The following is a 72,089-nucleotide window of genomic DNA, read 5'->3' on the forward strand; positions in this document are numbered from 1 at the left end:
ACGTGGTTCACCCAATGTGGGCTACGTCCACGGGAAAGCAGCCACTCAATGGCTTTAGCACTTCAAAAGAAGAAGTAGTTTACAAAGGGATTAAACCCTTAATAGAGCTCCCGCCTTGCTTCACTCTCACCACCTCACACTCACCTTGTTGCATCAACTTCACACTATGAATGTGTGTAGAAATGGCCTCCTTTTATAGGCCAAAAGGGTTGTCCTCTCTTATGAGAGGCAGCCATGTGTAGCCACCCTTGTGTGAATAAGTCCAAATCGGACCCTCCAATCCGCCCATGTGTGGCCGCCCTTGTGGAGACAAATCCGCTTTTGAAATCGGCCACCGGCCACCGGCCATTGACTTCCGACCACCGGCCAACCGACGGTTGTTTTCCGACCACTTTTCGGCCGCCGTCCGGCCATAATATTCCGGCGAGGAAAAAAAAGTCTCGGGGGCTTCTGCCCCCGAGGCCCCTAAAGTTGCCCCTGATTTTTGGCCGTGAAAATTTTGGTATCCGACGAGTGATTTTCCTTTACCCATGATGTCTTTTCCTCATAATGGGGGCCTTACAAATGTGCGCTTTTACCACAGAAAATTACAAGGGTAAATCAGGCTCCATACTTAACAATGTCATGGAGGGTTACTCAATGCTCAATCCCGATAATTCAAGCCAAGACATGCATGCCATGGGTCCGTGGTCTAGGCCAAGCGTGCTTAGCCGCTTGAAAGAGAATTTTAGTAGAGCCACTTGCTCCGAACATGGAGTTAGTGATATAAATGAAGGGGGTGGGGAAGTAAATTCACCGTTCATGACCAATGTAGGCCATGTGCTTCTGGAGAGTGTGCATATAAATACACCATTCACTGCACCTCCCGACTCTTTAGAGCTATTTCCCTCCGAGGTAATATTACCTGATGATATAAGCCTTGCCAAAGAGCAAGAGGTTGAGCGATATATCCTTGTAGCTAGGGAAAAGGAAATTGAGAGCTTACGCAAGGCAAAGTGAAGGCCCCTATGTCAACATCCATGCTAGGTGAGCAATCAAGTGCTCTTGAATTAGCAACCAATAAGGGTCAACCCATAGACAACCACATTGCATCTAGTTCAAAGGACACCCCTAACACCTCAATCCTAGATGGAGTGTTTCTAAATGAAAACTGGGAGTATGAACTATAAACGGAGACTTTAACTGACTTATACACAGGTCACACCTATCACATGGGTTGATTAGATGTCCTACAATCCACATTGGGTGCTACTAGCGTAGAGGAGCAACAACAAAGAGTTTGTGATATCATCCATAGGGTTATTGAGCTGGAGAGGCAGAACAAAGGGATCCACATGCCTTCAACGGGTCCCATGAAATTCTTGGATACAGGGAAGGCTAAGCAACCAACTTTATCACAAATGGAGACTCCCTTGGTAAGCCTGATGGATCATCCATATTTTGTTTCGCCAAGGGTCTCAGTACAATCTGAGCCCACAAGTGATAGCTTTACCTTTCCAAGTTTAGCTCATCTTTCTCTTGATGACACCATGGCTACCGTGCCTACCCCATTGATAGGCATGACGAAAAACATGCCATGGATCTCATTTATTAGCTCATCTTTATCTTGATGACACCATGGCTACCGTGCCTACCCCATTGATAGGCATGACGAAAAACATGCCATGGACCTCATTTATTAGAAGCACCACTACATGGTAACCCAATGTCTACAACAGTACCTACAAGTGTGTATCAATCATATGCCCTATGGGTCCTCATGCTCATGTAGCTCCTACCCCTCCCATTGTTTTGACAACTTATGCTCCACGATCACAACATCCAAGCCCTTATTTCAATGGGACCATACCAGCTAGCATTATCTTGTCACATCCCACATCTACTATGCCCAGTGCCATACAAGGAACCCAAGGATTGCCTATACGCAAAGCCCAATGCCAACCCCCATTCCACATGCAGTTTTTAGAGCGCCTATCCCCACTATACATGCTCACTTGGGTGACTTGGCAATGTTTGCTTAAGCTATTGGTCAGTCCATTGCTGAAAATATGCGTAGCACGCCTGATAGAGAGCCTAGCAGTAAGGCAGTACAAATAGCCAAGCTCACACAAAAATTTAGTGGAGACGGGGATGTCAGAAAGCATATCAATGTATTTGAACAAATATGTGATTCCCTAGGAGAGCACAATGGCCTGCATAAGAGTAATGCTTTAAGCATGACCTTGAGTTGGAAGGATGGGGATTGGTATAGAACCCTAAGAGTGGAAGAGAAAACAATTTACCCTACTCTTAGGAGACTATTCTTGAAAGAGCACATACGAGAGGGAGTACTTTGGGGTGTAGCATCTCAACTCCAAAAAGTCCAATGAGAGGAAGGAGAGTCCGTGAGAGACTTTATTAGTCGCTTGAAGCATTTGAATTCTCGTTGTAATCCAAATGAGCGCTTTAATAATAACCAATTTCTCGATAGATTCATTAGGGGACTATGACATGAGGATAATTACAATAATGGCCTATTCATTAGAGGAATCACCACTTGGGAAGCAGTCACCACCAATGCGATCCAATTGGAGGACAATTTAATGATTCAAGGAGAAAGAGTGTCTGTTGAGCCTAAATCTACTAGCTCTCAAGCATCGCGGCATGAGCCAATGACCATAAAGCCTATTGCTAAAGAGCCAAAGATAACTGAGATGACTTGCTGGACTTGTAGTGTTTCAAAGGGATTTTTCAAAGCTTTTGGTATCTTGTAGTTCTCTTTCAACACTCTTGGGTGACATCTCTATAGAGGTGTCCCAGTTTGCTTGTTTCCCAACAATGTTTTGGTGCTCGCCACTGAGGAATAGCTTCAAGTTACCTTCAGTTTACAGGTTTTGGAAGACATGGCATTTAATTTTTCGGAGTTTAGTGGGAAATCAAATGAAAGTTCCAAAGGTTTCATTGAGAGAATGGAGTTTGCTTGCCTTCTTGCTGACAAGCAAGACCCAACATTGGTGCTACGAATCTTCTACTTCTGCTTGAAGGGAGATGCTAGGGAATGGTTGGAAGGCTACGAAAAGGAGCTACAATCAGTCCAACCTCCTCAAGTTATGACTTATGAAATGGTAAGGCATGCTTTTCTTACGCACTTTCAATAGGTGGAAGAGCCACAAAAGGTATGGTAGTCTATTTAAGGCTTGGTACAGGGTGAAGGCCATACCATAGAAGACTTTGTGAAGGCATTCAGTGCGTTATGCACAAAGTGGTGTACATCTTTGGGGGCTAAAATTCCTCCATCCATGTTGAAGAAGGATAGGTTCCTTGCAAGCTTAAGGAGTAACCTACACTTGAAGGTAGAGCTTAAGCAGCCAAGGACCTTTGAGGAGGCAGTTGAAATTGCAAAGAATAAAGAGTGGAAAGGAGAGTGTCTTCATCAACTTGGAATCAATATCGAGCCAAAGGTGGAAGTGAAACTGATAGAGCAACCAAGGGTCCTCATCAGGGAGCCAGGTTATGATCAACAAGCTTCTTATGATGTGAATGCTTTTCGCAAGAAGATGCAAGAGGTTGTAGGTCTTATGAAGAATCTCAGTGTGCATATGATGGGAGGTGGAAGAGGTCAAAGCTATGGATATGGAAGCAATGAGGGGTTTACAGGTGGTAGAGGAAGAGGCATGGATGGAAGAGGGGATATGTTTCAGTGTTACAATTGTGGTGAATGGGGTCATAAAAGCCCTCAATATGACAAGCCAAAGAGAATGGGTGGTGAATGTTTCCTCTTCCTCCACAAATTCCTTCTTGAGCTCAAGATTATGGTTTTGAGATTAAAGGGGAACCAGGGCCAAGCGGTTTGACAAATGAAGACAAGGGCAAAACAAAGGTGGTGAGCATAATCCGTTTGGAGAAGAAAGAGGATGATTCAGGAGCTATTGTCATGCCTGTAGGTAAGAGGGTTATGAGAGATCATGATATGAGTGATGCAAGTCCCAACCATAAAAGAGGGAAACAGGTTGAAACAGGTACATGTAAAGAGAAGAAGAAAAGAAAACCCAGGAAACATTACAATGCATCTGACTTTCCTTTGGGAGAAGGGCAACCAAATTATAGTTCAAGGGTTTATTTGGTGGGTAGAAAGGCCGATGTTACCTTTGGGAAACTCATGGAGATGTGTCCCAAGTTAAAGAGGCAATGGAAGCATGTAGTCAACCCCATGAAGAAGGAGCCTGCAAGGGGGTCAGTGAGAGTCCATTCTTTGAATGAGCTACCTGATATATGCCCTACTATGGATGCATGGCATAAGAGGAAGTGCATTGGAGAGGCTTATATTGATGGAGGTGCACAGGTATGTGTTATTACTCAAGCTTGTGTATCAAAGTTGGGACTCAACATGGTGAAGACTTCAGGTTTTTTTATAAATCTTGCCAACCAATCAAGGGTGAGGTGCTTGCGAGTTGTAAAGGACTTGGAGGTGGATGTATTTGATGTTAAAGTGTTGTTCAATTGCCATGTTATGCCCACAGGTATTGGTGCTTTCCCTCTCATCCTTCATGTTTACAGGCAACCAAAGCTGTACAGGATTGGGAACATGGTATCATCACTCTCTACAATAGAAGGGGTGATAAGAAGAGGTTTGACATGGCTAGCAAGCAATCTTTGGACGCTGATTTTGATGAGAAAAGTGATGAAGAAGAGTACTCAAGTGAAGAAGAAGACAATGCGGATGATGGCAGTGAAGTGGAAGATAGCAGCGATATCGATTGAGATGTTCCTCGTTGTTTCTTGAAGAAGAGCAGGATGAGAACAAAGATTTCTTGGCCTTATGGAGAATGAGGATATCTCTGGTCCTTATGAGCAAATTGAAGAGCTGATGCAACCCAAAGTTCAACCTAATGTCAAATAGGAGCTGATACAAGGTATGCTGTCTCCCGACTTGACTAGTCATGAGAAGCGTGAGTACCTACATATGATACAACAATTTCCCCATTTATTCATCACTTCTTATGAGGAAATTAGAGGCTTTAAGGGAGAGGAAATTCACATTCCAATCAAGGAGGAGCTTAGACCGTACAGCAAAAGCTAAGGAGAATGGGACAGGTACAACTTAATGCTTTAAAGGAAGAAGTAGACAAGCTTCTTGAAGCAGCTTTCATATGTCCTGTGAAGTACTGCAGAATGGGTGAGTCCTGTTGTTGTCACACCCAAGAAGGATGGAAAGTGGAGGATACGTGTTGATTTTAAGCCTCTAAATGTAGCCATGAAGAGGGATCTATACCCTCTTCCTTTCATAGAGGACATACTTGATTCTATTGCGGGGCATGAGAGGTATAGTGTATGTGATGGATTCTCTGGATATTTTCAGCTCACTTTGGCTTTAGAAGATCGAAAGAAGACCACATCCATGGGGATGCTTTTGTTAGCGTGTGCTTCCTTTTGGTCTTATGAATGGCTGTGAGTGGTATCAAAAGCACGTCAATAAGGTGTTCTCTCCCTTTCTTGGCAAATTTGTGAAGGATCTTATTGATGACTTTTGTGTTTATGGCTCTAGAAATGATCATTGTGTAAAGCTTGGGACATCATTGAAGCAATATGATGAAAGTGGATGTCAACTCAACCCAAAGAAGTGTCATCTTGCTCAACCAAGAGTGAAGTTTTTGGGGCATATGATCGCAGAGAATGGGATTGAAGTGGATCCTGACAAAGTGAAGTCTTTGGTGCTACTCCCATCACCTAAAGATACAAAGCAACTTGTACTTTCATTCAAAAGGTGAAGTACATGGAAAGGTTCATTCCTTTTATCCTCTCAAATTCTTTATCCTCTACAACAAGTAGTAAGGTTGGATCCTCTACAATGGACAAATGAATATGAAGAGGTTTTTCAAGGTATCAAAGAGGTTCTTGGTTCACTTCCTACTATGCAAGCTCCTAATTGGGATAAGGAGTTTCATGAGAATCCATCAGTAAGTGAGGATGCCATTGGAGCTATGCTTCTTCAAAGAGGTAACAACTCCCACTACATGAAACCTATCTATTGTGCTAGTAGGGTGAAGCTGGAGGTGGAAAGAGGCTATACCGAGGTGGAGCTCATCATGGTGAGTGTGATTTATGCATGTAGAAGGTTTAGGCACTACCTTCGCCCTAAACCATTCACATTCCTCACTAGCTACACTCTTCTACCTCAATTGGTGAATAGCCCTACTTTGTCAAAGAGGCTCATGAAGTGGATTGTGGAGCTACAGGAATTCCAATTCTCTTTTCTTGTTGAGGAGAGTACAAGGGCTACATTGGCTGATTTGCTTACTTATAAGGAAAGCCCTCTTCTTCTTAAGGAGGACACAGTGAAGAAGCAACACATGGAAGCTCCTGACATAGACAATGCCTATCTATTGTTTTTTAATGGCTCTTATAGGAAAGTGCATGGTGAAGATTCGGGAGGTGTTGTAATTTATGATCCTCAAGGTGTGTTGGTAACTAAAAGGAGGTTGAAGCTTACAGCACAAAGCAACAATGAAGCTAAGTATGCTACTTTGGAGAAAGGTCTCAACCTTTGCCTTGAGCTTGGCATCCGTCGTGTGAGGGTAAGATGTGATGCTCTTTTGGTGGTTAAGCAATTAGTTGGGGTGTGGAAAAGTAAGAATCCAAGGCTGAAAAATATGTTTTTTCAAGTGAAGAATCTGCTTAAGCATTTTGAAGCTTGGAGTTTAAGGCATGTGGAAAGGTCTCAAAATGAAGAAGCACATGGTGCATCGCAAGCTTCAATTGGACAATTGTATGTGATAAGGGCTGATTCTCCTCTTTATTTGGGGAGGGAAGCTTTAGAGAGGGAGGAAGAGTTTCTACAAACAGGTATGCTTCCATCAGAGTGTTTGTAGAAACTCTTCCTCCCTCTCTAAAGCTTCCCTCCCCAAATAAAGAGGAGAATCAGCCCTTATCACATACAATTGTCCAATTGAAGCTTGCGATGCACCATGTGCTTCTTCATCATTGCCAAGTGTTCAACGTGATGTTCATCATTGGTGCAAGTCTTGTAAAGAGTGTCAAAGCATGGAAAATAGGGTTCTCAAATCAGAAATTAGAGGCACCATTGTGGCTTATGATGTGTTTGAGAAGTGGGGTATTGATGCAATAGGTCCTCTACCTATGACAGCTAGAGGCAAATGTTAAATACTTACTGTTGTTGACTATCTATCCAGGTGGGCCGAAGTCAAAGTTGTTAAGCACATCACGAGTAAAGGTGTCTCCTTATTTATATATGAAAATATTTGCTGCAAATTTGGCATGCCATTGGAGTTACTTTCGGACAAGGGTCCAGGTTTCAGGGGAGAGTTGGTTGATTATCTATGTGAGAGGCTTCATGTGCATCGCAATTTTACTACTCCATATTATCCCCAATGCAATGGTATGAATGAAAGTTTTAATGGAGAGATCATAAGGATGCTTACAAAGATGACAAGAAACAATGTGAAGACTTGGGATTTAGAGCTACCTTGTGCTCTATGGGCTTACAGGACTGCCATCAAATTAGGTACTAGTTTCTCTCCCTTCCATCTAGTTTTTGGCAAAGAGGCTTTACTTCCTATTGAGGTGGAGATACCAACTTTAAAGATGATGTTAAAGCTTGAAGAAGAGCCCAATGATGCATTCAAGGAAAGGCTTTTATATTTGCAATGTGTACAATTGGATAGGTTGTTGACTTTTGAGCATTATGAGCAGGTCTTGAAGAAGAATCAAGCAAAAGCAAATGAGAAGGTGAAAGACAAGGACATCAAGAAGGGTAACATGGTGCTTCGTTACAATAGTAAGCTTGATATAACTTTTCAAAATAAATTTCAAATCAAGTGGCAAGGTCCTTTCTTGGTCTTAAACAGGTTTCCAAATGGCACATATCGACTTGCTGACTTGGATGGTACCCCACATAAAGCACGTGTGAATGGCTACAGCTTGAAGAAGTATATTGCAAGGTTGATGATTGTAATTGAGGATGAGCCTTCTTTTAAAGAATTTTCTGGTCATGTGGCTAAGGATGAAGATGAAGTGAAGACTCCCTCATGTGGTTTATAGGATCTCTTTTGTGCTGCTGATCATGAATGATCTAGCAGGCTGGGGTGTAGCAAACTATGTTGGGCGCATTTTTGACACCCCGTTTTTTGTAAATTTGTACATACATACATGAATCCTGATGCCAAAAGTGTGTGGGGCTTTCTTTTTGTGGGGTTTTTAGGTAAGCACATGTACATGCACTGCAAGTCGCTAGTCTAGTGACAACTGTCGGGCTGCCGTAAGTGCCTGTGAGTCGGTTTTCTGAAGTGAGACTTGTATATAACTTAAACTCATGTACAAACCTAAAAACTTTCAGCCAAACTCCAGAAAATTTCAGGTTTGAGCTCGTTGTGCCTCCTTGATGGTTTTTGTTGCAATTTTTGCCCCCGCCTTGCCTACTCTACGTGTAGTCGTGTTGGAATAGCTCCCTGTTCCCATCAATTTTTCATGTAGCGGCGTGTAGATTCAAAATTTGGTCATCTTCAAATTTCTCACCATTCATTTTTCAAGATTTCTCTCAAGCTTTAAAGTGCCCCAATTGGAGTTGGCTCTTCAAGTTACGACTAGTTCTCTGCAGGGTTATGGCTATGACAGCCTAGTGGCAAATTTGTGCAGGCAGATTGGGAGGGCATGTATCTAGGAATTGTGGAATTGACGTTGAAGTTGTGGGTTTGTGGTGTTCAATGGTGAAAGGGGAGGCCCTTGTCTTCATATGCATTGGTCGGCATGTGCTGTAAATCCATGCTTTGGCAGGGTTTTGCTCCTATGTGACATAGTCTCTTGGGTGGGCCAGTAAATTCCCAAGGGGACTACTCTTGCTGGACTTGTGGTGTTTCAATGGGATTTTTCAAAGATTTTGGTGTCTTGTAGTTCTCTTTCAACGCTCTTGGGTGACATCGTTACAGAGGTGTTCCAATTTGCTTGTTTCCCAACAACGTCTAATACGTTGCTGTCACTCCTTAGCCTCAACTTGATCTTGTATCTTTTTCAATTCTACTTGTGCCTTGGCTGCCTTTTTTTTATGGATGGCACGTAGCTCCTCTTGGCTTAAAGGATCATAGTATCTTTTAAATTTACTCCCATTGAGGAATCCAATGGTTTCAACTCTATCAAAAGTTTCCACACGAATGGTACCTTGTGGGGTGATTTCGCATACTCTATATGATCTTTTTCCGCATATTTCAACTTTTTCTTCTCGTTACGTACTCCATACGTAAGGACTTTATCCCCAACCTTCAAATCCTTGTTCTTTAAATGACGGTCAAACCATTTCTTTCTCCTATCTTTCTCAACATCCCCTTGGGAATTTACTGGCCATCGCCCACCCAAGAGACTATGTCACATAGGAGCAAAACCCTGCCAAAGCATGGATTTACAACACACACCGACCAATGCATATGAAGACAAGGGCCTCCCCTTTCACCATTGAGCACCACAAACCCACAACTTCAACATCAATTCCACAATTCCTAGATACATGCCCTCCCAATCTGCCTGCACACAATTTGCCACTAGGCTACAATAGCCATAACCCTGCAAAGAACTAGTCGTAACCTGAAGAGCACAACTCCAATTGGGGCACTTTAAAGCTTGAGAGAAAGCTTGAAAAATGAATGGTGAGAAATCTGAAGATGACCAAATTTGAATCTACACGCTGCTACATGCAAAATTGATGCGAACAGGGAGCTGTTCCAACATGACTACACATAGAGTAGGCAAGGTGGGAGCAAAAATTGCAACAGAAACCATGAAGGAGGCACAACGAGCTCAAACCTGCAATTTTCTGGAGTTTGGCTGAACTTTTTAAAGTTTGTACATGAGTTTAAGTTATATACAAGTCTCACTTCAAAAAACCCACTAACGGGCACTTACAGCAGCCCGATAGTTGTCACTAGACTAGCGACTTGCAGTGCATGTACATGTGCTTGCTAAAGAAACCGAAAAACCCCACAAAAATAAATCCCACACACACTTTTGGCATCGGGTGTCATGTACGTATGTACAAATTTACAAAAAACGGGGTGTCAGAAATGCGCCCAACAATGCCAACGAGAGGCCAACCTTGGAGTTACATGTGCATTTCAAGTTGAAACAAAGGATGATTGGTTGGACTCTGACACACCTCTACGATACCCAATTGAGTTAAATAGCACCTATGGGAAAGTGCTATAGAACGCCTTATTCGACATGGGTGCTAAATATAATCTGCTATCATATGGAGTGTGGTGTCAGTTAGGAAAGCCATCTATCTGAGAGTACCATCCAAGTCAAGGGTATCAACAAGAAAAAACTATGATTTTTGGAAGCTGGCACACTTCTGTCAGTTATAACAACGGGGTTGTAGCTCAAGACTTTTTGGTCATTCCTGCTAGAACTATGGAAGGCAATATAAACCTAGGACGCGCGTGGATGATAGCGACCAAATGCACTATTGATTGGGGACTGGAAGTGTCACAACACTAAAACCAACTCTTAGCCCTGCCACTCAAGCGATAGTCCTTGAGATATCACCTCCTGAGGAAGTACAACCCAAAACATTGTATGCCCAAGAGGTTGAACCATTTGTACCTATAGCGGAACTCTCTAGAGCTTCAACTTCTGTAGCTGAAACAAAACATGAGACATACAAAACCCATCGTAATATAACAAGGAAAACATACAAATGAGTCCCTAAAGATTCTTTAGTGAGCATTTTTGACGCTAAAAAACAAAAGCCTTGTAGGAGACGCCCCACTCGCTCCAAGAAATGTAAGGAAACGTTGTGTTGGATTCCTAAATGACTATTAGAAGCCCAAGGCTACTACGAAGGGAATGATAAAATCTGGGTGCCTAAATGTAAATTGTGTTCTTATCTGCCACCTATAGACCCATGTGAGTCAAATCCTGTAACGATAAAGCCGATTGAAGATCGTGGGAAGGGAAAAATCACAGAACACTATACACTTGATCCGGAGCTAGTTTGGGTACCCAAGCAAAAACGACTTATATCGCTCGGCTCAAACATAGAAAAAACAAATGAAGCTTCTTGCTCTTCATGTAGTTCATATACGAAAATACAAGCTTTGACACAGCCTCCAACTACCATTGTAAATATCCATACAAACAAGAAAGATTTTGCACCTCCCATTGTAAGTTCACCACCTACAACGTTGCAAGTAAAATCATGGGAGAGTATTTTACCACCCTTGCAACTAGATGAAATGCCTAAGGTGGTGAAAGAATATTGGTCAAAGTCTTCACCCATTACAACTTGGAACAATTGGTTTCAAAAGGTGACAACATCGTTCCAAAAGGTATGATCTACCAAAGTGGTTAACAATCGTCCAAGCCCAAAAAGATTAGGAGATCACACAATTAAAGGAGCAACTGGAAATGGCATAGGCTTAGTTAGCAGCTCAAAACAAAGAATCTGCATTAGAGCTACGAAAGAGAGACATGGCAATCAATGCCATTAAAGCCAAAGCTATTGTGCCAGATCAACCACTACCAACAATTGAGACAAAGTTTACACGGATAGACCTACCCCCAGTAGAGATGCCAAGCACATCTACTGAGGGAAGTTTCCATGATTTTAAAGCCACGGAAGAGACAATAGATGCCAAGGATGAAATCAAAAAGTGGATTTTGGAAGTGCAAGATCCTTCTTACAAGGAATACATGCAATATGAACTCAAGGTACTGTAATTAGCGGCTCTCCTTATGATCAAGCGAGATGAAGTGTTAAAGACCTTCGGCCACGACAACAGGTTATCCTATGGAAGAGAAAGTTATTGCCCACCCTTGAGCCAAATCAAAATGGGGATTACAAAGATGTGCCAATGACAGTGGATCAGACAGTAGCAATTCTAAAAAATCAACCCCTATGGAAAAAGAGATGGTTCGACAAGCGGCCACATGATGTGACCATCTACAAAAATGCACCACAACATCTCAGGATTTTGACCCTATGTTTTGTTCCATCAGTAGAAGGTGATCTTGGGATAGCTACTACGCCTGGCAAAGCAAAAGGCTGTTGGTACTCAATACCCAGCCATATCAAATCCGGCCGGCAACTTCCCACCATAGGAACACTATATGGTGCATACATTGCAAGGAGTGATCAAATGCGAGATGTCCCAAATTTCACTTGCTAGATGCTAGTAACAATTGCTACAATGATTATCACTTGCATCATAGCATTTGAGGACATCGAGGCAGTTGAACACCCATGGCAACTGTTCTTGGAGGGCACAAGAGGCTTATGTTGGAATATGGAAACAGAGATTCCAAGCCACAATGTAATCATGGGGTCGTACGCTCGTGTCATGTTTCTACCCTCAAAATATCTACAAACATTCGAGGAGGCATTCATGACCGGGTTCTTCAAGATGGACTCTATCATCTTCAACCCCATGACCAAAGATCTGCCTGCTCGACCTATCGCCTACCAAAGCATGTTGATGAACAATCCTTTAGGGAATTAGCAATCCAAGCGGAGATTGTGGCCCTGTCGAAAAAGTTTAGACACCTCACCAAGACACTCAAAGAGGACATTTGATTACTACTTAGCAAATCAAAGTGATAACCAACTACTGCCAAAGACAAAGATGAAGACCAAGATAGAGCTTGGTGCAAAGACTAGAAAGGGGGGAATGTTGGCAGATGGACCAGACGAATTCCCTCTTAGTTGACCCCTTCTTCATGAGCCCTAAAATTTTGATGTCCATCATTATTTTTCTTGGAAGTTTTGTAAGCATATGAGAGTCTTTGATTTTATCCACTCTATTTCTAAGCCAGTTTGTGTCAAATCTGAGTTGTAAAGTATGTAAATGAGTTTGAGCCTTGTAAAGACGGCCATTGGCCAAGACAACCCTATGTATAAAGTTCATTTTTTGTAAGTGGAAAAGGAGATGTTATCTTTATAAAAGGTTCTATAAGTTTTTGAGCATACGACTGAGAGCTTTTGAGGTCAAAATCCTGAGATGTTGTGGTGCATTGTGCTAGCCTCAAAACACTTGCTCTAAGATTTGCAGCTTCATACTTGAAGACTAGAGGTAAACATATTATGATAGGACCAATCTATAAATTCTTTAAAACCAACGAGCAATAGTAAGAGATTGTGCTAGCCACAACATCTCACGTTTTATAAGTTTTTGAGCATACTCCCACTGGGTTTTATGAGTTTTGGAACATATGGCTGAGAGCAACTACTCTCATGCACTTTGTAATCAATCTATCTTGAGCTCTAGTAATTTGATTTTGATTTCAAAACTTGCATTGTGTTCCTTGTCCACAAATCTTTCTTTTAAGTTTCATCATTGTCAATTCTGTCGTGGTCCATGACTAAATGGTAGCGAGCTAAATCGGTTATTTTGAGTGCAATAATGGTTGTTTTCTGACGTTTTGACCATATGAGAGTGCTCCTAGACCATAGGGCGACCTTTTTGGTATGCTCTATTGCAGTTTTCAGGACCTTGATCATGATGGATCGTACCTCATCGATTGCAACCAAACTTGGTAGGATAGTGCCTCTAGGTGTCTTAGACCTCCTCCTAGTTTTGTTGCATTTGAACTTTGTTTGAGTGCTAAAATGGCATGACGATCGAGTGTGATGACATAGGACATATGCACTTTTTCAGAGTTGAGAGTGATAGATTTGCTAGTGCGAGAGATGGCTTTGTTTCATAGGTTCACTTCTTGAGGTTGACACCCTCAAAGAGTCTTTGTGCCACATTCAAGTCTCTTCCTTGAGTATTGACATTATGTTAGTGCCAGATAGCTATGCTACGATGTTTGTCATGGGGTGACTCTCTAACATAGAGCTTTCATCTCTTCCACTTGTGCAATTAAATGTGCAATTAGCCTATTGTATTGATTAGAATCTCTTCTCAAGAAGAAAATTTTATTGATACAAAGTCCTTTCGAAGGGGGGATTGGCTCCAAAAAGTCCGCACTGTTGAATTCTTCTCTCTCTCTTTCTTTCAGATTTGGTACATGTGTGTGATGTGTGATTGAATCTAAGTTAATGCATGCTCTGCAATTGTCATGCTGGAACATGCTCAATGTTACACAATTGATTTATTATTTTAGCTAATCTATAATTTTTGATGTACTTTAATTCCACTTCTCTGACATGCAATTTCTTGTTAAGGAGTTCTTCCAAAATAGAGACACAAGTCTCTTCTATTCCCAAATTTCCCATTTAGGACACCTCCCCACATATTGTCTCATTTGGCTAGCACAATCTCTTACTATTGCTCATTGGTTTTAAAGAATTTATAGATTGGTCCTGTCATAATATGTTTACCTCTAGTCTTCAAGTATGAAGGTGCAAATCTTAGAGCAAGTGTCTAAAGATCCATGACAGTCCTAAGTTCCTAGAGTCTCAAACCAAGTTAGTGACTTTTTGTTTAGAGTCATTTTGAGACCCTTCGTATTGAGTGTGGAAGCTATATACTCATTCAACTTGGAAGACTTGGTTGAAGCTGGCCACATGTGTTTTACCGAGTAACCCTTGTAGGTAGTTTTTTCAATGTTTGTCTCAATCATCATGAAAAATCTCTTATCATATTTGTCTTGAGACCTATTGTGTCACAATATACGAGAATCTTCTCTCCTTGAGGGTGTTGGGTTTGGGATTACCCATCCATAGTAGCTCAATTGAATGTCCATGTTACCAATAGTATACAATGTTGTTTGATTCTATGTCTTGACTCTTTGTATGATTCCTAAATTTGCCAAGACAAAACCTTCAAGTTCTAAAGGAGGAGCTTGTGATGTTACTACGTGCCACCACTTGTCCAAAATACTAGGAACCTTGATCTTAAGAAACCTTTTACCTCTTGATCCATATAGATATCCCCTTGGTGATTGGTAAGGATAGAAGCCATCAACACTTCAGCATGGTCGTCAATTCCAACTCATGGTGCTTCCCATGGGTAAGCATAGATTTGTGTCCCATGCTCAATTTCCATGTGGTGAGTGAGAAAGAATTTGAAAGTCAAGCTTGTGCTTCCACATGCTTGAAATTGAGAAGACATTGAGGCCAGTTCAAAGCTAGAGTCAAAAAAATACGAGATACTTCTTCTAGAATATGAGAAAGTCTATCACTTTGTCCCAAAATAGTCTTTTTAACTCCACTTATTATCCCTGTTCATGTACAATACTCTCACAAAAAAATGTATAAATTTTGGTAGATGCAATTTATGGTCCATCTTGAACCTTTAATATGACTTCTAGAAGTTGACCAACTTTAAGTGATCAATTTCTAGCACATCTTCACCAAAGAATTCTTCTATAATAGGGTACGTTGTGGCACGTCCTAGGTGAAAGATAGTGAGAATGGATGAATCATGATCTATGTAGAACAACCGAATGAGCTTTTGAAGTTGACTAAATTATAGCCTTAAGTGTATACAAAGCCCCCACCAATTTTTAATGAATTTGAAATTGATTTCATCGGTCAAATTCCAGTCTCTAAGTTTGTGATTGCACTTTGCGTTCTTTGCAACTTGATTTTGATTGGAGTATAAGGCTAAAGGGTTCCAAATCCAAATATATTACAAGGCTCTGTCCTTGAGATCAAGTCTGAGCTACAATATTAAAGATTTTGCATTTTTCCTACCTAATGGATCGCGTGAACCATGAAAGTGTACATTTTAAGGTGAGACTTGACAAACTAGTTCCCCAAGATAATATAAGTGCAATGGTGCCATTTTTATGCAGTTTGGTGTCCTAGACTTTTGTGGATCTTGTTTCACCTCATCAAGGTCTAATTTTGCCCAATAGCATGAAGTTGGCCCACTTTTGGTTAGTTCTCAAGTTTTTAGATCTTTGGGATATTCAAACATCCACCAAATGAAAATCTATGCATACACACAATCAAAAGATTCCCTTAACTACAACAAGTATTAATTGGATTCACTATACTGTCATCTCTGTCTGTGTGGTCTATCCATGCTCTTTCAATTAAGTGTAAGCATTCTTAGTTTTGTTGTGGTTTGCGATAAACAGCTTGTGAACTTAATCTACAGATTTGAGTGCTTAATAAACTATTTTTTGATGTTTTGACCATAGGAGAGTGTTATTAGGACGGCCTATTCGGGTTGTTCTATTACATTTTTTGTGATTTGGGTCATGATGGATTGCGACCCATGTACCTTGTCTAAATGCAATGATAATTGGTAGACTTGTCCCTTTTAGGCCTAGTGAAGCTTCCCTTAAAATTTTGTGACGATCCGAGTCTGTTTAGTCCATGAAATGGCATGACGACGTAGATTTTTTGAACATTGAGTGGTGGTTTGCTTGTTGAGTTGATGCATTCGCTTGCTAGGTTCACTTCTTGAGGACTGACAACCTGAAAGAGTCTCCGTGCCCCATCCAAGTCGCTTCCCTGGGTATTGACATTATGGTAGTGCCAAATAGTTATGATGCAGACGTTCGATCACGATGACCCGCTAACATTAAGACATGCTCTGAGATGGCCTCGTCTCCACTCATCCTCTTGATAACCCTAACCCTAACTCATTGGCATACCCATTTTAAATATGATGCTAACCCTTTGATGCAAAGCAGATATATGTTGAATCTTGTACTTTCTTTAGCTACCTTTGTTGCGTTCCCTTCTGTTAATTCCCTTAACAACAAATTTCAACATCCACAATTCCCTCAACAACCCTCCTATGCCCTCAAAAACCCTCCTATGCTAACATGGTCATGCTACCTCCCCCTAGCATTCAAAGGAGTTCCAGTATTGTGCATGAACCCCCTCATCCTATCAAATCAAAAGAAGGTAAGGTCTCTCAGTTCCATCCTCAAATCTATTTTGATAAACCCAATCAAGAAATGAATGTAAAAGCTTTGATGATGGTCCACTATAACCAACCCTAGGAATGGGGCCCCTATTGGTTAGGAAGTGGCTCCTAGAAACCAGGCTATAGGGGATCATGACATCCCTACTGGGGAGGACTTGCCTGAGCTAGGTGACCCTTATATTGATGATGAGGGTGTTACTATTCCTACCAAAGATCTTGAGATGTGGCATTCTCAGCTGCAACACAGAGATGTTATTGGTCTCTGTCATGGAATTAGGCCTTCCCTAGAGACTCTAAAATCATGGATAGCTCAGTCGTGGATTAATAAGAACATTAATGTTTCTCAGGTTTAGTATCTACCAAATAACTATTATCTACTTTTTTTAATAGATGCCAATGATGCCCTTTAAATTGTAGGACATGGCCAATGTATTATTAAAAATAATCCAATGACTATGTTTAATTGGCACCCCGAGTTCAATTTTGGGGGATGTAGATCTGCTAAAGTGACAATCTAGATAGACTTCCTTGATCTTCCCATAGAGATTTACCCTTGGCTCAAAAATGTGGGTAGTTGGGTACATAAAGAGTTAGGACAGAGAGCTAGAGGTAGTATAGATACCAATGTCAGGTGCAGCGGAAGAGAATAAGGATTTTCTTGGATCTAGTACTCCGCACACAAACACAAGGGACACTATACTTCACTTGAAAGAACTGAACTGAACTGAAAGAAGGAGAGAGACAAGAGAGAGAGAAAAGAGACGACACAAGGATGTTGGGTCCCAACCCTCAAGGGCCCCCTTGCTCTATTGCCAGAGCAAATACTTTCTTTATTCTTGCACAATGCTACTACAATGAGTGGATGTTGATGCTAAGGGGTACTGATGCTATGGTACATGACGACAACTATGTCGACAACCACGATGATGTCGACGACGATGGAGACTGTGACGATGACGACAATGGTGTCGTCGTCAAGTCCGGGACTACGATGACGACGACGAAGGTGTCGTCGTTAAGATAGGGATCTGCAATGACAATGACAAAGGTGTAGTCGTCAAGATAGGGATCTACAATGACAATGACGAAGGTGTAGTCGTCAAGATAGGGATCTGCGATGACGATGACAATGTCATTGACAATGCTGGTGTCGATGACGATGATGTCAAGACTAAAAACTGAAAACGCTAGACTTCATGCCAGGGATCTCCTACTGCTGCGGCATTGCGGCTTGGATCTGCAACAACCGAGTCGCACTAATGCTGAAATGCAAAAACGCCAGGCTGTCTTGGCTGAAATCTTAAAACGTTGGCTGATCTGTTGAATTCTGAAAATGCTAGGTTGATCTGGGTGTAGATGGGGAATCTCGTGAGGATTTGCAACCGGGTGTTATAACAGGAGGGATGGCATATATTTAAATTTTTTTAAAGCTTACAAATCTACAAGATAATATATAAGAGTACACTAAGTGCTTGTTGAGGATATTGTGTACATAAAAAAAGTTTAGTTGAGTGGAGATGTGGTGTACCCTTACAAACTCTCCTAGTTTGAAAATAGCTTCCCTCACTTTCTTGTCCCAGCATATGCACATACTCACCAGAAAAATGAACTACAATGTCAAAATAGTAAACATAAAAGTGAGAGAAAGTCATACACACAAATCAACATCTAGACAAAATGAGGGAGATGATAAAAAAAGAGAGAAAGAATTACCCATAACATCTTGTGCCAATCATGGAACTTCAACTGATACAATTAAACGCTTCCACCTTTATTTGCTTGTGTGAAAGCTCCCTTTAGTGACCTCATGTATCTCATTGGCGTGCGAATAGATGCAATGGAGCCCTTCACTTGATCTAGACCATCTTTGGTTAGAATCCATGGTGCTTTAGGAAGCACAATCTTCCCATTGGGGGCTCAACATGGAGTGGCAGAGGCAGAGAGACATTTCAAGGCCCTCAAATCTTCCCTCGCCCCCTAGGAGTCTTTTATTTCTAATAATGTGGTCCCACATGGTGGAGCAACATTCTTGAGTACGTGCATGGGATCCAAGAGATGTTGTATTTTTAAGTCCTTGCAATATGAAAGCCTTAAAAATATGGAATAACTTGACATACCTTTTGGTGGAGTAGTCTGGGTTGGATTGCTATTGTAGTGCTCTTCCCAAATAGTTGCCCACTCTTCCATCATGCGCTTTAGTGACATCCTCCCATTTGTTGGAGCCTTGTATTTGCTCTGACTTTGGGGCAAGAAATGATGGTTGTTTGGATATATTACCTTAAGCAAGGCATCTGGCCTCTGTTGGAGCTATATATAGATCTTACCCGCATGCTATACATAGGTTGAGGTCCCCACTATATATATACACTTACTGTGTTAGAGTCTACACTACTATTGGGAATGCAATTTGTGTTGTCTTTCTCATCTCTCTGGTGTCGTCTTGTCAACATGGTATCATAGCAAACGGGTAACCAATATTGTTTTTCTTCATCCCAAATGGGATCTTCAACTATTGATAGAGGTTGATATTAGCAAGCATTTGAAGGCTAATGTGCAGAGTAGAGACTCCATAGGTAAATTTCTTCACATGCAAAGGGTGGCATACAAGAACTTGCCTAATGCATGTTTCCACTGCATGAAACATGGACAATACATTAAAGATTGCCCAGAGTTTAAGGTGAAGAAACCCATAGGAAAGAAAGGAAGGATTCTAGCGTGCATACAAAAAAATATAGCAAGAGGAGGCAAAGACCCTAAATCTAATCAAGCAAAGAATAATTTCAGCTACAATCCTCTTTTGGAAAATGTGTTTGACCCATTCAATTATGACTTAGAGGAATCATAGGGGAATAAGGATGAAGAGCGATCAAAGGGTCAACATGCAGGACCATAAAATTATCCACAAAATTAGCATGAGAATCAGTCTTAGAAGCTTACTTAGAAGGGCAAAGAAGATGAGCAACAAGTTGAGGATCCTAGAGAAGACCCCCTTCCTAGCCCTATTGAAAGAGATGGAAGAATCTCAACCTCATCCTCATTTGATTCAGATGAAGGCTCAATCCCTAATTCCCAACTTCCTAACCCTCTTCTTAGACATAACCCTTCTTTTGAAGCGCAACTAGATGAACATGATGAATCCCAAAAAGCATATTTTGACTGCTCCTCCACTCATTTTGTTGACATTCTCATGACTCAAGCTAAAGAACAAAGACTGCCTATACCCTCCTTAGGTAAAGCAGAAGGAGGCCTCTAAGTATCCTAACAGAGCTCTTCTATATTTGGCAAAACCACGCAAAAGCAATAAGAAATGAATTATCCTCCCCTCATAGGTTTTACTTTGAACTGCAAAGGAATAACTGATTTAGCCAAGGCCCATGTGATCAAAGAATGGATTGGTAATTCTCACTATAAAAATGACATTGTGTGCCTATGGGATGCCAAAGTTTTTGGAAATGCTCAGTGGTTCATCACTGAACATGGAAGTGGAAAGGGTGGCGTTGCCATTGCAAGCAGAGAAATACAGCTCCTTGGTTTATTCTTTGGTTTATTTGGTAGAATAGAAATGCCGCAGTTCACAACTCCTCCCCTCAACACCCTCATGCTCTTCTTTAGGAACTTAGGGCATCTAATATGCTTTGCAAAGAGATCAATGAAGCTGTTGCTCACTCTTCAACCTATATATCTCATCTCCAAAAGAATTTGAGGTTGCAACAATGGTAAACAAGGATTCATGAATACCAGTCACTTTAGGCTAAGGATGAAAGATAATTTGTATATGATTTAGTTTTTGATTGATGGGGCTACCCTCACCCTTCTTGACGGTCTTCCATATTTTTTTTTCATATTTTACTACTTTAAAATTCCAATTTTCTATAAAAAAGAAAGGTTCCCTCAACCCTTACTTTGCAACTTTTATAAGTTTTGACAAATTTTTTAGTCTTTGAGGGGGCTTCTAGTCTTTTGATTTGTCTCTATATACCATTAGTAATGAGTGCCAAAATCTATTGTGAATTGGTCTATATGCAAGGATTACAACTATGCAGAATGGCCCTTTCTCCCCAAACTTATTAGCTTGCTTCTTGATGGTCTACAAATACCCTTTTCAAGGTCTTGAATCCACTTAATCTCCCAATTTTTGCAAATTTTTAAAGTTTTGCACTATTTAGTTAGGCAATTTAGTAATTTTCAAATTTTTCATGTATAAAAAGAAGCCATGATTATTTAGTCAGGGCTACAAGCTTCCAATTTGTAGTTGACACATTTTTTGGCACTTAGCTTAATATCTGTATGCATTACAAGGCCGTATGTTTAGTATGTAGTCTAATATGTGAGAAAATTTATGCATAGCCCAGGGGTCTCTACATTGGAAGGCAATGTCTGATGTCATGCATGCTAGGGGGCATCAATAAAAATGCAAGTATGGATGTCTAGTGGCATCCTAGTCACCCCTCTCTCTCACATTAGTAGTCATGGAAAAGGGATGGAGGAGATTTGGGATGCAAGAAAATTGTAGGCCATTATGGCCTCATACTGCATGCAAAGAATTGCATGAAGGTTGGGCACAAAAGGAGTTTCAGAAGGAGACCGCTACGGTAGGAATATCTCTCTCTCTCTCTCTCACACACACACACACACGCACACACGCACACACACACACACACACACACACACACACACACACACACACACACACACACACACACACACACACACACACACACACACACACACACACACACACACTCACACACACTTTGTAGATGCAGGCAACTATGAGCACCGAGGAGGAGGAGAAACTATAGTGAATGTCATCTCTCTCCCTATGTCTTATGGGGTGTAGGTCACCATTGAACAGAGTGCTATTACACACTCTCTCTTGTTTTGTAGTGGTGAGGGCCGCCATGTTTGTGGGTGATCATGAGAGGCAATGGAAGAGGAGGTGATTGCTACAATCTCTCGCTCTCTCTATGAGGTTGGATGTGGTCCATAAGGAGCAATGCTCTCCCTCTGTATCATGGGCTATAGGCTGATAACACTCTCTATCGGAAACCTATGCTAGATGTTGAACATAAAGTTTCACAAGTGAGTAAATTTATGCACAATCAAGGGTCTATGCATAAGAAAGTAGTAAAGTCCATCTTTTACTTGATTGGAGCTATGTATCTTAGGGTGTTTTATCCGAAGGGAGGATCATTGCACCACATTTACATTCTTTTTCATGGATTTGGACGGTTGTATAACACATGAATTTTCACTAATGAATTTTTCTGCATCTCCATGTTGCCATTGACTCTCATTAAATAGCTCATGACACTCTATAGATGAGAGAAACCCCCTTATTTCTTGCAAAGTTAATAATCATGATTATGATCTTTTGATGATTTTTGGGTCCTTGTCATTTCCATTGATTCCTTGATGTTCTTTGAGCACTGTGGCCACATCTTGGAATCAATTGATGCCTTTTTGGTCCTTGTCATTTCCATTAATTCTATAATGTTCTCAAAGCACTATGGTCACATCTTGGACTAAATTGGATGTCATTATCGCTTGTATATAAGCTATATTCCAATGTTAGGACTCTTAAATCAAGTTTTCAATCTTGATGATGGTAGGATGATCTAGAATTGACTCCAACCATTTTCGAAGCTCTATGATAGTGTGTTGTAGCTACTAAGTGACATTTTCTCTATATTTTCAAAGTCTTGGTCACTTTGGGTAATTTTTTTCACATTTTAGTGCATCTTTTGAGCCTTTCCTTGGTGCTAGGTCCTCTAGCTACCACATTGATGGTGTAGTGACGCATATAGGTTCCTTATGGTCTTATGGTGCTGTCAATGAAGTTTGGTTATGTTTGAACAAGGTTTTGCTGCCTTGGTGCAAAGTGACACTTTATGCACTCTTAGGTCTAAAACCATGGTTTTGCCCCCATAGACAAACCATGTTTGTGATCCAACAAGATATTGTCACTATACTTGACCATATGAAGTTGTTGGTGTAGTAAAATCTCCAATAGTGTCATGCACTAGTCATGTGTCTAGTCCTAGGGGTACTAGAGGAGCCCAATCCTAGGTGTACTAGAGGGCATGTGGTGTGTGTTTGAGCCCTATTTCATCTCCTACACATCTATGTTCAAACCCATATTCTAGGGGCTGATTTGAGAGTGTTCTTGGAATCATATGTGATGAGTCCATGGATGCGTGTGTGCATGGTGCAAGGAAGGGAAGAAGAGAAGAGAGTGTTGTGTGGGTGGAAAATACCTCCAATGAGGAGCTTCTTATTAGTTTGCATATGTACAACTAATAAGGGTAATTGTGTAAACAAGAGGCCGGGCATCTCGAGCAAAGGCATGTTGCCTTTGCCCCAACAACCTCTCACTTAAAGATGAATGTGCCAATAAATGGGTCCTACTAGCTAAACTATTAGTATTTACAAGAGAATAAGTGAGAGACTCTCTCAACCTATGCCCACTGGCTCGCTCACTCAATCTATATGCAATCGTATTGGCTCTAGTGATAGACGAGCATGTGTATCCATGCTAGAGCTTGCAAGCAAATCCCAAAGACATCTTTGTATGGTGTGCAAAGCTCCACAATGCATCATGATGGTGTTATTCATTGCACAACTAACAATCCCTATTGCAAATGCTCCCACTATAGCTGCTAGGTTAGGCCTCAAGACTAGTAGGTTGTACGTGAGCAACCCCAACACTGACAAAATTTGTGTAAACCTGGCTATATTACCCTCCTCAACACTATCTGCATGCACTACATAATCAAGACTACTCATTACATATGGATGTGTCACTATCGACAAAGGGATGGCTACGTCCTCTCATCCACAAAGGTAGAACTATGTGTCTTGACATCAACTCATCACCCTCTAGCATGGGCATATCAACGAACTCCACGTCCGTCATCTCTATCTGTGTTCCTAGGGAGCATACTCGCTCTACCTCTGTTTGCACAAACTCCGACAAAACCTGTTGTGTCTCACTAGAGCAATGCCGCTCTACCTCTGTCTCTACAAAGTGAGCATACTGGAGCTCACTAGCAAAGGAGACACGTCTTGTCTCTCTCTCATCACATGTCAACAGAACAAAATCGAGAGTATGTCATCTGGTACCTCGGATACATGCATAGGGTATACCAAGCCACTTCGGGTTCCCTTGGCAATCACTAGTGATTTGCAATGCATCTAGAAAGACTACTCTTTGACACCACTGCCTGCTAACTGTCTCATTGAGATCAAACTTTGTCTCGACTGAGGAACATAGTGCACATGTCATAGCATATAGGATGCACCACTAGGTAACGAAGGGCAAAAATCTCCTACACCTACAATGTCAAACACTAAACCATTTCCCAAGTGTACAAAAAAAAGCTTCCATTAGAGAAAGTGATAAACCACTCACAATGTGGTGTGACGATGTGGACAACTGCATCCTCATCCAGCAACCAATGAGGAGAAGTGACGCCTCTTGAAGACATGTAAGTAGGAGGAATGCTAAATGTGAACATGCCATTACCATCACTGGCATGTGAAGCCATTGCTCTAGCATGTGTCAAAACCTCATCTACATCGTGCATACATCTCCACTATTGCCTCATACATTTGAACATCTGTGCTTGACACTCCTTGTGTGACCACAATGCCAACATCGCATATATCAACAACTACAAGACCGTTGTCTCTCACACGAGTCATCACTGTCGACTCTAAATTGTTATACATGTTTGTTGTATGGATGCCAAGAAACCAAAACTATGGTGAGAAATCCTAAGAGAAAATTGGTAGTGTCTTCCATGTAAATTGAGCAAAAAACTCAAGCAAAATCTCAACCATAAACAATGCCAAAATGGCAACAAAGTGGGAGATCACTCTACCACTATATCAATCGTAACCATAATCAATCACACAAATTTGATGCTTGCATATGTATAAAACATCTCTACAATAAGTATACAGTGTAAAGTCCGTAATTTGCAAGCATAAAAAGCATCACTAAACTTTCTCCAAGTAGAGGAGTGGAAAAACTATCCTGTTTGCACCACAACCACTACTTGCTATGACATTAGAGGCGGAGCTACAAGATGCCGTGCATCCGAGAAGCAGGAGGAGCAATAGAATTGTGCGTGCATGTGCCATGATGCCAAGGCTCTCTCTTTCTTTCTCTCTAACACAAGTTGTGATGGACGCTTCGCCCACCTCTACTTGAGAGAGAGAGAGAGAGAGAGAGAGAGAGAGAGAGAGAGAGAGAGAGAAAGAGATAGAGAGAGATCAATGAGAGAGAGAGAGAGAGAGAGAGAGAGAGAGAGAGAGAGAGAGAGAGAGAGAGAGGAAAGGGAGAGAGAGAGAAAGAGATAGAGAGAGATCAATGAGAGAGAGAGAGAGAGAGAGAGAGAGGAAAGGGGGAGAGAGAGAAAGAGATAGAGAGAGATCAATTAGAGAGAGAGAGAGAGAGAGAGAGAGAGAGAGAGGGAGATAGAGAGAGATAAACAAAAATAGAGATAGAGAGAGGTAGTGTGAGACAGAAGGGGAGTGACAGAGAGGAGATAGAGGGAGGGGAGAGGGAGAGAAAAAAAAAGCTCGAGTTTTTGGAGCGAGCTTTTTTCTAGATTTGGTCAATTGAGCACTATCTAAAAAAGTTCGCTCCAAAGCTCACTCCATTCCAATCCTCGGATTATGTCATGATGACTGACTATGGAGAATCGTCTTGCTTCCAAGAAGCCATGCAAATGGATGATAAGGTATAGTGGGAGTAAGCCATAAAATCTAAGTATGACTTGATTATTAATAACGATACTTGGAAATTTGTCAAATTGCCTAAGGGAAAGAAAGATTTACCTTGCAAATTGGTTTGGAAGAAGAAGTTTACATCAAGAGATCTAAAGCCTAAATATAAGGCTAGACTCGTAGCTAAAGGTTTCAAGTAGCAGAACGGTGTAGTTTTTGACAAATTATTTTCACTTATGGTCAAGATGACTGTTTTGTGTATGGTGCTTGGAGTAGTAGCAACTGAGGACTTAGAGTTACTCCAAATGGATGTGAAGATGGATTTCCTTCACAATGAGTATACATGCAATAGCTTGAATGGGTCTGTTAAGCCAAGTAGAGAAAAGCTTGTACGTAGACTAATAAAATAACTTTATGGCTTGAAGCAAGGATTTAAGCAATGATATAAAAAATTTGATACCTTTATGTAATCTCATGGATATAGAAGGAGTCAAGAGGATCACTGCTTGTACACGAAAAATATCACCGATGGATCATTTCATTGGAGATGTGTTCACAGAAAAGTTGAGCTTCTCGAAGTCCATACAAAGGACAACCCTACAAATGCTCTTATGAAGAGCTTAGCCATAGAGCGGTTTGAACATTGCATACATTTGGTCGGTGTGGGGTGAAGCCACTCTCATGCTTTCACAGTTGTACATGTTTTGTACAATTTTTTGTTTTCTTCCACTTAGACCACATTGATCGTGAAATGGGGGTTGTATAGGATAGCAGCTATTGGCCGGCCGAATAACACCCATATACTAACTCTTTTCTTCATTATTATCAATAGACTAAGGAGTTAGTGGAAGATTGATCAGTATTGAACTCCACCAAGCAAGCGTCTCCCTCTTCTCATCTCCTTCCCCACCGCACATGCATGCACATGTTCCTGCACTGCACACTCAATATTTTTGGAGGAGATTTTCAAAACTTGCTTCCTCAAATCAAGGGCCTTACTATCATGATAAACCAGAATGGTAACCATATTATGTGTGATAATAGTGGGGCATGCTTTTGAGATATGTCTACAATGAAAACAGGCCCTAGTGACAACGCTCCATATTTACTGGAACTCTATCTTGCCTATGCTTGTGATTTGTATTTCACGTGTTCCGAGAAATTTTTATAGTATGTCACAAAATTCATACCTATAGGAGTGGTCAATAAAGCTTGGTCCTCCTCTTACATATGAAACAAAATTTCAAATAACCCATGACCATTGCAAAGAATGTTTTGAATCGTAGATCTCTGAAATCCGTGGTCAATCGACAAAGCAATATCTCCTATGAGAGGCAATCTACATCCCATATAGATGTGAACATAAGAACCCACACTCATTTGCAAAACATAGACCTTTGAGTCCATATATTGTCAAAAGGCAAGGAGATTTTATGTTCTCTTGATCTCTAGGATCAGCTGTCATTACTTTCTTCAAAGGTGATGGCATCATTTCCTTATCAAAGAGGGTGGCATCTTACTCATGAGCTAAACAACCTCCTTCCTATCTAGGGTCTTGTATGTCACGTGTGTGCATGCAAGTGTCCCTCCCTCCCTCCCTCTCTCTCTCTCTCTATCTCTCTCTATCTCTCTCTCTCTCTCTCTCTCTCTGTGCAATGCCATGTTTAGCCTTGCCATCCAATTAGCCATGCCTAGAAATAGTGGACCTATTCTAAACTTAACCATTAAATCAAAAGGTTGCAACCACTTTCCTTCTTTCTCTATCTCTCCCTTTGCCTAGAGTAATGTGGACCGGGTCTTTAGCCTATACATATGGCGTTTCCTAGTCTGACATGTCCATTATCAACTTAAGTATTTAATGCAACTCTCTATTTCTCTTTATTTCTTTCTCTTTGTGTCTTGCTCTCAATATTTCTACCTTTCTCCTTCTCTCTCTCTCTCTCATATCTCACTACATCTTTTTCTCCTCATCTTTCTTAGAATATCTCTATCTATCCATTTCAACCTTTCTTGATGTTCACATACCTCTGTATTTGTGTTTCTCTCTGACTCCATCTCTAAAAATATATCTATTTTTGTCACTATATTTCTAGCTCTCTACCTTCATCTCTCTCTCTCTCACACTATTTCTCTCTTTTCCATCCTAGTCCACCTATTTATTTCTACTTCTCTCTCTCTCTCTCTCTCTCTCTCTCTCTGCGTCTCTGTTTTTGTATATTTCTACCTCTCTTTCTCCGTACCCCTCTCTTCTCTCCTCAATTTGTTCCCGTATGTGTGCGAGCACGTATGCTTGTGCACACATATACATGTAGGGGAGAGAGGAGATGATAAGGGGGGAGGTTATAGGGCTACCTTTGTGCTCTTCTTGCTGCTAAAAATACCACCGTGAGTGAGCTCATGGTTGTTTCAAAATCCCGTTGCCTCCTAATTTCATCACTATTTAGGATTGTATGTGAATTGGTATCACAGTCTTCATATAGTGATTGAGATACCATTCCTTATATTGATGCTTATAGTGATGTCGAAAAGCATTTCTCGAATAGCTACAATAATCTTTTGAGTGGTTGATATAGTAGATGCCATTGCAAACAACATGCCTGTGACTTCAACAAAAGATAGATCATGCTCATATAAACCATGTATCGACTTTGAGAAATCGTCCTTGAGAACTGTGAAACTTAATTAAGTTATGGATGACATGCGGCTCAAGGCATGTGCCACCACATTGAATTTTTTCTATCGATGAAGGTCAGAAGTTCTGCAAGGTCTCTACCTATCGACCTTTCTAGCCTTTCAACTAACTTGTAAGCCATTTCAAGCCGAACATCAAAAGGCAATATGTAGAGGTAGTATCGCCTCTTTTTAAGAGCATAAACTATCACTTATAACCCTTGCTCATAGGCTAAAGTGTTGTGAAGTGCTCGATCAATCGTTTTACTTTGAAATGTAGCAGGAAATATCCATTGCAATTATGATGTCCCAAGAGGCTCCTCGCTAGCATTTATTTCTAGCATGCATGGCTCGTTAGGAGTCACAATACTCAAAAGTGGTGCTAAAGTCGGGAGCTTCTCAAAAAAATTGTATATGGGCACTCCTCTCACCTAAAAGTTTTTTAAATTTTGAGTCGCTTGATTAGTCAAAAGGACTATATATTTTGCAAGGTCCTTGACATATTGTCAATCAAAAGTCAAATATGCCGAGAAAACTCTAAATACACCCTGAGGTTTTTTGATGTTGGCCACTTCAAAAATAGTTTCCTTCTCAATCTCCATTAATTCGTGTCCAAATCATGAACTCTTCTAGCAACCAATGCACGGTTGCTTTCAAGTAACATGCATAAAGGTCCTCAAGTGGTCTGGACATGACCTACTATTATAGACATATCTCATGCTACTATTATAGACATATCTCATGCTATTCAGGACTTTACTATGAGTGTCATATATGTCACTCACACATACATGCAATTTCAAAGGCATGACCAAGAACGCATAATGTCTGAAACAAAATTTGAATGTTGTCTTGAGAACGACAAATTTCCATATCCGTACATGCTGATATCCCTATCTCAGCTCCATTTTACGGACACACACATGTGAGATCGAGGCTTTGGCTCTTCACCAAGCACCCCCATCAACAACCACAATATGTGGAACAACACAATTGAATAGCCGTCAACCGTCAACGCAATAATTGACATAGTATTCAAGGTAGATGAGGAATTGAGCATTACTTATGCACAAGTGCATGGTAGGGTAACTTCAGTGTTCGAGGGAGGGCAACCTTACTCTGGACTTTGCCACTTTTGTTTTTGTAAAACCATGACTAAGTTGCGAATAGTGTACATTAGGCCATGATCATGAGGGGGACTCAGTTATCCGTTTGGGTAACTGAGGCTACTAAGCCTCCTGCGCATTGAATGAGTGATAACTGAGCCATGGTCATAGTCACTCACGAGCACAATTATCAACGACCACCTACATGTGGCAGTCAAAAAAAGCTACATGGAGGATATTACCTTTGCTAGCAAGTAGAGAAGAGAGAGAATCTAGAGACAGAAACGTTGATTTCTTTGAAAGCTATCCGCATTAAATGTATTACAAACACCTCGTGGTGAAACCTCGAGGGGTTCACTGTGTGTAATGTTGGGGTATAAAGCCCAATGTGGTCGCTCAGGTAAGTGGGCAGGCCGCCAAGTATGTACACATATTCTTTTGTAAAAACCTAATAAGAACTCACTATGCTCTACCCATTACAGTAGAGCGAGTTCACCATATCGTCGTGCTCTTCTTCTCGCACTCTCTCTCGCGTCGCACTTCTGCTCGTACTCCTTCATGTAAAACTACCATATCACGTGCGTTCAAGACATGTTTGTAAAACCTCTTATCTGTGAATTTTTTTAGGAATATAATGTATCCTTTTCTTTTAAAATCTGTAAGTTTTTTTTCAAATTCGAAAAAATAATGCCCTTATGCATATATATTTCTGTAAGTTTCAAAAACTTTAAATACCCTTCTGTTGAACTCACGTATAAGTTACATTTTTATTAGGAGACCTCCCGGGGTGAAACTATGCCAAAATCGGCACAATTACAAAAGACTATGCTCAATGGTACTGAGCTGGCTCAGTAGGATACACGTGACCAAATTGCGAGTTGAATTATCTGCTTGAGTTACTGATAACTCAACCTCGCGTGACCACCACCTTAGCTACCATACGAATCTCACAAAATTTTGCATTCGGGACCATGTAAATCTAACAAAACATGTCATAATTACTAAGACGGTTAAACCCTACATTTCCAAGTAGTAAATGTACGAGTGAGTGCCAAGTGGTGTGGTGTGAAAAGGGCCAACAAAAGTCAGGCGTGTCCTAGCAACAAGGTAGGAGGCAAAGATTTTGAATTTGATATGTATGTGTTGAGTAGCAATTTTCTTCAAGGGCAGGCTGCAAAACCTGCAAGGATAGGTGACTTTTTGGAGCAAGCCATGTTCTTGGCCAACCCTTCAAATTTGCGCCAAAAAGTCAAATTTGAAATGATTGTCTAACTTCTTGGGATGAAAGCCTCAAATTTTCACATGGCTTTGCTTTTCTTTAATGCTAATACTCATCCCTAGAACCATCAAATAATAAAATGAAATTATTCATGAAAAAACCATCTTTTTAATGCACTGCTAATTTATTTAATCAATTGGAGATGATACTCATAGCCACTTAGGCTTTGGTCACGCAAGCATCGCGGTTCAATATAGATGTGCAAAACTTGGTACAGTTGCAACATACTCTTGCACGTCATATATATTGCACGTATGGCAATTATATAACTACACCAAACTCCGTACAATTGCAAAATACTCTTGCACGTTATATATATATATATATATATATATATATATATGCACGTATGTCGATTGTGGAGGCGTAATTACCATCAAAAGTAACAACTTTGCGTGACCATTGTCATGTACAACTGGATTTCTTCTCGGGTTGGGGCATCAACTGAGATAAAAGAGGCACTGCTCGAACCTAAGCCTTGAGAAAACTCTCTAGGTCTCATAACACCTTGAGAACATTGTTTACTATGGTGGCTGGTTAATTAACCGATGTTGGTCAAGTAGCCAATCTTTCGAAGGTCGAGTGTTGGCGGAAGTTACAATTGCATCAATAATATGTTATTGATATAGATAAACCCCCACATGGGGGGTAATCGCAAAAGCGATGTTGAATTGATTGATTGGACTTCCCCACTCTCACGCGCACACGGGCGGTAGTTTGAATATTGCATTTGTTTGCAGTTAGTGGAGGGGGTAACTAAAAACAGTTACTCTCCTCCCATGTGGGGGTACCCATAGCTGGTTTATGTGTGACCACATCCTAATCTTTGGCCGAAAGTATAGTATACACAAGAAGATTTAGAAATTTTCTCATGTAGGAAAATGGAGTCTTTTCCGGTGTTTTTCATACAATGAATAACATCATGAGCTTATGCTCGAGAGGCATAGCATACCTAACTAAGTATGATTGGTGGTAGGGACCACCGGTCCTCCCATCGGGCCGTCCTGCCACCGGCCCCCCCAGAGGGCCGGCAATCCCTTGCCCCCAATCGTACCTAGCTAGGTATGAGGTGCCTCCCTCACAGAAGCTCATGATATTGAGGTAAGTCACAATGTGGGAATTATTGTGAGAATTTGTCCAAAACTTCTTGTGATAAGCCCCGGGGATTGAACTTAAACTTACTCTGAAATTGACTTGACTTTGGAGCCAGCCTCTCCACCGCAGGACCCAGGGAACATTGATTTTGTAAAGGTTGAAAGAGAGCAATAAAATGTGAGGGTAGCTGAGCTGGGGGCCTGAGGCTCTCCAATTTTGAGGTGAAAAGGGACGCCGCCAGATTTGGAGCCAGTGCTGAGGGTTTGGCGGCCATTTGGCGGGTTCCTATCATTAGTGCCGTTTGTCTCTGTTGTGGCAGTAAAGGTGAAGCCGTGAAACCACCATTTCAACATCATACCCAATTTAACTCATCTTCAAATCCATGCAAGCAAGCAAAGGGACAACTAGCTAGGCTACGGGCCTTTGCTTGACATTACCCACCTCTTTCTTCTCTCTCTCTCCTCTCACACACACACACACACACACACACACACACACAAATTGACACAATCTCTTCTCTCTCTCTCTCTCTCTCTCTCTCTTCCCCCCCCCACTGCCCAGTGACTTTCCCGTCTCTAGTCTGTCGGTTTGTAAATCTCTTCCATCACATTGGGTTTGATCTGTCTTTCCCTCCATTCAGTAGTAGTCACCATTGCCCCCTGGCTCTCTCTCTCTCTCTCAAACAATCAAAACCCCATCAACAAGTTCAGACAGAGCCTCGAGTATGTCTCATCAACCCCACCATGATCGAGCTAAAACACTCTAATTATGGGCTATACACACATGATTGAACTCTAAGCGCGCACACACACAACACCTCTCTCTCTCTCTCCACACACACACACACAAACATATTACACACTCTCTCTTTCTGATGATGCTTTGTTATGGTGCATTAAGAGAGTTATAGTCATTTGATGAAACAACAGTGGAGGACAGTTGGATCATGACCAGCTCTTCTGCATCCTCACCATCTCTCAACAGATACATTTTGCAAAGTCCTGAGCTTGAAGACGCTGCTGCATCGGTAACGGCAGCATGCTTCAATCCTCTCTTCATTCACACTGCATCCAATGCAGCTCACATTAATCACAATCACAGACACAACCTTAATCATAATAGCCTTGCTCATAATTCTGGAATCAGCATTAGCCACAAATCCACCAACAACAGCTTAAGCCAAAACCCCACTAACACCATTAGCAGCGGCAATTTCGTGCTGCTCAAAGAGAGCGGCACTAGTCATAGCAAATTGACAGCTAACACATCCTCTGGCTCCATGCAACCGGGGGCTCCTTCGACCCCTTCTCGCAAGGTTCATGTTGTATACTACCTCAGCCGGTCAGGCCAACTTGAACATCCACATTTGCTTGAGGTCTCCATCCCTCCCAACCAGGGACTCTACTTAAGAGGTAGAGAACCAACTTTGATTGATCTCCATGCTTGCATGCTGGCATTTTTGTTTGGCAAATGAATGCTATTTGTGGCTTGCAATTTGGCATTTTTCTTTGTCGACATCGAAATGCGACTAATACTGCTTGTGTCAACGATTGGTTAACACTAATCTGTTGGATTTTTATGTGTCAAAAGATGTAAAGAGGCGATTGGCTGTGATTCGAGGAAAGCGGCTACCATTGACATTCGCATGGTCTTACAAAAGGTCTGTGAGAGAGTCCAACACTTGCTATCTGATGGCAATTTGGACTGAAGTGCTAATTCTCTCTTGTTTTGAGGTTGGTTATAGGAGCTACAAAAATGGGTATGTCTGGCAAGATTTGTGTGATGATGACCTGATTTTCCCAGCACATGGATGCGAGTACGTGCTGAAGGGTTCTGAGATCCTTAATGACCAGAGAAACACAGGTAATTGAGCTTATTCCTGCAAGTAAGGATTGAATTCTTAGAGGAAAGCAGTCTCTTGAGTTTACAGAACCGTCGGCCTCTTCATCAAGAACTATCCTAAATTTTCTTAGAGCTCTCTTTCCCCCATCTTGCGAAAGTGGGATTCATCTTGTTCATTTCTGCGGCCTAGTATGAGTGAAAGCTAAGGCTGGAATTTGAATGGATTTTAGCTTCAATGGGGATTGCCTATCAGTAGAGTTCTATTGATTAGAGAGGTTCTCAGTAGTGAATTTGTTTTAAAAGACCTGATTTTGCATTGCACTGCATTGAAAAGGGGGCTGTTCTGCATTATGCTTTGTTTATTTGGAAGGGGTAAATGCTCTCTCCAAGAGCACCCACTTAAAATTTTCCTGATTTTTATCAGCTGAGGAAGAGAGTGTACAGCCCGCAAATGCGGACACACGCTCCAGCATTCGGAGTGATGGAGCACAGGAGGAGCAAGCACTAATCAGCAGAGACCCAAAGGTGGTTTTCTACGATGAGTCAGCGCGGGTTGCGAGACCCACTCCTCTGCATGTGGGCAATATGGTGGAAAGTGGAACTGATGCGACAACCCAAACAGAAGAGGAGCCAAGGCCTGTTACCGATGATGATCCGCATGATGACCAAGTCCAAGCCTCCAAGGGCTTGTACATTAAGCATGAAGGTTTAGAGCTTGCAAAGCATTCATCTAGCTTTTCTCCACAGAGAGGATCATGCACAACTACGCAGCTTCAGAATGCGATAGAGCTCAATAAAGCTGAGATTGCCTCACCGCCTTCTTCATCATCTGCGACGAACTCCCCATCACCATACAAGGAAATAGCAAGCACTAGCAGCTCTTCTACCAGTGTTGGTAACAGGAGCGGAGAGCATGTAAACTTGCCAACTCATGAGCTAATCAAGTCAGGCAGCAAGACCCCGGGACGTCCTTGGATGAAGAAAGCAATACAGAAACTAGAAGAGCAAGGTGGGATACTCTGTATACACGAAACTGAGAATGGAGGAGCAAGTGGTGAAAATGGAATTTTTGCTTCCAATGAGAGTGCAAGCAGCAAGGGTAAGGATAGAAGTATGGCTGCCAATAGTGTCGCGTCGGTCATAATGGAGGAGGGAGAGCAATCACCGGCCGTGCATGTTCGGCCAACCAGAGGAAAGCATTCAAGTGCACTTAGCTTGCTCCAATTCATGTCATGTGGAGGCTTGGACATCAAAGAACAGATATTGCCCATGTCTCTTTATAGGCTTAGATCAAAGGGAACCCCTGGCACTGCAAGCCAGCTTCACATGAGCAATTATGTGCTCTCTCCAGAGCACTCTGATGCAGAGAGCTTTGTCACTTACGGGGGCTCGGAAAGTGGTAAGTCATCATGGGCTAAACTTGGTAAGCCAAAGAGCTTATGTCTGAATGGCTCTGTCTCTAAGCCCATCTTCAAATTAAGTGGTGAATTCATGAGTGGTGAGTCTGATCCTAAGAATCAACATGGACATCGTCATTATGTTCACTCTATGCAAGCCAATTCATTGTCCCCTGTGGCGAAGGTCAGCACAGCAAAAGCTCAAGGTGCAAGCATACCTGATGTTATCAGCATTGGGCGGTCATCCATATCGGACAGGTGAGAAATGTGCTCAATGATTTTGTAATTAATCATGTGGAAAAAGATTGTTTTTACAAGAAGAAAAATAGAAGATGGTCATGATGATCATACATGCCGTAAGTATCAAAACATTCAGGCTTTTAGTGTTCAATCTTCTTGTAAACATCAGTGATTTCTATTGTCAGGAGCACGAATGCAAGCCATGAACTGGAATATCAGGCTTCCAATGTGCATGCAAGGCTAAAGAAGAGTGGTGAAGTGGCAAACACTTGCAACAATGCAGTAAAGGGCTCCCCACGGTGTGCGGATGCAAGGCCAGAGGTCTCGACTCCTCTACGACGCAACAATGAGGGAGTAAGGCCTGCAATGGGAGCTCTCTCAGCAAGAGCCGTGAGCGGCGAGGTCTTGATGAGCAAGGGTTCCCCCTTATTTGTTCCCGGAAAACGACATCTGAGCTACTCTGGCACCCCTCTAAACTATGTCGGCGGCGGCATGAAGCCTAATTTGTCCGAGTCAATTAGCATTAGTCCTCTTCAAGCACATGATGAGTCCGGAAACAATGCAATGGGCGTGGCGAAGCAAGATGCAGATAATAAGAGTGCAATATTGTGCTCTAACAGAAGTTGCAACCCTTCAAGGGCATTTTCGGACGGCGAGGTGAGCTGTATGCTAGCCAACAGAAACACGTTAAGCAAATCGGGGGATCAAAGATCAATGACAATCAATGGCTATGATCAAAGCATGGCTCAGATTTGGGAGGAGCTCCTAATTGCTGCCCCTACCTCTATGGCAGAGGAGCATCAACAAAAGGGTGCGGATTTTCGAAGGTAATGAAAGCATTGGACAGTTATTCATCTTTTGTTGTCTTCAGAATGAGTGTGTCTTGCTTGTTCTGCTCTTAACTATCAAACCACTTCTAGGGTCCCATAGCTGTATAAAAACATTGACCATTGCCTTATTTTTCAGTTACCTTTTAAGTAACCAATTACTCTTGTCCATGCTCATTCAAGAGTCTTCAGTCAGTTGTAACTTTGCTTTCAAGCCATCTTTGCAACTACCAAAAATGACTTGGCTATACTTTGAAATCATATAGATAATCAGACCATATGAATGGTTAGTTAGCTACGCCCATCCTTTAATTTGTTGAGCTATATATAGAAGAAATATGTGTATAGCTCACCATTTTGAGAAGCCAAAGAAAAAGAAGAACAAAGAGATAAAATCATGTCTTCATACCAACATGAAGTTGGGATTGTCACTACAAAAAGTGTGGCATCGGAAAAATCATCTTCAATCCCCTGTCGTTGAACAAAGATATCTCTTGTGTCAAGTAAAGAAAGGTAGTCGGTAACTGCGTGCTATTTACCGAATCGTAAAAAATAACTGATAACTATGCGTGGCGTGACCATTGCCTTAGTTTTCAGTTACGTTTAAGTTAACAACCCTTCTCCATGCTCACTCAAGAGTCTTAGATTAGTTGCAACTTTGCTTTCTCCTCGATTTCAACCCTTTGTTTCTGTTTTCTCATCTCATACCTCTTTGTTTTCGCAACTATGCCAAAACTGACTTGGTTATGCTTTGAAAGAATGTAGTTCAATACAAACGGCTTAGTGAACTAAGTCCTATGAATGTAACTTTGCCTCAGAGCAAAACAACTCGCAGGTTTTTAGACTAAATTTCTCTAAATTTTGTAGGTATTCTCACAAATTCAAGAGTTTAGAGGTAAAATTCGAAATTGATAGGTGAGATTACACTAAACCTAGGGTTTTTTGGAGCGTATTGTTGTTGCATGCGCAATGGCTGCATGGGCGAGGTCATTGGAATCAGGATAGTTGTGCACTTGATCCTGGTTTGTATGTTTCTAAATTCTAAACTCTAGTCTCTATGTATGGTTATGTTCTAATTGCATCACAGCACATTTTGCTTGCTTGCTTCCAGCCTTGATGATGTGAGACAATATGAGTGCATGAGAATGATGCGAGCACTATTACTGCGTGCAGGGAATCTTCAAAAGGGGATGGGGATGTGTGTATATGATTGTGTGTGTGTACGCAGAGAGAGAGAGAGAGAGAGATAGAGAGGTGATATCTTCTGATGTGATGTATGTGTGTGTGTGTGTGAGAAGGGTACGGCAGGTGACGATGGGGAGTAGCAGCAGCGCGTGGGAGGCGGAGAGGACGCTACAGAACGCGGTGGAGCTGAGCCTTCAGCTTCCGCTGGAGCACCATCTCCTTCACGTCGACTGCGCGTGAGTACAAATCTCTCTCTATTTGTTTTCTCTCTCTTCCTACCCCCTCTCTCTCTATTTTTTTTTCTCTCCCTTCTTCTCTCTCTCCCCCCAGTCTCCAGGACTCAATTGGCATCTTGCTCCCGCCTTTAGTTTCAAAAGTCTCCCTCCATAGGCCCAACCCCTTTTGACAAAACAAATTGAGTCTCTTTTTCAGCCTTTTTGAGGCTGACTACATCACCCTCTCTCATGGTGATGGAAGCAGCCTTCATTTTTGCAAGGCTACCCTCGTCACTAATTGACACCTTCATTTGGAGGTGGGATCAATGGCTCACGATCATCGATTGATCGTGATCGTTGGATTGTATACGGAATGCAAAAGATTCCCACTTTCTCGGATCCAGGACTATCTTCTCCCCGCGGGATTGACTCTAACCACTAGACTAACGCGCGCTCGTTGAAAAGTGTGTGTGGGATAAGTTTATAGATCACGGTGTCGTAGACAAATTTACACCTAGTTCACATTGAGTTCACACCAAATTTGGTGTGGTGTGCAGGCCCTCCCCAATTCACACCATGTTCACGTCGAGTTCACACTGAGTTCACACCAAATTTGGTGTTGTGTACATATCTCCGAGTTCACGCTTAGTTCACACCTAGTTTAAATGTCGATCGGACGGCCCGGATTACACCCGTCTCGTGATGCCTACTGTGGGCCATTGATCCCACCTCCCTGGGGAGGTGTCATTTAGTGACGAGGCAAGGCTACCCCTCAGGACTAGAGAACACGGGGTCTACATTGAAGGCCCTGTCATAGGATCCATAGTGAGGAGTTGCACGCCCAAAATGCAAAATAGGTTCGATCGTCTGATTTTAAATAAACACTTTCGAGTTTACTTTTTCTAGCTTACTTTACTTTTTTCTGTTTTCGATTACTTTATAGGGTTTATTTTTGGCCTTGTGGACAACGAAATGCATGTGCTCGCGTGATTAGTTCATCACGTTGTCATGGCCAAGGCCGTGGGTTCGAATCACGAGGGTGGGAAGATGTTGATGTGGCTTTTTTGTTGGACATTGATCGTCCTCAAGATCGTACGTGTTCTGCTTGTCGTGGGTCCCATGATGAAGCCTTCAATGAAGACCTCGTGTTCTTCAGTCCTGTGGAAGGCTACCCCTCTGCTTGCTATGGAAAGTATACCCTAAGAAAAGCACTTTAATAAATTTTCCCTTTGAATGATATGTAGTTTTTTTTCAGTGCCCTTTAAAGCACACATAAGGCAATGGTCACGCGAGGCTTAGTTATGAGTTGTTTGAACAAATAACTAAGCCTCATTCTTGGTCACTCTAAAAAAGGAGCATTAAATGAGTTACTATGCTTGCTTTTCGTAACTATGTCGATTTTAGCATAGTTGGGAGGATGAATGAATAACTAAGCTTCGCGTGACCATGCAAGAGGCTTAGTTATTCATTTAATGCTTTGTCTTAGCATAGTTGGTATAGTTATCAATAATTGATAACTAAGCCTCCCATGACCATGCCCTAATTGCAATGTTCACCAACATTGAGAATTTGCTATAAGGATCCTCTAAAATAAAGAAGTACTAAATAAAAATCATCACTACAATACAATAACATTACAAATAATATATATATATATATATATACATACACACACACACGTATGTCCCTCTAATCTTGGAAACTCATTAGTTTTGATGGAATCTCAGCAGATGCCATTTGAAAGACTAAAAAGAAAAGGATTAGAGTGGAAAGGGAAAGAAAGGCTTTTGAGTAGAAAAGGGCGAGGAGGGCACATGGAGGAGAGAGAGAGAGAGAGAGAGAGAGAGAGATTGTTTTAGATCTTTTTTAGGGGCAAAAAAAATCTCTCTGCAAAATTGCGAGAGCCTCTGTCTCTCTCTCTCTCTCTCTCTCTCTTTCTTCTCAACTGTGCATGCACATGCGACTCCTCTCTCTCTCTCTCTCTCTCTCTCTCTCTCTCTCTCTTTGTTTCAATTGTGCATGCACTTGCGACTCCTTGAGGCAGGTGAGGAGGAGAAGTGTTGTTGGGTGATGGCGATCGTGTGAAGTAGAGCAAGACATAGAGAGAGAGAGTTGGGCGGGCCCGTGAGAGAGAGGTTGGTGATGCTCCCGTAGCCAGAGGTGGAGGAAAGTGCGGAGATTTGGGGAGGGCGAAGAATGGAGAGGATGGATGCGCAGGCCGAAAGTGCCCAGAGGTGGAGGAAAGTGCCAAGAGCTAGGGAGGGTCCAGAGTTGGGAACGAAGGGGGTGAGAGAGCAAACATAGGCAGCAAGTCAGAGTAGGCTCAATCCGGGGACGGCAAGTCATGCGTAGGCTCAATCTGGGGATGGCAAGGGAGATAGAGGAAACCGAAGAGGGTGATGGGGAGGGAGATGGTGTCAAGGAAGGCGCTGTTGAAGGAGAAGAATGTAGCGACTACTCAGCACCAATGAGGTTATCATGTGTCCGACCTCCTTGGGATTGTCTTGATTTTTGAACCTTAGAGATAGAGAGAATCTTAGAGACAAATTAATGAAGAACTTTACAATGGACCCAATGGACCTACGAGTTTTAGAAAATCATCTTAGAGGGGAATCATAACCGATGGGCTTTGATTTTGAAGGGAAAGCAAACTCGAAAGGCAAGGATGGGCATCGGCACCACGCATGGGGTGAAGGAGTGGACGCGTGAGTAGGCTGAGGAAAGCGGCGACCTGAGGGCAAATTGGTCGAGGTTGGGGCTGTTTTTTTATATATTTTAAAATTGGGGACATAGCATCACCGACTCACAACTTGGTTTGATGGTTAGCCTTGCGTTATTGTACTCCTGCGCTGGCTGTCAGGGTTCAAAACGTGTTTTCTCATTTAGCTTTTAGTAGTTGGTTTGAGGTGATAGATGTAGGAATCCGAGAAGATTCTCCATAATAGAATACGAAAGTCACCAGTATGTCTTAGTATGTCTTATACAATGGACCCAGTATGTATGGATGTTTTTTTTTAAAAGTAAAAGCATTTGTTGGTGCTTACTCTATAGCTTGAAAATTTTTACCATTTTGCTTCCAGGCAAACTCAAAATTAAGCTAGGATTTTACAATTTTAGCGAATTAAAAATACACTAACCTTGATTTTTAAAGAGATAAATGGACCCAAAAAACATTTCAAGGGTTTAATTTGCACCGATGCTCTCTGGTGTCAAAGCTGCTCGGCAGCATGGCCTTAGAGGGCAGGGGTTCGCTCTAGGAGGGGGGCACCTAGGTGCCTCCCCCTTGCAGGTTTCGCAGTCATCACCTCCCTTATTTTTCACCATGGGAGGCAAAGGAGGCATGTTGCTTGTGTTCTATGGCTGATCCCTTCTCGGGGGTCCTAAATGTGTGGTAGGCATAGGGCGCTCGGTGGCAGCGAGCAGGTGGGTCGAGGAACGGGCAAGGCTCCCCGCTGGTCTCTTCGTCAAGATTGTCCAAGCCGTGCAATGGTCTCTGTTGTTCGGATTTGCTCATCGTGGCGGCTCCTTGGCGGCCGGTGATGGAGTCCTCGGACTCCCCACGTGTGCGATTTGCTTCCCGGTATGTTGCTGTCTTGTTCTCTTTTGTCTTCTTGGGATCTGTTTGGGAAGGTTATACCCTATGGCACGGGGTTGTCCTCGTGTGGCAACCAAGCAGGTTCTTGGCGTTGGTTTTTTTCCTCGAGGGTGGCTCTGTAATCACCATGGGTCGTGGTATGTGGTTTTTAGTTTGTGAATGGAATTGTAGATGATCGATGTAGTGGGTTAGGACTCCTTGTAAAAGCCCCGAACTCTTCGCTTGATCTGGTGATGATGTAGAGGCTTGTCTGATGTAAATCTTTTGGACTTCATGATGGCTCAGTTTGAGCATGGTATGTATGGTTTTTTTTTTAATTTAATTCAACTCGCTCAGTTTAATGAGTATTGCCAAAAAAAAAGAGAGATAAATGGACCCTTATACAAAGGGCACAATTTCACTTATGCCTAGGGATAGGGTATAGGAAATTTCAATGACAATGACACTCTAGATAAGGTGATTACATGACAATCTCGTCTTGCCTCACAGTTGAGACACAATTAAATGCAGGGTGGTGAGGGGATCCATGATTCACAAGTCCACACACGAGATGCTATGCAATTGCAACCGCGGCTGGCACATCAAAACTAAACCTGGCCACAAATTAAACCTCTAAACTTGGGTAGTGCATGTTGCCTTAGAATAAAACATCATAAAAAAGAGCTAGGATACAACATGTGCGCGCGGGTGAGCTGGTTAGGCCATGTGACCCAAAACCCAGATTGCGAGGTGATGGGTTCAAAACTGACCGACCGAGGCCCGAATTTTTGCATTGCTCGAACTCCTTTTTGCCTCAGTTTTCGTGCTACCCGAGTTTAGCTCGCCTCGATATCCCACCTCCCACTTCCGAACCCTCAAAAACCCAAGTGCCCCCCCAAATTTAATTTTATGTGTCACTTAGTGCCAAGGCTCCCCTTGAACAAAGGGTAGGAATGAGACAAGCTACACTCTAGATACAGGGATTAGATGACAATCCTCCCCTTGAATGAAGGGTAGCAATCAAACAAGCTTCCTTATTATATAGAACAAGTGAAAGGGTCTCGATGGCTTTCTTAAACAATAAGAAAATGATAAAATTATCAGGTTGAGTTTAACTAGAGTTAGTGCTTGGGAAAGGATTTCCTTGAGTCAGCCTTGAGCCAGCTAAGAATCAAGACTAGCCGGTTGCAAACTATGGTAAAGGGAAGAAAAACCAATGAAATATGTGAGAAAATTGTTCAAAAATCTTGCAAAATGTTAAAATTTTTTCTAATGTTTTTGGTTTGCTTCTTTACAAGGAGGAAACTTGGTCGATGACTCCTTAATAAAGGAGACGTTTTCGAACACATTCGAATTAAGCTATAGAATGCAAAAAAAGTCAAGCCATGTGAGGCTTTGAAATGAAAGGTAAAATAAAAAGAACTCATTAATATATATATATATATGTATAAATATAAATATAAATATATGTATAGATATAGAATTTACTAGAATTATGCAAGGTGAAACTTCACTTTAGCATTCTTAAACAGTAGAATCCAAGAAAAGTCAAGACATATTAGGATATGAAATGAAAGGTGAAAAAAAAAACCCATATATTATTTTAAAATCAAAATAACATTTAAGGTAAGTCTGATGATCACTTAAAACATTGAAAGTATGCCTAACTCAACTCTCCTCTGAAGCTTCTTTTAGAAAGCCAAAAAGAGTACGAGACCCTTGACCGCTCCACCTTAAATCTAATAGCACACCCCATGAATTCATCACAAGGGGTAAAATGATGTTCAAGACTTGCAGGTTTTATCTACAAGAAGGACCTTTTTAATTAGATTTGACAAAACTCCTAGATTTATAAAGAAAGGGGTCATTTTATTCAAAATGGCATATAATTTAGAGTGGTTTTGTAAACATCTCATGCACGCTAAAATGTGCCCTTGTGAGGAGGAGATCACACCTAAGGTACAATGCTTAATGTATTTATGTTGAAAGTATGCAAGTTTGTGCTCTCCATAGCATGCACAAATCTGACTAGTAAGAGAAGAAGCACCAAGCTGAGACGATTGTGGTACAATAGCTTGCTTTGCATGCAATGCAGTGTAATGATTTTTCAATGGTAATGCATAATTCTCGCAAATGCCAAAAAGGCCCTTTAGGAATCAAGGAGAGCCTTGAATCGATCACGAGACAACACATAGCAAGATTTGAACCCTTAGCTTGCACCCGCCAATGGAATCATTTCACGATAGAGGACACAAACCATCTATCCACTCCATTGTGTCCCACTCTTGGAAGAGAATTCGTTTTACGAAAGAAGTCGGTGTTCCTATGTGGACGTTTATACTACCTGATTTAGGATGAAGATAGGGTTTAGGAGGTTCCTTTTGCCTCAGATTATGAAGGTGATTGAATTTTTTATGAACAGGTGTATGCCATTGTAGAATGTTCAGTGTGGAAGAGAGGTCAAAGGATCTCTGAAAAGAGAAGTGGACAATTTAATGATTTTCAACATTCTATAACTTTTACATACAATCTTCAATTTGAGCAACAATCATAGATTTTTGACATTCCATAATGAGTCTACATACAATATTCAATTTGAGCGGCAATCATAGATTTAGAATCTACACACAGAGATCTTTCAAAATATATGTTTCAGGATATAGTTTTTCTTGTGTGCTTTCAAATTTTCATTTTGTAGAAAAAAATTGAATTCAAACCAACTAGCCTTTTGATCTTGTTTGAGTTCAAAAGATGGCCTTTGATACTACATGGTTGAGTCCTTAAAACTCCAAAATAAAGAGGCCCTCTTAGACCCCATTCTCTTTCTAATTTGAGAGGGCCTTTCTCTAACTCACTAACAATGACACCTTAGACAAGGTGATTATGTGGCAATCCTCCCCTTGAACAAAAGGTAGCACCAAGACAAGCTACCTGGCTAAAAACAAGGAGTAGGAGACAACACTTACATGGATACACTTCTAATGAAAGGGCCTTTCTCTAGCTCAAAGCCCTTGTAAACGATGTCATGAAAAAACGAGTAAAGTTTACTTTGGAGTGTTGCCATAAGAGAACTTAAAATCCTTCCATGTTAGTCAATACTATGAAAAAGACATGCCAGAAGCCAACTGGAGCTATCTCTCCACTGCTTTCTCTTCTAAATGAGATTTCACATCTCCCTTACTTCCATGTCAAGCCACAAGTTTTTTGTAACTTTTAAGAAAGGTGATGATTGTGAGATCTATAAAAGAAACAGAAGTTTATATACATAATAGATAATTATACAATATATATAATTTTAAATTATACATAGAGTGGTACCCACATAGCAAATGAAATCGAGGTAAGGCATCCATAACTAGTGCAACCGGTTCCTTTCCAATTGTATTCACCATTCGAATGATTAACACACAATTTTTGTTATTTAACTTAGTCATGTCCTTATGGAAGGTCTTGGACTACTCTTTCAATTATGTAACTAGCTATTTCAACTCGATGAATTGAACATATTTTAACTTCAAATTTGCATGGCTCTCTTCTCTCATGATTGTGAGAATTTGGTCATGTTTTGTAGGAAACACCCCAATAGAATAAAAATTCTGTTCCCATAGCTTAATGTGCACGGAGTGTGCACAATGATTTTGTATAGCTTAATTCTTCTCTTAGATCTTTTGTCCATTGTAGGTTAAAGTGGCTTCATCAAGGAAGTGAGACAATTTTTGTCAAAGAAATGATAAAGATGCTCAATGCCTGCTCATCTTTGGCTTAAAATTGAGCCAAAGAAGCCTTGGTTGCAACATGATCCCCTTTTTCAGGTGGAGGTCTATGATTCCCCATAGATTGTTTCGTATGATCAGGTATACATCTACCTTGGCTTTGACTTGCGAGCCATAGAAGGCATAGCCATGGAATTTGTGATCAAATTCTTTTCCCATTGTGCACTAATGATGATGTGTGAGACGAGGTCTCCCATGACTAACTTCTTTTGTAAGAGTGGGACAAAATATCATGTTCAATAGAGAAGTATAATCGCATACATGATGGTGAGAGGATCTCAAAGTCTAGTAATCAACTTAACACTCAATGATCAAATGATTTGTGCTCAAGAAGAGAAAGAGAGTTGCTACTTTAAGATGAGCTTCAGTCCAGACATCTCCTTATGTGAGATTTGGATTGACTATAATTCAGGTTTTCTTTGCAACGGTCGAAAAAAGAGAAAATGAAGGGAATAATTCACTTGTGTGGTGCTTTTAGGCAGGTGAAAATGATAAAGGCTTGCCCTTTATGCAACAAAAATTGCAAACAATCAACTTCATTGAAGGCGTTGGCATACATAGTTGTGCAACTATGCCAAAATTGAGTGCATAGTTCTACTATGAGCTCCTGCCTATAGAATCACTAAAACTACCTCTCGTAAAGCAACTGTTAAAAGTAGAAGGGCCTCTCACCATTTTGTATGTGTGCCCATACAACAAACTGCAGTTGGTGGAAGTCTCGTGATATTTTGTAACCTATAGGGATTGTTCAATTACTGTGTGGTTGGAGAGATACCTTTGATACCTTTGATACTTGTATTTGAAGGAGTTTGCTAGTCTTGAAGCTTATGGGCTTACATGTCCAATTTCAGAGGCCCGTCAAACACATTGCTATTGCAAATATGGGTAGGTGCTCTATGCGGCCTAACTATTCTTCGGGTGACCATTACTCGGGTCATAGGTTTTTGTCAGAGTTATAGATAACTACTCATTGTGTGACCACTACCTAAGACATAATCATAGATTTTTGTCAGAGTTATAGACAACTACTCATCGTGTGACCATCACCTAACACATAAAGAGGGGCTCAGGGCAGTGCTCGGGAAAAGATAGGTTCACTTTATCCAAAGCATGTTCAAAATGAAGAATGGCCGGTTCAAATTTGGGCAAGAAGGTTCTCAAGCCGATTCAAATTATGAAATTTTTAGTGTGATTATCCCTCTCAAATTCACAGTTAGCCTGCCCATATGTGTGTGAAAAGGTTCCAAAGTAGAGTCCACAAAAAATATTTCCCGAGCCTTGGCTCAGGCGGACGTTAATGGTCCAAGTCACGTTGTGGTATTGTGTCTGACAAGTTACAACCCGGAGAGAGATAGCATGCGCACATGCCTACCAGTGGTCGCTTCTCCCGGCCAAAAAGAGCTCTGACCCCACCATAGGCCCGCCACGCTCCTGCACCTAGCCACCGTGAGGCTCACCGTCGCCATCGGAACTTCACCCCTGCTGCCTTAACGGTCACCAGCGGCAAGAGCCGTTTGCCTAGAGGGAAACTGTTTTATTGGCTGCGACAGATGACAGCTCATCTGAGAGTTGACTTTTGTGATCACCCTTCTTTACTGCGGCCGTGGCTGGAGCATGTGCGCATAGTGCCGACGGGTCGTGAGCTTCATGACCCGATCGGCAAGCCACCGGGACCCTTAGCATGTGGGCAGGCTAAGAGAGAGTCGCAATGCCGAGTCCAGAGTCCAAACTGCTGTCCTGCATAATAATACAATTCGTCAAAAAGTTCACTTTTTGAATGTCGGCCTCCCTGGCTCCCTCTGTTCTAGGCTACTCTCTGTCATCGGTTTTGCATATTTTAACTGTAGTCTTTATCCATGGAATCGATGCCGTTACTTGCCGTGTGTAGATTACTCTCTCTCTCTCTCTCTCTCTCGCTGTCATTTGAATTCCCATTTCCCGCTCTTTCCCCTCAAGAGTCACAAACACCGGCATTTGACCTCTTTCTCGCGCAGCGAGCATCATGAAAATCTCGCCCTCAGAACTCTACTCTCTCTCTCTCTCTCTCTCTCTCTCTAACACACACACACACACACACACACACACACTCCAGTGTCCAACACCTTGTGAAAGCGCGAACAAATACTTCAAGACCCTGCGAGCAGCAGCTGTAAAACGTACAACACATTCTCTCTCAAGACTCACACATTAAAATTGCAGGTACGTTTCATACAGATTACGTCGAGATGTACGCTACTGCTCTCTCTCTCTCTCTTTCTCTCTCTCTCTCTCTCTACAAGATCGTCATCGTTATCAGTGTTCTTAACATACAGAATTGACCTTGGGTCTCTCTCTCTCTCTCTTCCTTTGTGTGCACCAGCACAGCACATATATTTTAAATTTTACACTGTGATTAGCTCTCTATTAACCATGAGCGGAGCGGGTGTACGTACTGGTACAGGCATTGCGGAAAAAAGGTGAAGGCGGAGCTGATGAAGGCGCACGTGAAGAGCTGCAGCTGCCCGCCCAAGAGCCCGGCCAATGTTAATTCCACAGCCACTAAAGCCAGCAACATCAACTGCCTCAGTCTCAACGCCAGCCTCGGAAAGTCGCCCAAGTCTGACTCCAACCTCTGCCAGCGTTTTCTCCGAGCCTCTCCCCCTCCCCCTCCTACCTGCAACGCCCAATTATAAATTATAATTGACTCCTCAATTACATCCGCGCATTAATATTGTAACTCCAAATTTCCACATATTACGCATAGCCTAACTTAGCCTATACCACCAGCTACCAATACCAAAATTGAGCAATTTCAGCCTTCACCAATCGGAAATGAGCAGATTATTTCATTATTCCTTGGGTGGCGTGTCTTTTTTTCAAGATGTCAAATTGCTTGGTTAAAGCAAAAATTAAGAGTTACCCTTTTCAAAGGTCTGTGTGAGCAGAACTCAATTTTCCTCCTTTTTTTGAATTTCTAACTGACAACTAATCCAGACAATTAAATAAAATAAATTATGCATCAAGCTATGTCACTTATACGTCATCAGCATGTGCACAGCAGCTTGCAAGCGCATGATTATGGGTGGATTAGAAAAGCAGAATTAACATAATACAAATTCCATTTTAATAATAAAAGGGCAACGCGAAGCCCTAGGGACAGACTCTAGTCGGCATGATGCCATAGCATGTGCTCATAGGGACTTTTTGAGGCACATGATCGGACCCCGGAGAACTTCAGCTTCTGACAAGATGGTCAAACAAGAAGATGAGGTAGTTGGTGGGAGTCGGGACTTCCACAACACAGGCACATGAGGTCGGTGATCCGCCTAGAAATTAACACTATAAACCACAACAGTAGATACCTGTGTGTGTGTGTGTATGTGTGTGAGTGTGAGAGAGAGAGAGAGAGAGAGAGAGAGAGAGAGGGCGTGTGTGAGAGAGAGAGAGAGAAGAAGAAGAAGATTGTTTTAACGTCGTAGGAAACTATCCCGAGAGAGAGAGAGAGAGAGAGAGAGAGAGAGAGAGAGAGAGGGCGTGCACATGTGTGCGTTCGGATCAACAAGATCACGACTACATGCCTTCGTTCGGAGCAAAAAATCTCACACAAAGTAATTTTTGCAGGAGCTGTTGTGCAGAGGTTTGGCAACCAGTCCTATGAACTCCTGCCGTAGAGCTTGGAGACGTTCCAAATGATCGACTCCTCACAGATTCCAAAAAAGAATCGTTTGATCCCAACGTCAAGGTTCTCTATCTGAACAGGGCGCGCTGCTTTTTTTGAGCGTTTTTTTGCTCGTTCCGCTCTCAATGCCCATGTGTGGAGAGAGAGAGAGAGAGAGAGAGAGAGAGAGATGTAGCGCGCACATGAGACGGTCGAAGACCTGTTTATTTGCAGCCTGAACGTAGCTCACCGAACAGTTGTTTGTGCACATGTGCTGGGAGACGCTGCGGTCGTTGCTCCTACTGCCTTGCTGACATATTGCGTATAGGCTAAAAGTTGATGCAGTGCGCGCCACCTCAACAAAATACAGCTTTGCAGCACAGTGCGTTGTGCAGAATTCTTCTCGCCACTCAAATGTCTCAACATGCACGTGAAGGGGGGGGGGGGGGGGGGGGAGAGGGGAGTGGGGGTTCATTGCGGTGAGGCCGGTGAAGGAACCGTTTGTTTGCTACTATAGGGGCGTGGCGGGCCTGGCTGATGTGGCAGCCCCTTTTTGACTGAACGTCTAGGCGAGCGTCTCCATGTTGATTATAGTGCGGAAAGCAAAAGTTACAGGTTGTACCATCGGCAAACAAAGCGTATTTTGGTCTCACGTGATGTTCTGTTTGTGGAAGATTCTGTTCAGCCTTTGCTATTAGGTACCAGAGATAGACATGTTAACTCACAAGACATTTATGACAGTTTATTGCCTCTTTTCAGTGGTGGAAGTTTGAATGTAAATTCAAATGAGGTAAAAGTACTGAAAATGAGTAGGTTAGAGGTATGTCAAAATGGCTGGTGCACACTTTGCGTGACAATAAATCGGATGCATGTTTGTCTACTCGTACTCGTTCAGGTTCTCGTCATGCCTCTTATGCATCAGATTGTTATGCTTTGGCTGTGTCTAGCTTATGTGATATAGAGGAACAACTATCTTTTGATGCAGCACAAAATTGGATGGCCACCATGCAATCAAGATATGATGCACTAATAGAAAAAGACACATGGACTTTATGTGATTTGCCTCCTGGCAAAAAGGCCATTGATACAAAGTGGGTTTACAAGTTGAAACGCAAGCCGGATGGTGAGGTTGATCGCCATAAGGCTCGACTTGTTGCAAAAGGCTATGCGCAGCAGAAAGGCATAGATTATGAAGAAACTTTTGCTCCCACTTGTCGTATAACTACTGTTCGTTTTCTATGTGCATTGGCAGCTCATTTTGGTTGGGATGTACATCAATCCGATATTGTTACTGCTTTCTTGAATGGTGACATTTTTTAAAGGAGGTCTATGTAACGCAGCCTCGCGGTTTTGTCAAGAAAGGACAAGAGGACAAAGTGTGCAGATGTAAGAAGGCTTTGTATGGGTTGAAGCAATCTCCTCGTGCTTGGTATGAGAAAGCTGACACTCATGTGATCAAACGAGGCTTTTGTAACAGTCCAACAAAAAGCACATTGTATGTCAAGCATGAGGGTAATGTACTTCTCATTGTTGTTCTTTACGTGGATGATTTGATGATCACTGGTTTCAATGAGGCACATATTGCTGAATTTAAGGCTGATTTGAATGCTACTTTCAAGATGAAAGATTTGGGACTGTTGCATTATTACTTGGGCATACAATTTAAGCAGTGTGATGGTGGTATTGCCTTGTGTCAAAAAAGTTTCATAGAGACATTGCTATGTAAGAGGATTGCAAACCTATTGCCACTCCCATGGAAACAATTTTGAAGTTGAGTATACATGATGCTGGTGATCCTGGTCATGTCTCTCTTTACCAAACTGTTGTTGGCTGCCTCATTTATGTATGCAACACGAGGCCGGATATTCAATTTGCAGTCTCACAGATCAACAGATTTATGCATAGCCCAGGGTCTAAGCATTTGGTACTTGAGTGGCACTTTGCATCTTGGCTTGTCTTATCCCAAGGGGGGATCATTGTCGCCAGATTTACATACTTTTTTTGACTCAGATTTGGGCTGGTTGTTATGACACGCGAGTGTCCACAAGTGATTTTTGTTTCATGCTTAGCAGTTCATGTATTTCATGGTTGAGCAAGAAGCAACCTACTGTGGCCACTTTCAGTTGTGAGACTGAGTACAAGGCAGTCTTCACAGCTACGATTGAGTGTGTATGGCTCAGATGCCTTATAGCTGATTTGGGTGCTGGACAATACATTGCCAACATCAACTACACTGACAGTCAGAGCACATTGGAAGTTGCGAGGAACCGAGTTTTTCATTCTCGCACAAAGCACATTGAGGTGCATTACCATTATGTCAGGGAGAGGCTCTCAACAGGATAGATTAGCTTGGCTTATGTGCCAACACAGGACAACCTTGCAGATCTTTTCGCAAAGGCATTGTCTCGTGAGAAGTTCGGAGCTTTTCGCAAAGCTAGAGATGTTGTCACAGGCTACTAATGCCAAATGATATAAACTTTCTAGTTATCCTCCATAAAACAATGTCCAAGTGGATTGACTACAAACTCCTCTACAATTTCTTTGTGTTCTATTGCTTTTGACCCATTTAGCCTCTTCACTCTAGATAGCATGGCCGGTTCTCCCACATCTTTGATAATGGTTTTATCATTGTCGAAGGAAAAGCATGTATATTCTAAAATCATTGCAACGTGTGATACTGGGCCCATGCCACAACCCATCTCAATAATCAATCCATGTAGAGCACAACAATTGCAAATTACACACCCCATAAAGCCCATGCTCTTTTGAACGGCACCACAAACCGAATGAGAAAGTACGGGTGTTGGGTCTTCTTGCTCTCTAGCATATATTGAGCCCAAAAATGCTCTTCATTTTGCAATGAGTGAGCTTTGAATAGACCTTTTTTTTTCTCAACAAACAAAGCTATAGGGTAGCCCATTATATGGGCAAATAAGAGTATGTTGTAATTCACCTATAATACAAATTTAACAAAAATATATTGATCCAGAGGCATTTACAATACTCATTTGGAGCTTTACACACACAAAGCTACTACAAATACTCACATCGTAGGTGTTCCATTTGTGCATAGCCTCCATAAGGAATCTTGCTTCCAATCATCATCCTCCTTGCAATCACAAGACCTTGATAGTTTCCATGCTTTCTCTATCCAAGATACATGGACCTACAAACTTGTCAAACATGCCGCATAAGAAAAAGACACACATACATATCTAAAAAAGAGGTAATGCAAAGACGATTTCCTTGCAATAAGCTGATCATATCAAGTCATCCAACATCATCAAGACTAGCGGCTATAAGGGAGATCCCACAATGAAAATGATCGTCCATCAACATAGCCCAACTAGGAAGATCCTCTCTAGCATTTATTTGTACCATGCATATTAAAAATTCTACGTAGACATGTCTTGCATCCTACTTCACATTTCTCCCTCCATGATGGTAATTATTATCCCTACTAGCATGCAAATAAACAAACTCGTGCATCTTTACATAAGCTTCATTTCTTTATCCTTCTCAAACTTTGTACCCATATTAATCTAGTCACTAACACAATATCCAAATATGGAAGAAACACTTGTGTTGGGGTAAAGGCGGTGTGCCTCTTATGCTGGCCGAATATATAAGAGGCGTTTGATTTCCCATCATCTATACACACACCTTATTCTTTTACTAGATAGAAGAATAAGGGGCTCTCTCACATTGTGGTGAGTAGCTCCACCTATAGCATGTGTGTCCTGCTTCTCCTCCCTCGAACTCCACATGTAGCATGCATCACGAGCACACCCAGCCCGCTCACAAAAGGTATCAGAGCTTTGCTTTCATGGCGGGTACACTCTGACAATCCCATCAAAGGCTTCACAATGACAGGTGGACCAACAACAACAGATCCGAGAGTGAGAAGTTCTTGGAGCTTGACGTGGAGCATACAACACCTTCTTGAGGCTCTAAGGTTCAATAAAGGGATGTTTAGATTTGAGTGGGAGGATTAAAGTCTACAATTAGGAAGGAGAGTGTGCAGAAAGGTGAACTCAAAGCTTGGCCAAGGGTGAGAGAAGAATGTTAGAACTCCGTATTGTCACTACGGATAGGGTGAAAGCATGGTTTGGTGGTACAAAAAAAGGAACTATTTTGCTTCTACCTGGTTGGTACTTCTACATATGTCCACACTTTGGAGGGAACCTTTTTTTTCATCTATGTTAAAGAAAGGTAGGAGGGAAATTTGTATGATTTAAACTTTCCATTAAAGAAAACGTGGGTGGGGCAATAAGTAATGCGAGTGGTATTTTGAAACCGTGCCAAAAGTCCCATCATAGACTGCGTTTGTGAGGGGCGCAGTTGCTCAACACATTTTCCAGCTTCTGCCTTGCTCTCTTACTACAACGCCTTCTGCAAACCACTACAGTTTTGTAGGTAACAAGCTCCCCGGCTACTCACAATCAGGAAGATGAGGACGCCAGCGAGGAAATCAGCATCGAAAGCGTCACCGAACAATGGGAAGAATAAGAAGAGGACAATGGATGCAAAATCCCCTCGGAACATCGACACCCCAAATACGAGGGCTAGCAAGGGGGCCTCCTTTGTGGAGAGGGAGAAACCTGCTGTGTCCGTGGAGACTTCATTTAAGCTTGGGCCTCTTTTTGCCGATGATGAGACTCCACGGTCATCTACAACATCTAAAGGTGATGAGGTCTGCATTTGCTTTTTTTTGCATGCAGCAAGTACATGTGCATTTTTGGGATTTTCTCAGGAATTTAGGGTTTAGGAAAGTTACAAAGTTACATGGATAAGCTGCTCTTTAGATTGCTAACTTGCATGCATGCAAGTGCAAAAATCAGTATATGTTGTGCATGAGCATAGCACAAAGTTGAAGCTCAGTAGGGCTGTTAGCATAACCAAATTTGGTTAGTACCAAATTTGGTACTAACCAGTACCAAATTTGATACTAACACTACCAAATTTGGCTCTGTACACAACTAAATTTTGCAATTGTCACCTGAATGAGATACATTCATTTCATTCCATGTGGTTTGTTTTGCACAACTGAAATGAGGCATATAGGGTGAATAATCAGGTATTTGGACTGCTGGAATGAGGGCATGTCTTTACTTGCGTGTTGTTTTCACATCGCAGGAAAAAACAAGATGGAGGAGTACTCTATCTTGACAAAGTTCTGCTATACAGCACAAGAGCTTCATGATGAGTATGGATTGAGCATGGAGGGGGTGCTGCCAAAGGATCTTACAGAAGATGACATCCCCGATGACCAGTGGCTCATTGTATTCAGGCATTCCAGCCAGAAGAAGACAAAGATTTACTTAAATCGTGTGCAGACACGGCTTCAGGATGAATGCAGGTTCCTGTTCCATAAGGTATACCAAACCCCACCATCATGTGGGGAGATCACTACAAAATTTGCCCGCTGTTTTGCATATGAGAAGTGTCATGCAGCCACAAAGGACCCTGCGGGCCACAGGGTTGCATGGGCCAGGTTTGGTGAGAGTGTATTCAACATGTGTTCCTCCCGACCAGGAGGCTTGGAAAAGAAGGTTAAGAATTAGCGAAAGGCAAACGGTGCATCCCAAGGAGGCCACCTGTCAAATACCAAGAAGCCCCGACTTATGCGAGTCAGTAGTATGCCCCCTACACAGAAAGTCTCCCCACAGCGTCATGAGGAGAATACACCTGATTATATTTCGAACCTTCAGCTATGGTTGGGAGAGTCCCTCAGACATGTGTGGGGGTAGACGATAGGATGAAAGAGCTGACAATGTCTCTGAAGCAGCAGAAGGAAACACTCTTGAGGGCGCAGGGTTCCAATAAACTTGTCAAGCAGATTATGGACGACATCAAGGAATATGAGACCCAACTGGAAACATTGAGAGAGGCCAACACTGGCGATGATGCAAAAATCAATGTGATAGAAGCTGATTTGGCTGCAAGTCCGAAGGATGCTATGCCGATACGAAATTAGTAAAGATACGTCATTGCTCGACAAGGAGATTCTAGAGCAACAGGTGCTGGTAGTTTTGGGAGTTTTTGGTAGAACTGTTTATGCTTGGTTTGGTGGGATTGGTAGTGTTAGGTACCTTTGGTAGAACTGTTTATGCTTGGTTTGGTGGGATTGGTAGTGTTAGGTACCTTTGATAGAACTGTTTATGCTTGGTTTGGTGGGATTGGTAGTGTTAGGTACTTATGGTAGAACTGTTTTTATTCATTATGGCCAAAAATGACTCAAAAGGGTTGTGCAAGGAATTGGTTAAATTACTAATTAGCAGAGCGGTTTGTGGTCAAAACGGCTCCAAATTTGTTCGTTTTGTTCGTTTAAAGCATATCTATGCAATCTAAAGCGTATCTAGGTACATATCTCTAAATATTCAAAAAGATATCGTTTTCTTCACATTCCTTTGTGGCTCATCTTGAAATTTGTTTTCATTTACTTCACTTGGCGGCAAATAGTTGTTTCCACTTTTGAATCTCTCTTTTTTCTCTCACCTTTCGCGAGCTTTATCTCTTCGTCTCTGATGCACCTTGTTCTGTTGCTACATTATTTCCATTATACTTATGCTCCTTCAGTACTTACAATCACTAATACATCTTCCATTAGTGATAACCGCAAGTTTCACTTGAACATTAAGTTAGCTAAGCCAGGAATATGCTACTACGCGGACTGTCTATCAAAGACTAGTTACAACTGCAAATGAAGCACAACAACTTCGCAACGAGGGAAAGAAACACATTGATTTATGGACAGATAGGAGCTTGTATCCACCGGATCCTAGCACTAGAAGGTATCCATCTTCTCACACATCTCATGATTTGATGAGATTTGTTGGTGATGGGGTTGATGGCTTACTAGGATATAGTTCTAGGTTATCTCATTTACACATTGATCATACACATTACATTCAATATCTCAAAACTGTTTTGTCTTCAAATGCAACAAGAATTTTAGAACTTGAAAACCAAATAGCATCTCTAAAACAAGAAAATCACCAGCTTCGGACTTTAAAAGAAACTCCAATAGGATTAAGAGCACGAGTAAAACGAATGAGAGATGTAGTAAACTTAACAGAAGGTTCTGGACAAAGAAAAAAAAGATTAAAGATTACTAGAGAACATGTGACTAGTCTTTTAGGATTTGATATGTCCAATGTTCAAGAAAGGGTGAGTTTTTGAATGAGGTAATGAACAACAATGATATTCTTAAACTTTTGAAACTTCCTGAAAATCAAACTCAGAAGAGATTGGTATTTCAAAGTTTACTGAAAGATATGGGTTTACTGGTCCAACCTTCTCAAATGCAAGAAGTTTGTGACACAGTGGGGGTGAGTAGAAGGGGTTACAGGGCCATCTCTAAAACCTGGTTTCAGGTTTTAAAGTATTACAAGATTAACGCTTTTGGGTTGCGTATGCCTCACAATGTTGGGAAAGTTAGGACTCTATTAAACGAATAAATTACCGAACATTTTGGAGAGTACTACCATATAGAAGGAACGATGCCATATGAAAAATAGAAAAAAAATCTTCTTTTGAGTATAATGTTTTTAATAACATTTGGATGAGTATAAAAAATGTTCAATCTGCTATGGTGAGATACTATAATATGCAAGAAGTAGATTGTGAAGGAAAACTTATATTTGTTTTGAAATTGGATGAAGCTCAAATTCAAAAATGTCAAAAAATGGAAAGAGTATCCATATCCCTTATGAATAGAGCATTGGACTATAGCCAGTGTAAACTTGATTCCCCATACCACAAAACTCAATCAGAAATGGAGCTTTGGTGGATCGGAGCAGCTCAAATACCAGTAGAAAATCACGATACATTGAAATGGCTGTTTTTGCACACCGATATCCCTTCTGTTATACAGGACCAAAATGCAGGTGAAAAACTCTGTGTAGATGGCATGGGTGACTTTTTTATAGAATGGCACTTGAGTGCCGACCTAAAAGCATTAAAGTGCATGTTTGGTGTATGTGGAGGTGCCAATACCAAGTATCCATGTCTATATTGCATGTCAAGCACTGGAACAAAAGGATGGCTTGCAGAACACGAGGTTGGAAAAGCACCATCGAGAGGAATAGTGTGAACTTCATCGACTACCCATCGTCTTCTATAATTTGGGATCCTATTCTAACAATAGATTTAAAAAATGTACATATATGCACAATGCATGCAGAGATTAGAATCTTGGACAAATTGCTTCGACTCCATCGTGACTATGCATATTCTATTAAGCCAACTAAACTTGCAGACGAGTGCATAGAAAAATGCGAGTCTTTTCTCTCTCAAATGGGTTTTTATGGTGGTCAAGTGCATCTAAAAAAAGATCCCTCTCTTTCAAAAGGAACCGGTGATGTTTTCCAAGATGTTTCAATGGGTGGAGCAAAAGCCAGAAGATTTTTGAGTAACCATGACAACAAACAAGTTGATGCTATGTGGAACTGCTGGAAGGATCTTTGTGTTATAACAACCAATGTCAAAAGTAGACCAGATATAGCCAACAAACACATGGAAGTGTGGAAGAAGCTTGACAATTTTTTGAAAGTTTTGAGACAACAAGTTAGCTCTGCTACTTATGCAGATGACTTTAAAAATACAATAAAGCTTTTAATAACTGCTATTACAGATGCTTGGGGAGCAAAAGACATCACATATTACTTGGTGAGTATTCAATTACTTTCTAAAGTCTGGATAGTATTTTACTTTGCATCCTATTGAGTTCAACTAACTTTTTTTTATTTTTAGCATATTCTGTACCTGCATGGACCATATTTTGCAAAACAAGGACCCCTTGCAACATGGAATACTTAGGGAATGGAAAACTCTCACTATCAAGCGAGGACTTATTTTGTCAAATGTACGAGAAAGGGAGGGGGACAAGAAAGGAGCAATGCACTAAAGGAATTATTCTATTGGTTCTATAGGAGGCAATTACAACGGATGAGATCAAACAACCATGTTGCTCAACCACAGATGGAGATTAATGCTTCACTTTGAAACTTTGTACTGAATCTTTCTAAAGAGATCCAAATTCAAAAAAAATATTTTGGTGCAAAAAATTGTCAAATTTACATCAGTTTTTGATTTTTTTATATATCTCTAGGCATGTCACCCCTATATCTCAAAAAAATTTCTTCTTTTATAGCCCCCAAGAAGGTTGACATTTGTCTCCTCAGCTGCTGTTGCATAGCTAGAGTAGCAAAGAAAGTATCCTGCTCTTGAGGCATTGAATCCTGCAACATATCCAAATATTCGAAGTGTTGCTGCTCTCTCAAGTAGCATGATCTTGTTTGCATTGATTTGAAGGGGAGTGTATCCTAAAAACCGTGACAATATCTTTAGTGCAAACATTGGCAACTTAGGATCTTCACAATACTGCATGTGAAAAGCACAGAAGGTGGCACTATACAATGTAGGCATGTAGTGCATGAGAGAGGAGGCATCCCTCCCAAGAAAATTGTCTTTGTCAAGGAGTTCAATCTGCAAAACAAGACAATGAGTAATTAAAACAAACTTGAAAAAAAAGAAAGATTTCAGAAGGGAGATCACCTTTTGCAACTCATCTTCGGCAATGACTTTTTCTTGAGGGAGATTGCATGATCCGGTCATCTCTCTTATGTCAACTTCCTTTCCAAATTTTTTTAGCTTAAAGTCTTTGCCAAAAGATTGGATGCCAAGCTCAACAGGCCTCTTCTCAAAATCCTCATCTTTGAGGGAAGGTTTTTCCTCTTCCACTCTTCTCATGCATAGAGCAAGTGCATCAGGAGCAGGCAGAAAATCTTTATTGGATGTTTGAAGATCAAGTGCCAAAAACTCCTCTTTTGACTCTTCTTCTGTGTCAATAAAATCTTTGGCCACCTCAGAAGCTTCAGAAATGGTTGCAATACAGTAGTCCTCCCTCATATTAAGCAGACACTGGAAATGATGGAGAGGGATATACTCTTTTCTATTGATATAGAAGTAGGGAAGATTTGGAATAGTAAGGGAAGCTTCAGATACCTCTACCTCATCTGTTGGCTCATCAATGACAGTACTAGCTCTAAATAGAGCCACATCAAAATTTGCACTCTCTTGCTCCTCAGCTGCAACATCAACTTCCTCCTCTTCTAGAATTTCACTTTTCTCAAGCTGCAAAACTGTGGAAACATTTTTATTTGTTGCTTCATCTGTATCTTTCACTTCATCACCTTTGCCTTGCATGTCAACTTTAAGGAACAAAAAGAAAAGAAAGGAAACTTCTTTTGGAACAAGGTTGCAAGGCTTTAAATGTAATTGACAAGAAATCGTAGGTGGACAAACAAAGGAAGTCTTCTTAGAAAATCTTCCAAACCTCCTTGTTACTTTGCTTTTCTCAATTGAGTTGGTAGTAAATTCGGTTAGATGACAATAAGTCTTGCCATCTAAAACCAAACACTTGCCTTCAACTGCCTCTTCAAACTCTTTGAATTCTTCTGACAAGAAGTCCTTCAAATGGTCTAACAAAGCTGCAAGATCAAATACAAGGTTGAATATTTCATATGCTTTGGTGTACACTTCCATGTCACCACCATCCATCACAACAACCAATAGTTTCTCACTTGGACTCTCCTCCAAAATCTCCTCCCGACCTTCGTTCATGGTAGACGAAAAGTCGACAGATGATGCTACTAGATACAGGGTGAAGCTACTAGATACAAGGTCGAGAAATACGCCCAAAGTGATGTATAGAGCGATAAAGGGGAGGGTTAGACGATGAGAAAGTGCCCGGCACTAGGTCTCAGAACCTCACTAGGACGAAGCGATAGGGGTGGGTTCCAAGATGTGCAACTTGCTCGGATCGCGTCGTGTCGGAGCTGCCAACGAGAAGCGCAAACCACGCGATAGAGGCTTCACCCGGCGTTTGCAAATGGGTACCGGCGCGTCGTGGGACGAGGGGACTGACACCAAAGCGACGTGTAGCTTCCAACTAGAAGCCCTAACCACGCGATAGAGGCTCCACCCGGCGTTTGCAAATGCGTACCGGCGTGTCGTGCGGGGCGAGGGGACTAGTAGAGGGATACTAGTAATATCTCGCATCGTGTGGGACAAATAAACGTGTAACACTAATAAAATTTGAGACCAAGCTTTATATAGGGTGCAAAATATGATCGTTATTGACACGTGTCAGCCATGAAGACGTGCCACATGGCCTGCTTACAACGGTCGGCATACGAACAGTCGGATGTATATAAAGCTCTCTCACGTGCTCATTCTTTACTTTCCCCCATACCTCACATTCGCGTCGTGTCGTCCTCAACTACCCGCACTTCCATCGAGCCATCCGCACTTTGTACATTCTTTCTTCCATCGACCCGTGCTACCTCACCCAATACGACGCGATACGAGCTAGTCCTAGACACTGGGTGGCCAAGCTATCGCGCCGTGCGTTTGTCCACTTCCCATTGTTAAGATCAGCTGCTTTACAAATGACGCGAACCGGATGTGTTCTAGCATGTGGGTGGACCGACTATCGCGTCATGCAGGTCTTATGCCTTGATTTATTGGAAAGGTCAAAGCTTCACATACTACACGATACGGGCATGTTCTAAAGTCTGGGTGAGCCCTTTATTGCGTCGTGCAGGTCTTCTTGCTTGATTTATTGGAAAGGTCCAAAGCTCACATAGGACGCGATACGGGCCTGTTCTAGAGTGTGGGTGAGCCCTCTATCGCGTCGTGTAGCTCTTCTTGCTTGATTTGTTTGAAAGGTCCAAAGCTCACATATGACGCGATAAGGACATACTCGAGAGAGTGGGTCACGCTTCTATCACGTCGTGTTGGTGTCTCTCCCCAATATCATTTGCTTCACATACGACGCGATAGATACATCTTGCAGGTTGTGGGTGACCCATCTATCGCGTCGTACGGTGTTTTGTGACCCAAATGGCGAGGACTAAGCAGACTGCAAGGAAGGTCTACCAAGCCCCAACTGATCCAGAAAAAGATGATTTAGAGAAAGATCCAGAGAAACCACCGCCTCCACTACCTTGTCAGAGGCCCACTGCTAGAAAAATATTGAATTATCAGGTGAAATCTTTAAGAGAAATAAGAAAAGCACAAAAGTCTACTTGTCTACTGATTCCAAAGCTATCTTTCATGAGAGTTGTCCAAGAGATATCAGATAGACTTGTAAGCATGATGAATATCAAAACTTTTGTGTCAGTAAGGTGGCAATCTCAAGCTCTCATAGACTTTATGAATGATAGCTACATTGCAACTGCATTTGCTCACAGGGTCACACTTATGAGCAAAGATTTTGTGCTTGTGTCAAGGCTAAGGTACAAGTTTCATAAGGCTCTTGAGCTCATTCCTAGTGAGGATCTTAGTGTCTTCCAAATTTTAAACATCCCTCCTTCCAGGCAGCAGAAAGATTCTGGGGTTGTCATTGAGGATGTTACACATGAGTATGAGACAAGAAAGGCCCAGGATATCAAAGCAGGAAAGGAGGTTGAGAGGGAGCAAGACATGATATCAGAGGATGCTATCCTTAAAGAGCAAGCATAAATTTTAAGAGCATCCAACTCTCTTCTTTATGAAAAAGTTACAGGCCAAATGGTGGTGGATGTGTCCTTGTTTGGAGATAATGAGGCGTATTTGGACATATTCCCTCAAGACACAAGTATGCTTGTAAATCCCAACATTAAGCTTGGTGACAGTGTGCTCTTTATCTGTCTCAGGTATGTGTTGCTCCTTTGCTAATTATCAGTGCATGTGCAAGGCAGGCACAAGGGGCTCATTGGGGCTTGTGTTTTCTTTTTCAGGTGTCTTATGAGGGATCTTCCAGAGGCTCTAGCTATGAAAATTTCCATACTTGACCCTCTAGTGACACAGTGCCTTTTTAACAAGCAAGGAATCCTTTCAAGTTTTTTTTGAAGATTTTAACATCCTGACCTGCAATTACATATTATACCCCTATGTTGAAGGGTAAATCTTAACTCCTTACATGTTATTTTTAACATTTTGTGGTATTCTTAGCTAATTGTTATTTTTTTTTGTAGAGGACATTGGAGTCTTATTATCTTCAATCTTTTGGAGAAAGATATTATATTTATGAATTCATTGTCAAGTATCCATGGGAGAAGTATACTGTAAGTATGAAGCATAATCTATGCTTGATGGCCCATTGTTTTCTATTAGTAGCTTTTTGATTCAATGTCTTCTTGCAGTGCTGCCAAAATTATGTTGGTCAATTGAGTACCACAAATAAGGATTACAATATAGAAGCTTTCAAGTACTACAATCAAAAAGTGCCTTTACAGACAGACTCAACATCTTGTGGATGGAGGGTGCTTGCCAATGCATGGAGATATCTTGAGTCAAGGTGCCGGATGACTACACTCACTGTAAGTGTGTGGCTCATGCATTTATTTTGATGTCTTATGTATGTATGTACTCATGTCCTTTAATTCCTTTTTCTATTTTTTTCAGTTGCATGACTATCCAGAGTCTTGGGTCACGTGGGTGAGAGAGAAGTCTGTTTCTATGGTTTTGGAAAGATCAATAAATCCAAATGATCCAGAACCTCCTTTGCCACCAAAGAAAGGTAGAGCCACCAAAAGTTTGGATGCAAAGAAAATGGATCAGAAGAAGAAAAGTCCTGCAAAGAAGATCCATACAAAGAAAAAGGATCACAAGAAGAGTCCTACAAAGAAGAGCCATGCCACGAAGAGTCGTGCCAAGGGGAAACAGTCCCACCAAGAAGAAGATCCCTGCCAAGGGGAAGAGTCCCACCAAGAAGAAGAGCCCTACAAAAAAAAGAGCAGATACAAAGGGCCATCCATTCCACTCACCATTGAAATTCAAGGTTCAAAAGCGTCGTACACTTAAGAACAATAAGGGGGAGGCACCTAGCTCACCTTTCAAGCTACCATTCATGATGCCAAAGAAGGTTGCCAAGTCACCCAAGCCAACCAGTCCTCAGGAGCCCAAAGCACCAACCCCTGCCAAGTCAACTGTGCGAAGCCCTGAGGAGCCTAAAGCACCAACCCCTGCCAAGTCAGCCGTGCCAAGCCCTGAGGAGCCCAAGTCACCACCACCACCCACTCCTGAACTTTCACCCCCTTCTGAACACAAAAGAAAAAGGGTCTATGAGGATGCATAATCCTCTTAGGCAAAAAGAAAAGTGGAGTTTCATGATTGATTACTACGTACACTTTTGTTCATTTTGTCTATATGGACATATATATACCCTTTGGTGATTCATAATTTTGTACTTCAAATAGTTAATACCAACTATCGATTCTTAAATGTGTATCATGATGTCATGTAAGTTTAAAACAACATAAGTAATGTTCACAATAAGGTAGAGAAAAGATAAATTTATTTGCAAAATGATTACAATATTGAACTTGTTTTTTCAAGTCCTTGCAAGTGGCTCAAATACAACTCTTTTTGGGGGAAGGCATGTGATGCAAGAGGTTGAATTCTCCATCCTTGTGCTCACCACAATTTCATCCACTTTGAATCTATACTCGGGAGATGTTTCATCAAGAAACTCAAGAGATTCTCTAACATCATTTAGTCTCCAATTTGTTGTTACTATCAGGCTTCTATACTCGTTGTGTGGATGGACTGTGACCTTTAGTTCAAACTCTGGACAGTTTTCCTCAGAGTCGAGAGGAACCCAGCTACCTAATTTGCTTCTCCATCTCCTATAGTCGTAGCTCAGAACTAATGATTGACGACATAGTTGATATGAGATAGACATAGAATTTGGGCTTACTCTACAACTAATATTGTCACCAATATGGAAAGTTTCTTTGGTGCTCCATCCATCTCCAAGTACATTATCCAGTTCAGTCATAGAAGTCTTCTATTAAGCCACATCGTCTTTGTCCGCTGCAAGTCCATTGTTTTGAAACATGCCACAAAGACATGTATAGGCAAGAACCATTGAACTTTAATCCTTCTTGATATCCTGCCCGGAGACATAGCTTTAAGGATGTCTTCTTTGATCTTGGATTTGAAGCTTGATATGGTACATGCATCAGGAGCTTCCCAGTCAAGTGAACTTATGGTGGGAACGGGTAACTGATGTAGTTCTCCATATGCACCTTCTCGTGATGGAACTTTGTATTCTGCAAAATAGACAAACAAATCCATTGTTTTGTAAAAGGAAGGTGGCTTGTCAGCATACATAGCATCTGCAATCCCTTTATGCATTGCTTTGAACGTCCCACTTAGACTCTCCACAGGCTGCCATTCCACAGCTGCTGAAGGAAATATATCTGGAATGGAATCAAAAAATGAGAAAACAATGGGATAATGAAAAATTCACTGTATCAAATAGTTTTTTTTGTACTTACAGTAAGAATGCAGTGTGGGATGTTATTCCCAGTCTAACACCATATCCTTGGCCATGTACACATGTTGAACCTTAGCTAGCCAGCCATTGTCGGTCACTTTGAAAGCAAGAACACGACCTTTCCAATGGTTTTTTACTTTATCGCGTTTAGTTCTCTTCACTCTGTGTACACCTTTGCATGAAGGAAGCATTGTTACCCAGTCATTCACACGAAAAGATATGGGCTTCCAAAGACCATCCTCTCTAACGTTATGAAAGTCACAAGAAGTTATGTTATATGAAGGGCGATGTGCAAAAGACGCCATGGAAACTAAGAGATTAGAGAAGAAGAAAGTAAGTATAGACGGAAAGACTTAAACCTCTCACAAACTAGAGAGAGAGCGAGAAAGGTATACGTTTGAAAAAAGTAGGTGATTTGTCATTAATGCCCTTGTTTTGAGAGCTTTCTGACATAGATTTTGTATCTTTTGACAACGCTTTTGTGAAATATAAAATAGAATAAAAGATGAGACTTCATTACTGAGACGCAAATTTAATGAGCTCTCTCGCCGAAAGTACCCAAATATAGCAGTTTCAGCCTTATGATCAGAACATTTAGCGGTTCTCCGTCAAAATAGGACCACCAAAACCCACAATAGAGGAGACAAGAGTGCCATACTTTTGTATATGTGTCAAATAACTATTGGACTATTCCTTAATCCTTAGATTAACAAAATAGCCCTTTTTGAGTCGTTTTTGGCCCTAATGCTAGGTAGTTTATGGTTTCCTTCTGTCTTATGGTTTGGTATTTCCCCGAGGGATTCACCATGGAAAACTTACCGCATCACGTAAGTGCAGAGGAGGGGGTTATTTTTACAAGTTGCATAAGTGTATAAGTGAGAGGCAGGCCCCCAATAATTTATCTCCCAAGCTTAAAAATAAGGAAGGGGGTATCATATTTATTGTTGGTTGGGGGGGCGGGGGGGGGGGGGAGAAGTGAGAAAAGGGAAAAGTGAGAGGAAGTCTTTGTGTTTCAAAATCCTGGCTTCCCAAAAGAGTCTGGGGCCTCGAACTTGTGAGTCAATAGCTACAAAGATACATGCAAGAACTAACACTTCTTTATAACAATTTCTTGTTTTGTGATTATAGTTTATTTGTTAGAGGGATGAAAGCTATAAAGAGTTTGTATAGATGAAAATTTGCACGGAGAACCTAGCACAACTTTATAACCATTTTTTTTGAGTAATTTAAATGGGTCAGAATTGGACGAGTAGCTAGAGTGTAGGCTGAACGAGCAATAGTTTGAAAGTGAAACTAGGATACATTGAGGATACATCTAGTTATCAATAGAAGTTGTTCCTTAGTATGTTGATTGCCACTATGCTACACACTCTTGGACTAGTTTTACTCAGTTAAATCACGTGAAACTTAATTTTTATATGTAAGATAGGGGTATGGTATTTTTCTGCATTGATTATCGTATAAGCGTAGAAAGGGGGTTCATATTCCCTAATATGAGTCGTATATACGGGTTTTATCAAAGTTGTCCGCTCGCACGTGGCGTTCCGTTTTGTATATAGAGTGAATTCCTCGGGGGTATTTCTGGTACTATGAAGAAATTTTGGTACTTTAAGGTACTTTTTGAAAGTGCTGCAAAAGGTGTTCTGATAGTTTTATTCTGATAGCTTTGGTACTTTTAGGTACTATTTGAAAGTGATGCAAAAGTGTAATTGGTAATTTGATTTTGGTAATTTTGGTAGTTTTGGTACTTGAAGGTAGTTTTTGAAAGTGCTGCAAAAGGTCTTCTTTGGTAGTCTTGGTAGTTTTGGTTGTTTTGGTACTATTTGAAAGTTTGATTTTGGTCATTTTGGGAGTTTTGGTACTTTTAGGTACTATTTGAAAGTGCTGCAAAAAGTGGTTTTGGTAGTTTGATTTTGGTAGTTTTGGTAGTTTTGGTACTGTTAGATACTATTTGAAAGTGCTGCAAAAAGTGGCTTTGGTAGTTTGATTTTGGTAGTTTTGGTACTTTTAGGTACTATTTGAAAGTGCTGCAAAAAGCTTGTTTGGTAGTTTGATTTTGGTAGTTTTGGTACTTTTAGGTACTATTTGAAAGTGCTGCAAAAAGTGGCTTTTGGTAGTTTGATTTTGGTAGTTTGGTCTTTTTAGGTACTATTTGAAGTGCTGCATAAAGTGGCTTTTGGTAGTTTTGATAAGGTTTGGGTAGTTTAGTTCTGCATTGAGGGTATTTATATGTTTTTGGTACTATATGATTCCCGAGTTTGGTAGTTTTTGGTAGTTTTGGTGGTTTTGGTAGTTTGGGTTCTGTTTGGTAGTATAGTACTTAGAAGTACCAGTCTCGGTATGACTTCTTAGTAGTTTTTGAAACTAATTGGGACCGCTGGTTGTCAACAGGATGAGTATGACCTCTGGAGAAAAAATGGAAGGAAGGTCAAGAGCATACCCTATTTGTGAAGGAGATGTTGTCTGATATCAGGCCTGGGAAGAGGTTCCTGCTATATCCTAGGCCCCAGGTTAATGATTCGGTAAATGTGATCCCGGTGTTTGGTATGTGTGTTGCATGCGGTGAGCCCTTTGAGTGCGCACACGTAGTCGGAACCTTCATGCTAGAGTGCCGACACCAGTATCATCCCTTGTGCTTTAGTGCTCTGTTACAAAGCAGGGATCAGTGTGTCAAGCCAGGTTGTAATATGGTAATCTCTGATTTGGCAAAGTCCTGGGCCAGTGGGCTTCAAGTTGTCAAGAGTAAGTATGTGTGCATTTTTGAATACAGATGCGCACTTGCAACTTAGTGAGGTTTTCATACAAGTTAGTATGTGCTGTCTTTCTTTGTGTTTGCAGAGGAGCAGGATGCTACAGTTCTTGACCAGCATGCCACAAAGTCGGCTGCAAGTCGAATATGGGACGTGGATGAGGTGACAAGGGAGATATCAGATGTTCTCCATGATCTAAAGCAAGGTAATTCTGTAGGGAAAGACAATGTGACGGGGCAAAGATATGAGGCAACAGGTGACAACGAAAGTAAAAGTGAGGAGGAGGCCAGAGATGATAAAAGGACAGGTGACAAGGAAAGTATGTGTGAGGAGGAGGCTAGAGATGGTAAAAAGACTAAGGACAAGGAGGAAGGTAAAGTCCCTGTTGTTGTGGAGTTGGATGCGGAGGAAAGCCAGGATACTGCCAACACAAATCTCGATGATGCAACGGCCAAGAAGGGAGAGGAAGAACCCAAAGGGACGGAGGAAGAAGCCACGAAGGGGGGTATTGGGGAGGGGGTGGAAACCACAAACGGGAGTGAAGGGGAGGCCAAAGAGGGGTCGGAAGGCAACAAAGATCGGAGGGAGGCCGAGGATGAGCAGGAAGAAGTACTTGAGAACGATATTGTTGTGGACATCACCGATGGGGGCGTTGACTCTACTGCTGCCAATGCTGTTTCGAAGCGGAGAGGTGATTCCCCTGATTCCGTGACCCTATAGGAACTTTTCTATTCGCAGAGAAAGAAGCGCAATTGCGCCCGTGATCAATTATCCCGTGCATGCAAATTGTAGCCAGTGAGAATCTGTTGTATTCCGCACTATGTGCTTTTTAGTGACTGAGTCAACTTGATTTTTTGGCCCTGAGCTTTATCTGTTCTCTCTATTTGGTTCTGTGTTGGTATGTTACCTTTCGTTACATTACTGTTTCAGTTGTCCTCACTATATGTGCATTACAGTACCAAAGTTGGTACTTTTTGGTACTGTTGAACTTGGGTGTACGTCTGTCCACTATTACAGTACCAATTTGGTACTTCTTGAACTTGTTGTTTCGGATAGTCCTTATCACTTGTGCAATACAGTACCAAATTTGATAGTTTTTGGACCAGTTTTCTCTTTTAGATATGATGTTTGCACTATGTATTTGTCCCCACTCATTATGTCTGTTGGTGCTGTAGTAAGTTGGTGGCTAGATGAGACACCGGCAAGCACATTGCTGCAGCCTGATGTGGCTGCTAGACGCGGGCGGATGATTGTGCTTGATCTTAATGGCATGACAAGACACCGGCAAGCACATTGCTGCAGCCTGATGTGCTGTAGTAAGTTGGTGGCTAGACGAGACACCGGCAAGCACATTGATGCATCCTGATGTGGCTGCTAGACGCGGATGATTGTGCTTGATCTTAATGGCATGCTACTAATCAGCTGCAGTGAAATCCCTGAGGAACTTGAGTGCCTGCCAAAGGAGCACACGCCACGGGTAGTCTATCTCCAAAAGGATATAATTTGTCTTATAAGGCCGGATGCGGAGCAGTTCATCCTATGGCTTAAACAAAAAGCCAGCCTAGTGTTGTGGTCCTGCTGTAGAAGGGAAAAACTGTTACACATGGTGAACGCGTGCTTCCCCAACCATAGAAGGCAAAAATATTTTGCAGGTAAAGCATGCCCACTTTGAATGTTGCAAGACATAAGTTACACATACCTCTAACCTTGTTTTTTGGCATTAGCATATATTCTCTCCCAAGAGGATTGTGAAATATGGCGGCCCCGTATGTCGGAGGTGCCGGTTGTGCCCAAACACATGGGCGATAAGCCCGTTTTCCTGAAGAAGCTACGGAGGCTGTGGGCAAGGCACCCGAAGTACGATGCCAGCAACACTATTCTTGTAGATGATTGTAGATACAAGTCTCTTAAAAATGACTATGAAAACTGTATGGCAATCCGATCATACGATCCCATGGTAGTAGGAACCGATTACCCGTTTTACTTGCTGGATTTTGGTTTGCCTTGGTTGCTCGGGTGGATAAGGGATCGGTACCCAACAATGTACACTCGCAAAAACCCATTCTTTGACACTCAAGACGATATTTCTGGGTACATTACTGATTACTTCATACAGATGGAGGGGTATCCCCTGAGATAGGAGATTGCCATAATCATGTAAATAGTGGAATTTTGTAACCCGATACTATACATAATGGAAAACCACTTTTCTTGTTCAGACTGTCTTGGTATCTTGATCTCTACTGTTGAAACCTCTGACTAATTTTGTTGAAACCTCTTAAAGCTAACCAGGTTGCCCAACATTTTAATTTTTGAGGCAGATAGCATCTATGTTTGGCATACCTTTCATGTTATCAACGTAGTTCTAGACATTGCTCAAGGTGGTCATATCAAATACGAATAGACAAACTGAAAAATACCAAGAAATAAAGTAAACCATAAGTGATACAGCAAGTTCAAGAAGTACCAAATTGGTTCTGTAATAGTGGACAGATGTGCACCCAAGTTCAACAGTACCAAAATGTACCAAATTTGGTACTATAATAGTGGACAGTCGTGCACCCAAGTTCAACACAGTACCAAAAAGTACCAAATTTGATACTGTAATAGTGGATAGACGTGCACGCAAGTTCAATAGTACCAAAAAGTAGAGATATAGTGAGGACAACTGAAACAGTAATGTAATGAAAGGTAACATACTAACATAGAACGAGATAGAGCAATAAAGTAAACCATAAGTGATACAGCAAGTTCAAGCAGTTCCAAATTGGTACTGTAATAGTGGATAGACGTGCACCCAAGTTCAATAGTACCAAAAAGTACCAAATTTGGTACTGTAATAGTGGACAGACGTGCACCCAAGTTCAACAGTACCAAAAAGTACCAAATTTGGTACTGTAATAGTGGACAGAGAAGCACCCAAGTTCAATAGTACCAAAAAGTACCAAATTTGGTACTTTAATTCACATATAGTGAGGACAACTCAAACAGTAATGTAATGAAAGGTAACATACCAACACAGAACTAGATAGAGAGAACATATAAATCTCAGGGCCAAAAAATCAAGTTGACTTAGTCACTAAAAAGCACATAGTGCGGAATACACTTGGTATTATTGACTACCAGATTTGGTACTATTCACTACCGGATTTGGTACTATTGACTACCGGATTCAGTTAATCAGGGCTTCTCATTGCCCTGAAGTAACATGGACGCACCTTCGTCGCTCTCATCATCATGATATGACATGCTATTATATATCCTCTCATATACTTCAGTAGAAAACTTGTATTGTAAAATTTGACCTAGGGATCCTGCAATAGGCTCCATCGGGAAACGTATGGCCCTAACAAGATGTGAGGAGATCATTACCGGAGATGTGTGATCCAATAGCCGGTATGTATCAGCTTTTCCTTCAACTTGGCCATAAAAAAAGCCTTCAACAACCTTCCCTCCTCTAACAATTTTGTTATGCCACTTATCCTTTTGTGCTTTCACCATTTGGTACAACACTTCTGTGCATTTGATAATGTAGAAGTCTTTGTTTGCCTCAGCTGCTTTCACTGCAAAATTATCCCCTATGGGAAGCATGCCACTTAACATTTCAGGGCATCCTTCATATAGTGGCAATTTGGACACTTGGCTCATCGAAATCGATGTTGAATCTCCACCCTCCTCGTCATGTGATTCGTCATCCCTAATTGTATCCCCGGACTCTGGCAATGTTTTGATGCAAACATATTTCCATTCTTCAATGTGCATTCTGTTCCTGCATCTTCTCCACAACCCACGCACACACGGATCACAAAAGCATGAAAGTGATCGAAAGCGTATGGCGGTGTGGTTGTCCTGTGAATAGCCATCAGCACAATGAAATGAGCGGGAGCCAACGATGTGCTCACAGTCCCATTGCAGATTGTGCTGCACTTCATCCATGCCAATAAGCCAAAAGACTCTTTGTGTATTACACCTCTGAGACTGTTCTCTTGGCTGAAAAGTTGCTTTCAAAGAGTTGACAACATCGGCTGCACACTTCATATGCCAGTCATCTGGTTTCAATTCCTCATGCGTCAAAGTTCTCTCGATGACTGCGCCTGCCTCATCATGCTCACCTTTTCCATGGCTGGATGCAGAGAAGTTATGCATCATGTGCAAGCCTGTCATTTGATAGTACCTGGCCACAAAATAGTAAGGTCTACGGGCCTTGAATTGTGAAGCAACACCATCTGACCAAACCCAATGTTGTTGCAGAGAATGTCCTCATTCTTTCTACCACTTGTCATGCAGCAAGAAACAATGTTGTACAAACAATGTGTCATGCTGCTTGTCATCCGATATGTAGAAGTGTAGCGTCTTCTGTGTACCACCTGCAACATTTCTTAGATAAGTGATGTGCACAAGTATTGTGACTTGGGTAGACCACAAATGCATTGACTGAATTTCATTCTGAACTTTAAAGGAATAATTCTCTGCAAAGTCAATAACAGATACTACAACGTTGCTAGGAAACTTCTGCAAACAGTCCTTGAATTGTTGGGCTTGCCAGCGGAAGACAAAGTTGTGCCTGATGAAGCTTGTCAGATGGGCTGAAAATAGGCTAAGAAAAGTCCCACTTTTCATCCGTTACACAATCAAGTCCTTTCTCTTCTTCTCACTCCCACCTTCATGAACCTGTCTTGTTCCAACCTCCATGAAAACCTTCACAGACACCTCCTTGCTATTCTCTGCTATCTCATCGGGACAAAATGTCAACCTCCGTACTCCACATTGTGAGCAGTTCCCCATCAAGCATTTCTTTGCATGGTATTCACAATTTGGAGGCTTTGGGCACATGATGGATTCCCACATAACATTGATGTGCTAACACACTGCTTGGTTTGCAAAACACGTTCCTCTCTCATCACCTCTGCAACAAACGGAGCAAGTACAAAGGTGACCTTTCCCGTGGTGCCCAAACTTGTTCTACCGCATTTGATTAAGGGCCTCTTTGAAATAGAGCATCTACACATGAACCACACAGCAGCAAGTATTTATGTCCTTCAACTTCCGTAGAAAGTATGGCTTCAATGCCTCGAAGCATCTAAGAGACACTACCACTGCTGGGTAAGCCTTCTTGAATCTTTGGTACAACTCAACCTATGGCACAAAAACAAAACGATACAGAACAAAACCAACTTCATGGTACTGGTAAAATTCCACTACTGCAGTAGTGCTAAAACTCGTTTTGGACGTTCCAAATATGGTACTGTAATAGTGGACGGACGTGCACCCAAGTTCAACAGTACCAAAAAGTACCAAATTTGGTACTGTAATAGTGGACAGACGTGCACCCAAGTTCAATAGTACCAAAAAGTACCAAATTTGGTACTGTAATAGTGGACAGACATGCACCCAAGTTCAACAGTACCAAAAAGTTCCAAATATGGTACCGTAGATTTGGTACTGTCGGTAGGCTTTGGTACTCTATAGATATTATTTGGTACTCTACATATAGGCTTTGGTACTATCAAAAGTGTGGGGCACCTTGTAAATAGACTTTGGTCCTATAGTGGTAGGCTTTGGTACTCTATAGATAGGATCTGGTACTCTTCAGAGAGGATTTGGTACTCTACAGATTTGGTGGTATCCGA

The 72,089-nt window shown here is 41.6% G+C and overlaps 2 protein-coding genes across 11 annotated transcripts; both read left to right on the forward strand.

The window, feature by feature from the left end:
* The first annotated feature begins 32,300 nt into the window (after nt 1-32,300).
* Nucleotides 32,301-48,501, forward strand: LOC147445652 (uncharacterized). Of its 10 annotated transcripts, none has more exons than XM_086525102.1 (8): nt 32,301-33,103; nt 33,282-33,351; nt 33,436-33,554; nt 33,958-35,188; nt 35,356-35,997; nt 36,865-36,912; nt 37,296-37,418; nt 44,653-46,864. In XM_086525102.1, the coding sequence occupies exons 1-8, from the start codon at nt 32,638-32,640 to the stop codon at nt 44,735-44,737; spliced, it is 2,784 nt and encodes a 927-aa protein (XP_086381228.1). In that variant the 5' UTR covers nt 32,301-32,637; the 3' UTR covers nt 44,738-46,864. The 10 variants fall into 10 exon arrangements, 7 of the variants coding, with proteins under 7 accessions (XP_086381228.1, XP_086381231.1, XP_086381230.1 ...); XM_086525105.1 differs by lacking the exon at nt 44,653-46,864 and adding an exon at nt 48,345-48,501 and having other exon boundaries at nt 32,302-33,103; XR_015189796.1 differs by lacking the exon at nt 44,653-46,864 and adding an exon at nt 48,345-48,491 and having other exon boundaries at nt 32,305-33,103; nt 36,865-36,892.
* An 11,787-nt stretch (nt 48,502-60,288) lies between these two features.
* Nucleotides 60,289-62,447, forward strand: LOC147445653 (uncharacterized). The gene is made up of 4 exons (XM_086524615.1): nt 60,289-60,432; nt 61,404-61,493; nt 61,572-61,748; nt 61,834-62,447. The coding sequence occupies exons 1-4, from the start codon at nt 60,289-60,291 to the stop codon at nt 62,230-62,232; spliced, it is 810 nt and encodes a 269-aa protein (XP_086380741.1). The 3' UTR covers nt 62,233-62,447.
* The last annotated feature ends 9,642 nt before the right edge of the window (nt 62,448-72,089 follow it).

This window comes from Adiantum capillus-veneris, chromosome 12 (genome assembly GCF_014529385.1).
Source record: "Adiantum capillus-veneris isolate H3 chromosome 12, ASM1452938v2, whole genome shotgun sequence".
NCBI lineage: Eukaryota > Viridiplantae > Streptophyta > Polypodiopsida > Polypodiales > Pteridaceae > Adiantum > Adiantum capillus-veneris.

What these genes read in the sequence shown, in the direction of transcription:
- LOC147445652 (XM_086525100.1), top strand. Translation starts at nt 32,638, where the DNA reads ATGACCAGCTCTTCTGCATCCTCACCATCTCTCAACAGATACATTTTG. An exon ending in TTCGCATGGTCTTACAAAAG is followed by an intron (nt 33,352 to 33,435) that starts GTCTGTGAGAGA and finishes GGTTGGTTATAG; the next exon opens with GAGCTACAAAAATGGGTATG. An exon ending in CTCCTTCACGTCGACTGCGC is followed by an intron (nt 37,419 to 47,184) that starts GTGAGTACAAAT and finishes GTACTGGTACAG; the next exon opens with GCATTGCGGAAAAAAGGTGA.
- LOC147445653 (XM_086524615.1), top strand. Translation starts at nt 60,289, where the DNA reads ATGGCGAGGACTAAGCAGACTGCAAGGAAGGTCTACCAAGCCCCAACT. An exon ending in GAAAAATATTGAATTATCAG is followed by an intron (nt 60,433 to 61,403) that starts GTGAAATCTTTA and finishes TTTTTTTTGTAG; the next exon opens with AGGACATTGGAGTCTTATTA. An exon ending in GCCGGATGACTACACTCACT is followed by an intron (nt 61,749 to 61,833) that starts GTAAGTGTGTGG and finishes TATTTTTTTCAG; the next exon opens with TTGCATGACTATCCAGAGTC.